The 71,366-nt window shown below is 46.0% G+C and overlaps 4 protein-coding genes across 4 annotated transcripts in view; 1 reads left to right on the top strand and 3 right to left on the bottom strand.

Moving 5' to 3' along the window:
• Positions 1–13,307, top strand: part of cdhr5-rs (cadherin-related family member 5, related sequence) — a 19,096-nt gene extending 5,789 nt beyond the window's left edge. The window contains exons 5-14 of the mRNA XM_059325961.1: positions 4,795–4,878; positions 6,859–6,969; positions 7,408–7,575; positions 7,776–7,866; positions 7,959–8,062; positions 8,148–8,348; positions 8,430–8,552; positions 9,590–9,668; positions 11,299–11,480; positions 12,091–13,307. Coding sequence (XP_059181944.1) covers positions 4,795–4,878; positions 6,859–6,969; positions 7,408–7,575; positions 7,776–7,866; positions 7,959–8,062; positions 8,148–8,348; positions 8,430–8,552; positions 9,590–9,668; positions 11,299–11,480; positions 12,091–12,366 — 1,419 coding nt within the window. The 3' untranslated portion in view covers positions 12,367–13,307. The remainder of the gene's footprint in view (positions 1–4,794; positions 4,879–6,858; positions 6,970–7,407; positions 7,576–7,775; positions 7,867–7,958; positions 8,063–8,147; positions 8,349–8,429; positions 8,553–9,589; positions 9,669–11,298; positions 11,481–12,090) is intronic.
• Positions 13,308–16,671: 3,364 nt separating this feature from the next.
• irf5 (interferon regulatory factor 5) lies at positions 16,672–34,174 on the bottom strand. Its single transcript, XM_059325977.1, has 8 exons — positions 33,895–34,174; positions 30,530–30,716; positions 22,981–23,006; positions 22,880–22,907; positions 19,243–19,521; positions 18,020–18,409; positions 17,823–17,941; positions 16,672–17,288 (listed from the first exon to the last, which is right to left on the bottom strand). The coding sequence occupies exons 1-8, from the start codon at positions 34,066–34,068 to the stop codon at positions 17,100–17,102; spliced, it is 1,392 nt and encodes a 463-aa protein (XP_059181960.1). The 5' UTR covers positions 34,069–34,174; the 3' UTR covers positions 16,672–17,099.
• Positions 34,175–38,582: 4,408 nt separating this feature from the next.
• tnpo3 (transportin 3) lies at positions 38,583–59,532 on the bottom strand. Its single transcript, XM_059325949.1, has 23 exons — positions 59,313–59,532; positions 52,722–52,922; positions 51,593–51,666; positions 50,466–50,622; positions 49,225–49,368; positions 48,274–48,449; positions 47,698–47,836; positions 46,317–46,463; positions 45,272–45,379; positions 45,111–45,202; positions 44,877–45,016; positions 44,605–44,796; positions 43,691–43,782; positions 42,937–43,013; positions 42,777–42,837; positions 42,559–42,699; positions 42,195–42,311; positions 41,811–41,905; positions 41,555–41,711; positions 41,065–41,232; positions 40,876–40,988; positions 39,342–39,425; positions 38,583–39,237 (listed from the first exon to the last, which is right to left on the bottom strand). The coding sequence occupies exons 1-22, from the start codon at positions 59,430–59,432 to the stop codon at positions 39,365–39,367; spliced, it is 2,772 nt and encodes a 923-aa protein (XP_059181932.1). The 5' UTR covers positions 59,433–59,532; the 3' UTR covers positions 38,583–39,237; positions 39,342–39,364.
• Positions 59,533–65,148: 5,616 nt separating this feature from the next.
• The window catches only part of LOC131960721 (calumenin-A-like), an 8,904-nt gene continuing 2,686 nt past the window's right edge, over positions 65,149–71,366 (bottom strand). The window contains exons 3-7 of the mRNA XM_059325989.1: positions 68,410–68,603; positions 67,476–67,642; positions 67,107–67,167; positions 65,662–65,861; positions 65,149–65,546 (exon numbers count right to left, since the gene is read on the bottom strand). Of these exons, the coding sequence (XP_059181972.1) occupies positions 65,442–65,546; positions 65,662–65,861; positions 67,107–67,167; positions 67,476–67,642; positions 68,410–68,603 (727 nt within the window). The 3' untranslated portion in view covers positions 65,149–65,441. The remainder of the gene's footprint in view (positions 65,547–65,661; positions 65,862–67,106; positions 67,168–67,475; positions 67,643–68,409; positions 68,604–71,366) is intronic.

Genomic DNA, 71,366 nt, shown 5'->3' with positions numbered 1-71,366 from the left:
GAGGAAGCAGCGGCGCGGGTCCAGGTTGGTGCCAGCCGCTATGCCAGATCCCTCCGCGGCTCCTTGGCGCACGGCGCCACGTCGATCTCCTCCCGAGCCACTTCCTCGCCCTTCTGCTGAGCTGGAGGGGGAACCTATGCAGCTGGGAAGGTCCCGGCTTTCTCGGGAGGAGCGGCAGCGGCGATCCCAGGAAGGCAGGTGCTTTTACTGTGGCACACAGGGCCACCTCATCGCCGCCTGCCCCGTGAAAGCGACCTTGGTGGTGAGTCATTTCACAGCCGTCACCCCCATCCCACGAAAGTTAACAACCGTAACGATTACGCACCTTGGCAAGGACATTGAGCAGGGTGTTTTGATTGACTCGGGGGCGGATGGGAGCTTGATTGACTGGGGGTTTGCTCAGAGACTGGGGCTCCAGGTAGAGCCGCTGAGTAAGCCTATTAAGGCGAGCGCGCTCAACGGGCGCGCACTATTTGACATTACACATATTTCTGAACCAGTACACATTCACATCGCTGATCATGAGGAGCACATTAGACTTTACCTGATTAACTCACCTCAGCACTCTCTCATCCTCGGGCTCCCGTGGCTGGTGCGCCATAACCCGCGCATTGATTGGCAGACCGGGGACATTATTGGGTGGGGGGAGGGTTGTAAAATCTGTTGCCGGCCCCAGAATGAAATTCTCACTCTGAACAATGTTTCTGTTAACTCTGCCATAGACCCAGAGACCATCGACCTGACCACAGTACCAAGCTGTTATCACCACCTCGCGGAGGTTTTTTGTAAAAATAAGGCCACAGCTCTTCCGCCACATCGCCCCTATGACTGCCCCATCGAGCTCCTGCCGGGCTCCACCATTCCCAAGGGCCGGCTTTATTCGGTTTCTGGGCCTGAAAGGCAGGCCATGAAAGACTACATTGAGACCTCATTGAAAGCAGGCCTGATTCGACCATCCTCGTCTCCAGCCGGGGCTGGGTTCTTTTTTGTAAAGAAAAAGGATGGGACCCTCCGCCCCTGCATTGACTATAGCCCCCTCAACGAGATCACAGTAAAGAATAGATATCCCCTTCCCCTCATGACTTCAGTATTCGACCAACTTCAACAGGCGCAGATCTTCACCAAATTAGACCTGCGTAATGCATATCACCTCGTTCGCATTCGGGAAGGGGATGAGTGGAAGACTGGTTTCAACACACCTTCAGGACACTATGAGTATTTAGTCATGCCGTTCGGCCTCACAAACGCTCCAGCAGTATTTCAGTCCATGATAAATGAGGTGTTGAGAGATTTTCTAGATCACTTTGTATATGTCTACTTAGATGACATCCTGATTTACTCTCCCGACGTGGAGACTCACAAGAGACACGTCAATCTTGTTCTGCAACGTCTCCTTGAGAATAAGTTGTTTGTAAAGGCCGAAAAGAGCGAATTTCACGCCGATACCATCTCCTTCCTGGGCTTTATCATAGCTCCTGGAAGGGTTCAGATGGACCCGGCAAAAGTTAGCGCTGTGGCTGAGTGGCCCACACCAGATAGCCGCAAGAAAGTGCAGCAATTCTTAGGATTTGCCAACTTTTACAGGCGGTTTATCAGAGGCTTCAGCGCGACAGCGGCTCCTCTCCATGCTCTCACTTCTCCACAGGTGCCGTTCCGCTGGTCCGCCGACGCGGACGCAGCCTTCCGAGAGCTTAAGCGGCGGTTCACCACAGCACCCATCCTCACACTCCCCGACCCCTCTCGCCAGTTCGTGGTGGAAGTTGATGCTTCCAATGAGGGGATCGGGGGTGTTCTGTCCCAACGAGCCGAGTCGGACAACAAGCTCCACCCCTGTGCCTTCCTGTCACGACGCCTGACGGCAGCGGAGCGAAACTACGATGTGGGAAATCGGGAGCTGCTGGCAGTGAAGGTGGCGCTGGAGGAGTGGCGGCACTGGCTAGAGGGGGCACAACACCCGTTCCTGGTTTGGACAGACCATAAGAACCTGCAGTACATAAGAAAAGCCAAACGGTTGAATTCTCGACAAGCCCGCTGGTCATTGTTCTTTAACCGTTTTCAATTTTCCCTATCTTACAGACCGGGGTCAAAGAACACTAAGCCTGATGCCCTGTCCCGTCTTTTCAGCCCCGAGCCCGTTGCCACGGAACCTGACCCCATCCTTCCACTTAACCATGTGGTTGGAGCGGTTACCTGGCCCATAGAAGCCGAGGTGAAGCAGGCGAATGGTGAGACCCCTCCACCTAGTGGGTGCCCCGAAAATCGTCTGTTTGTTCCTGTTAATCTGCGCCCACAGATGATTCACTGGGCTCACTCGTCTCTGCTCACCTGCCATCCGGGTGTACGTCGGACCATGTTCGCCATCGCACAGCGGTTCTGGTGGCCGTCCATGGAGCCGGAGGTCCAGGAGTACGTTGAGGCGTGTCCAGTCTGTGCCAGGAATAAGAACTCCTCCAGAGCCCGCGCAGGCTTGCTGCAGCCTCTCCCCATCCCGTCCCGGCCGTGGGCGGAGATCTCCATGGATTTTGTCACGGGGCTCCCGATCTCCAGAGGTAACACTACGGTCTTAACCGTAGTGGACAGATTCTCTAAGATGGCACATTTCATAGCTTTGCCTAAACTGCCGTCTGCTAAAGAAACAGCTGAGTGTATGATGAACAATGTGTTTAGGATCCACGGATTCCCTCAGGACATTGTGTCAGATCGGGGGCCCCAATTTATCTCACGGTTCTGGAGGGAGTTCTGCAAGTTAATTGGAGCTACTGTTAGCCTCACCTCGGGGTACCATCCAGAGGCTAACGGCCAGACGGAGCGCCTCAATCAGCAGCTGGAAACCGGCCTCCGGTGCCTGGTGGCACAGAATCCAGCGTCTTGGAGTCAACACCTGACATGGGTCGAGTACGCCCACAATTCCCTTCCCACCTCTGCCACCGGTATGTCCCCCTTCAATTGTGTGTTTGGTTACCAACCCCCTGTCTTTTCTGAGTCTGAGCCTGAAGTGTCGGTGCCCTCCGCCCATGCCCTAGTCCGCCGCTGCCGCCGCATCTGGGCAGCAGCCCGCCAGACACTAATCCGTCAAGGGGACAGAGTTAAGAGAGCAGCAGATCGCAGGAGGAGACCGGCTCCTGCCTATCAACCTGGCCAGCGGGTGTGGCTCGCTGCCAAGGAGCTGCCGTTGCAGGTGGAGTCCCGCAAACTGGCTCCACGCTTTGTTGGTCCATTCCCCATCTCTAAAATCATCAATCCAGCAGCCGTGCGCCTCCGTCTGCCCCGGTCCCTCAGAGTACATCCCACCTTCCATGTCAGCAAGATTAAGCCTGTCAAGGAGAGCGTCATGGTGCCGGCAACCAAGCCACCCCCGTCTCCCCGAATGGTCGAAGGGGGGCCTGTTTATGCCGTAAAGAAGCTGCTGGCAGTGCGCAATCGAGGTCGGGGCAGGCAGTTCCTTGTGGACTGGGAGGGGTATGGCCCAGAGGAACGACAGTGGGTCCCAGCCAGGTTCATCATGGACCCTGACCTCATTCGAGACTTTTATAAAGAACACCCTGAACAGCCTGGGCCGTCAGGTGTCGGCCCTAGAGGGGGGGGTACTGTCACACCGCGGTGAGTGTTTTGTCAAGTTGCGTTTTTGTCCTGTCTCTGTCTTGTCAATTCCTGTTTTATTTTGAAAAGTAACTCTCCTCTCGTTTCAGGTCACTTGCCCTTCCTCATGTGTCTCCAGTCTGATTGTCTTCCCTGATTCCCTGATTGTGTCCACCTGTTCCCCATTACCCTCATGTGCTTATAGTCTGTGTCTCCCCTTTGTCCTGTGCCAGTGTGTCATGTCTTTTGTCCGCACCACTAGCTCTGAACCACAGTATTGCCACAGTCATAGTCTTGTGAAATTGTTATTTTTCCTTAGCCCTCATTAAGAGTGATTTTTTGTTGGCCTTTTGCCCCTTTTTGCCTAGAGATCTCCTCAGTTTAGTTTTGGTATTTTTCTTAGTAACTCCCTCGTTTTTAGAGGCGCCTTTTGTTACCTGTAGCTCGGTTTTTCTTGGACACAATAAAGACCTTGTTTTTTCTCAACTACTCTGCATCCGAGTCCTATTCCTGGGTTTCCCCTCCGTGTCAAGCGAGGTAAAACCATCAGCGAGGTAAAACCATCATAAGGTAAAACCATCAGTGAGGTAAAACCATCAGCGAGGTAAAACCATCAGCGAGGTAAAACCATCAGTGAGGTAAAACCATCAGTGAGGTAAAACCATCAGTGAGGTAAAACCATCAACAAGGTAAAACCATCATAAGGTAAAACCATCAGTGAGGTAAAACCATCAGTGAGGTAAAACCATCAATGAGGTAAAACCATCAACGAGGTAAAACCATCATAAGGTAAAACCATCAGTGAGGTAAAACCATCAGCGAGGTAAAACCATCAGTGAGGTAAAACCATCAACGAGGTAAAACCATCATAAGGTAAAACCATCAATGAGGTAAAACCATCAGAGAGGTAAAACCATCAGTGAGGTAAAACCATCAGTGAGGTAAAACCATCAACGAGGTAAAACCATCATAAGGTAAAACCATCAATGAGGTAAAACCATCAGAGAGGTAAAACCATCAGTGAGGTAAAACCATCAGCGAGGTAAAACCATCAGTGAGGTAAAACCTTTATGAGGTAAAACCATCAGGGTGTTTCATAAATTATATATATAATGAATTAATAAAGTTATTAATAAGAATTAATAAAGTTATTAATATTAATTAATAAGAATTAATAAAACATGTTGATAAACTATTCTGTTTGTTTTTTTCCAGCTGACTGCGGTGAACTCGGTGGTTTTCACAGTGAGAGCCGCCGACGCAGACGGTGACATCATCACTTACATCATCGATCAGTCGGTAAGACGTGCACACACCTCCGTCCACATCCTGAAGATGTCTTTATGTGACTCATGTCTCCTGTCTCCTGTCTCTGTCTGTCTCTTTTCTCCTGTCTCTGTCTGTCTCTGTCTCCTGTCTCCTGTCTCTGTCTGTCTCTTTTCTCCTGTCTCTGTCTCTGTCTGTCTCTGTCTCCTGTCTCCTGTCTCTGTCTCCTGTCTGTCTCTTGTCTCTGTCTCTGTCTCCTGTCTCCTGTCTCTGTCTCCTGTCTGTCTCTTGTCTCTGTCTCTGTCTCCTGTCTGTCTCTTGTCTCTGTCTCTGTCTCCTGTCTGTCTCTGTCTCCTGTCTGTCTCTTGTCTCCTGTCTGTCTCCTGTCTGTCTCCTGTCTGTCTCCTCTCTGTCTCCTGTCTCTGTCTCCTGTCTCTTGTCTCCTGTCTCTGTCTCCTGTCTGTCTCTGTCTCTGTCTCCTGTCTGTCTCTTGTCTCTGTCTCCTGTCTGTCTCTGTCTCTTGTCTCCTATCTCTGTCTCCTGTCTCTTGTCTCCTGTCTCCTGTCTGTCTCTGTCTCTGTCTCCTGTCTGTCTCTTGTCTCCTGTCTGTCTCTGTCTCTGTCTCTTGTCTCCTGTCTCTGTCTCCTGTCTGTCTCCTGTCTGTCTCCTGTCTCTGTCTCCTGTCTGTCTCCTGTCTCTGTCTCCTGTCTGTCTCTTGTCTCTGTCTCCTGTCTGTCTCTTGTCTCCTGTCTCTGTCTCCTGTCTCCTGTCTCTGTCTCTTGTCTCCTGTCTCTGTCTCCTGTCTCTGTCTGTCTCATGTCTCTGTCTCCTGTCTCTGTCTCCTGTCTGTCTCCTGTCTGTCTCCTGTCTCTGTCTCCTGTCTCTGTCTGTCTCCTGTCTCTGTCTCCTGTCTCTTGTCTCCTGTCTCTGTCTCCTGTCTCTTGTCTCCTGTGTCTGTCTCCTGTCTGTCTCTTGTCTCTTGTCTCCTGTCTGTCTCTTGTCTCTTGTCTCCTGTCTGTCTCCTGTCTCTTGTCTCCTGTCTCTCCTGTCTGTCTCCTGTCTCTTGTCTCCTGTCTGTCTCCTGTCTCTTGTCTCCTGTCTCTCCTGTCTGTCTCCTGTCTCTTGTCTCCTGTCTCTGTCTCTTGTCTCTTGTCTGTCTCCTGTCTCTCCTGTCTGTCTCTTGTCTCGTGTCTCTGTCTCGTGTCTCTTGTCTCTGTCTGTCTCTTGTCTCTGTCTGTCTCTTGTCTCCTGTCTCTGTCTCCTGTCTCTGTCGCTTGTCTCTGTCTCCTGTCTGTCTCTTGTCTCTCCTGTCTGTCTCCTGTCTCTGTCTCTTGTCTCCTGTCTCTGTCTCCCGTCTCTGTCTCCTGTCTCATGTCTCTGTCTGTCTCTTGTCTCTGTCTGTCTCTTGTCTCCTGTCTCTGTCTCCTGTCTCTGTCTCCTGTCTCCGTCTCCTGTCTGTCTCTTGTCTCTCCTGTCTCTGTCTCCTGTCTCTGTCTCCTGTCTGTCTCTGTCTCCTGTCTGTCTCTTGTCTCTCCTGTCTCCTGTCTCTGTCTCCTGTCTCTGTCTCTTGTCTCCTGTCTCTGTCTCCTGTCTGTCTCTGTCTCCCGTCTCTGTCTCCTGTCTCTGTCTCCTGTCTCTGTCTCTTGTCTCCTGTCTCTTGTCTCTCCTGTCTCCTGTCTCTTGTCTCTGTCTCTTGTCTCTTGTCTCCCGTCTCTGTCTCCTGTCTCTTGTCTCTTGTCTCCCGTCTCTGTCTCCTGTCTCTGTCTCCTGTCTCTTGTCTCTTGTCTCCCGTCTCTGTCTCCCGTCTCTGTCTCCTGTCTCTGTCTCCTGTCTCTGTCTCTTGTCTCCTGTCTCTTGTCTCTCCTGTCTCCTGTCTCTTGTCTCTGTCTCTTGTCTCCCGTCTCTGTCTCCTGTCTGTTTCCTGTCTCTGTCTCCTGTCTCTGTCTCCTGTCTCTTGTCTCTTGTCTCCTGTCTCTGTCTCCTGTCTCTGTCTCCTGTCTCTGTCTCCTGCAGGAGGACGCAGGTTTCTTCAGGATCGACCTCCCCAACAGTGGTCAGGTGGTCCTGAACAAACCTCTGGACTACGAGAGCAGAACTCAGCTGCAGGTGATCATCTGGGCCCAGGTAACGCCTCACTTCCTGTAAGGAAATGACATCACGTTACATTTCATGTCTTTATCTGACGCTTTTGTCCAAAGAGACGTACAACCAGTGATTCAACCTGAAGGTTCTAGCCTCAGACCAGATGTCGGTGGGGAGCTGGTGGGGGACACAAAATAACTAAAGAAAGACACATAAAGACCCCAAAAAGACACAAAATAACTAAAGAAAGACACATAAAGACCCAAAAAAGACACAAAATGACTAAAAAAAACCCCAAATGACCAAAACAACTCTGTCTCCCCTTTCACTGCCTCTCCACTGTCAATCAAGCCTTGAAAAAAAAAAAAAAAAAAAAAAAAAATATATATATATATATATATATATATATATATATATGTATATATATATATAAAGACAATGTTCTGTTTTGTTTTGTTTTGTTTTGTGATGATGAAACAGGAAGCGAACACTGCGGAGAAGTTCAACACGTCGACCGTTCTGAGCGTCAACATCGAGGACGGAGACGACCAGTACCCTCACTTCCTGCCCTGCTCACCTGTCAGCCCAGGTGTTCCTGTCTGCAGGAGCCCCACCTACACCACCAACATCACACACACACACGCACAGGTAACACACACACACACATACACACACACAGGTAACACACACACACACACACACACACACACACACACACACACACACACACACACACACAGGTAACACACACACACACACACACACACACACACAGCAGCTAAACACCTGATAGTTTCTTTTCCTTTTATTTTACTTTACATGTTTGTTTGTTTGTTTGTCTGTCTCAGGATGCAGTTCTGGAGTTTTCTCCTGGACCAATCAGAGCGGAGGATGGAGACCGAGGCATCAACACTCGTCTCGAGTTCAGCATCCTGTCAGGTCACAACACATCAACACATTATTTATATTTATTATTAACTGTCCGTTAATATGTTTATTATTAACAGAAGAAACGCTGAAACATACGACAGGTGGGGGGCGGGGCCAGTTCCTGATGGACAGGTGGACAGGTGAGATCCGGCTGGTCGGTTCCCTTGACGACCGTCTGGAGGCGAACTTCAGCCTCAGCGTCATGGTAACAGCTGCTTCCTGTTTACAGTCTCTTCAGGTGAAACAAACAAACAACAGCAGAGTAAACAACATACCTGTCGTGTCTCCAGGTGTGTCAGGTGGACGACCGTCTGAAGTACGCCGTGGCGTCCGTTCTGGTCCGCGTCCTCAGCCAGAACGTGTTCCCGCCCGTCTTCAACAGAACCACCTTCAGAGGCTTCATCATCCAGAGCCCAAGCCCCGCCTCCATCGTCGTCACCTACGGCAACCAGGTGCTGCAGCTGCAGGCGTCCGACCGCGACTTCCCCGACGTAAGAACACCTGAACACCTGCCTCTGTACCTGTCACTCACCTGTACCTGCTGACTCATCATCACTGCCGTCCAATCACAGGGCCAGAACCCCAAAATCCACTATTCCATCCAGCCCCGGACCGGACTGTACCAAGTCACCCAGGGGGGTGTCCTGATCGCCAGGACAGACCACCTGCACGCCTTCGACAGGCACATCGTACAGGTGAGTATTACTGACTTCATCAACGTTTGATCCCTCGACATGTTTTTCTTTCTCCAACATGTTCGTTTGACAGTGAAGGTTCTGGTCTGTCTCTGCTGGTTTTCTGTCCGCTGGTCCAGTTTCCGTTCCTTCTCTAACGACTCGGACCAGTTTCCGTAGCTTCTCTAACGACTCGGACCAGTTTCCGTTCCTTCTCTAACGACTCGGACCAGTTTCCGTTCCTTCTCTAACGACTCGGACCAGTTTCCGTAGCTTCTCTAACGACTCGGACCAGTTTCCGTAGCTTCTCTAACGACTCGGACCAGTTTCCGTTCCTTCTCTAACGACTCGGACCAGTTTCCGTAGCTTCTCTAACGACTCGGACCAGTTTCCGTTCCTTCTCTAACGACTCGGACCAGTTCCGTTCCTTCTCTAACGACTCGGACCAGTTTCCGTAGCTTCTCTAACGACTCGGACCAGTTTCCGTAGCTTCTCTAACGACTCGGACCAGTTTCCGTTCCTTCTCTAACGACTCGGACCATTTTCCGTAGCTTCTCTAACGACTCGGACCAGTTTCCGTAGCTTCTCTAACGACTCGGACCAGTTTCCGTTCCTTCTCTAACGACTCGGACCAGTTTCCGTTCCTTCTCTAACGACTCGGACCAGTTTCCGTTCCTTCTCTAACGACTCGGACCAGTTTCCGTAGCTTCTCTAACGACTCGGACCAGTTTCCGTAGCTTCTCTAACGACTCGGACCAGTTTCCGTTCCTTCTCTAACGACTCGGACCAGTTTCCGTAGCTTCTCTAACGACTCGGACCAGTTTCCGTAGCTTCTCTAACGACTCGGACCAGTTTTCAGTAGCAGTTTCTTGGATCCATCTAGGATCATTATTTCTGCCTGATAGATGATCTGTTTTAGAAAACATCTTTCCTCTTAGAATTTATCATGCTGTTTGTTTCTCCTTTACTGTCTTCTAGATCTTCTTCTAGTGTTCCTCCACCTGACAGGATGTACTGGGCTGGTTTTTCAAAATAAATGTCATGTGTTTACTCTGCAGGTTATCGCCAGAGACGAAGAATCAGGAGAAGAAGCTTCAGCCACAGTGGACATCGAAGTCCTGCAGAGAGGACAGACAGGTGGGTCAGAGAGGACAGACAGACAGACAGACAGACAGACAGACAGACAGACAGACAGGTGGGTAGACAGACAGACAGACAGACAGACAGATAGACGTAGTTAGTCCATAAATGACAGAAAAACAACATATTATAGGATGTTGAAAAATTGGACAAAAACAAAGAAGTCATGTTGTTTTTTGTCAAAAATGGTGAAATTTTAAATGCAAAAAAATGCTCGAAAGAAATTTATTCTACATATTAGAACATAGAGACACTGACATTAAGTCTTCTGTCTGTCGTCCCTCGTGGTGCGTTCACTGACATTAACTCTTCTGTCTGTCGTCCCTCGTGGTGCGTTCACTGACATTAACTCTTCTGTCTGTCGTCCCTCATGGTGTGTTCACTGACATTAACTCTTCTGTCTGTCGTCCCTCGTGGTGCGTTCACTGACATTAAATCTTCTGTCTGTCGTCCCTCGTGGTGCGTTCACTGACATTAACTCAGTGTTGTCTGTCATCCCTCATGGTGCGTTCACTGACATTAACTCTTCTGTCTGTCGTCCCTCGTGGTGCGTTCACTGACATTAACTCTGTCTGTCGTCCCTCGTGGTGCGTTCACTGACATTAACTCTGTCTGTCGTCCCTCGTGGTGCGTTCACTGACATTAACTCAGTGTTGTCTGTCGTCTCTCATGGTGCGTTCACTGACATTAACTCAGTGTTGTCTGTCGTCCCTCATGGTGTGTTCACTGACATTAACTCTGTCTGTCGTCCCTCGTGGTGCGTTCACTGACATTAACTCAGTGTTGTCTGTCGTCTCTCATGGTGCGTTCACTGACATTAACTCTGTCTGTCGTCCCTCGTGGTGTGTTCACTGACATTAACTCTTCTGTCTGTCGTCCCTCGTGGTGCGTTCACTGGCATTAACTCTGTCTGCCGTCCCTCGTGGTGCGTTCACTGACATTAACTCTTCTGTCTGTCGTCCCTCGTGGTGCGTTCACTGACATTAACTCTTCTGTTTGTCGTCCCTCGTGGTGCGTTCACTGACATTAACTGTCTGTCGTCCCTCGTGGTGCGTTCACTGACATTAACTCTTCTGTCTGTCGTCCCTCGTGGTGCGTTCACTGACATTAACTCTTCTGTCTGTCGTCCCTCGTGGTGCGTTCACTGACATTAACTCTGTCTGTCGTCCCTCGTGGTGCGTTCACTGACATTAACTCTGTCTGTCGTCCCTCGTGGTGCGTTCACTGACATTAACTCTGTCTGTCGTCCCTCGTGGTGCGTTCACTGACATTAACTCTTCTGTTTGTCGTCCCTCGTGGTGCGTTCACTGACATTAACTCTTCTGTCTGCCGTCCCTCGTGGTGCGTTCACTGACATTAACTCTTCTGTCTGTCGTCCCTCGTGGTGCGTTCACTGACATTAACTCTTCTGTCTGTCGTCCCTCATGGTGCGTTCACTGACATTAACTCTGTCTGTCGTCCCTCATGGTGCGTTCACTGACATTAACTCTTCTGTCTGTCGTCCCTCATGGTGCGTTCACTGACATTAACTCTTCTGTCTGTCGTCCCTCATGGTGCGTTCACTGACATTAACTCTGTCTGTCGTCCCTCGTGGTGCGTTCACTGACATTAACTCTTCTGTCTGCAGTCCCTCGTGGTGCGTTCACTGAGCAGCAGTTGTTCGGAGATGTGGACGCCCGGCTGGCTGGAGGAATCGCAGCGATGATCGTGTTGTTGTTCGTGTCGGCCGTCGTCTTTCTGCTGCTGAGAAATCTGAAGAGACGACGACTGCAGGGAAACACGGACGAACACAGAAAACGTCCCAACGTGGTAATATCCCGGCTTCTCCTCTCACTTGAACGCATCATATTTATTTTCATATGTTTTTAAAAAAATGTATATTCACAGAATGAAGAGACAGCTGGGGACAGAAAGAGACAGACAGACTATTGGACACAGACAGAGAGAGACAGACAGAATATTGGACACAGACAGAGAGAGACAGAAAGAATATTGGAGACAGAATATTGGACACAGACAGACAGAGACAGAAAGAATATTGGACACAGACAGAGAGAGACAGACAGAATATTGGACACAGACAAAGAGAGACAGAATATTGGACACAGACAGACAGAGACAGAATATTGGACACAGACAGAGAGAGACAGACAGAATATTAGACACAGACAGAGAGAGACAGACAGAATATTGGACACAGACAGAGAGAGACAGACAGAATATTGGACACAGACAGAGAGAGACAGACAGAATATTGGACACAGACAGACAGAGACAGAATATTGGACACAGACAGACAGAGACAGAATATTGGACACAGACAGCAACGCATAAACTGACTTTAACTCTTTGAGTGTTTGTTTGTAAAACGACTTTAAATGTAAGTAAAAAAACGTCTACCTGTGCGTGTCTCCGGCAGGTGAGCGGCGGCGGGCGTCCCGCCTTCTCTCTGGACGACTCGTCGTTCACTCGTCAGTACGAGTCGGCGCCACTCGGCAGCCACGGCGTCTACACCAGGAAACACTCGCTGCTTCCTCCGTCCAACAGAGCGCCAGCAGGACGCCTCCACCTGTCCCCGGTCCCCGCCTCGCCCCGCGATGACGTCACTGATGACGTCACTGATGACGTCACCGCAGCAAACACAGAGAGACTTCAGACCGACGACGACAAGAAGACGGACCAATCAGAGACGTAAGAGGAGAAGACGGACCAATCAGAGACGTAAGAGGAGAAGACGGACCAATCAGAGACGTAAGAGGAGAAGACGGACCAATCAGAGACGTAAGAGGAGAAGACGGACCAATCAGAGGAGACGTAAGAGGAGAAGACGGACCAATCAGAGGAGACGTAAGAGGAGAAGACGGACCAATCAGAGACGTAAGAGGAAAAGACGGACCAATCAGAGGAGACGTAAGAGGAGAAGACGGACCAATCAGAGGAGACGTAAGAGGAGAAGACGGACCAATCAGAGACGTAAGAGGAGAAGACGGACCAATCAGAGACGTAAGAGGAGAAGACGGACCAATCAGAGGAGACGAAAGAGGAGAAGACGGACCAATCAGAGACCACTAAGCTCCATGATCTATTGATTGATTATTGTTATCGATCCATATTGATCCGCTGTTTATTAGTAAACATTGACGTGCCTGATAGATTATTGACTCGTTTTTATTTCTGAAACAAACTGATTTTAACGTGAAGAACAGAAACGCTGAAACGCACCACAGAAGAAGAGACGATGATGAAAGCCTGTCAATCATCCAATCAACAGCGAGCGTCAGCAGGAAGTGCGGCAGCGGCGCCTCCTGCTGATGTTGTTGTTTCAAATCACCTCTGAAGTTTGTAAACAATCTGTGTCAAATATTAAGTTTCTTAATAAACAACAAAAAGCAGCTGAAGTGTTCAGACTCGAACCTGTGACCTTTGACCTTTGTGATCAACATGTTGACAGAGTTTGATTTTTTTTTTTAGATATTTTTTGGCCATTTTTGTATTTTTTAAAATTATCTGAGCCTAATATTGAAATATGAAAAAAAACAAGCTTTTCTTTTCGTTTTTTGTGTTACAATAAAAAAACAAATAACAAAATAACGAGTCAGTTTTTCTGTATTTGATGTTTGATTGCCAACTGAAAATGGAAAGAACGAATGATACGCGGATTGAAGAGGAATATTATCTGGGAATAGATCCAGATAATCGATCAAGGTGATTATAGTTCACGAACACTAACGAAATCATGACAACTCAAATTGAAGAAACATTCGTTAACTGAAATAAAAATAAAAACGAGATTTAAAAAAAAAAAACGATAACCAACTGAAACTGTATTTTGTGGTTACAAACTAACTAAACTGACTAAAATTATAGTAAAATGTCCTTCGTTTTCGTCTTTGTCAACTTGTTTCATCCGTAAACCTTTTTGGTTGATATGAAATCTATTTCATCTCTCTGGTTTTATGACTTAAGGTGCTTTCACACCAACAGCAGTTGGTGCGCACTAAACAGTCCATTCGGACCAAAAGCTCTTAGTTCGGTTCGTTTTCGTCGGTGTGAAAGCATCAATCGCACTCGGGTGCGCACTAAATCAAGCGGACCGAGACCTCCAAAAAGAGGTGGTCTCTCTCGGTCCGCTTGGTTCCGCACCAAACACCAACCTCTGGTGGTCCCTCTGGTGAGAACGTGAACCTGGACCAACTCAGGTCTAAACCAACTATTCGAAATGCATCAGTGCTTAATTTGCATGCTGCTTCTATATTCCCCTACATTCATTCAGCATATCAACTGGACATTTAGCCAGAAATGGGTAATGTTGACGACATAAAAAGCAAGGACCAGCACAAGAAACAGTGTGTGAACGTGTCGCTCCATTGTGAAAGTTGAAATTGGAGCTTATTTCCACCGGAAGATGACGAAACGTCATTCAGACCAATGTGGTTCGTTTGCATGTGTGAACGCGGACCACACGTAGTCTGGATGCTACAATGGAACTATTTTACTGCCTGGTGGGACCAAATAATCGAACTAGCGGTGTGAAAGCACCCTTAGGGCGCTTTCACACCTATCTCGTTTGGTCCGGACTTTAGGACTTTTCAGTTTGATCCCAACCTAAATTCCAGGTGTGAAAGGTGCCGCGGACCACGCTCCGCACCAAAGGACCAAAGTCTGGTCCACCAGAAGAGGAGGTCTCGGTCCGGACCAACCAAGGTCCGAACCTTTTGCAGTGTGAAAACAACTTTTTTATAGTTCAGACGTTCGTATCAATGACAGGAAGTTTATTTCTTCTTCTGCTCTCAAATTACGGTACAGGAAGCTCATCTTGTGAACACCAAGCACTCTCACGTGCTGGTGCTGCTGGTAGAGCTGCGGTGCTGCGTTGCTCCGCGGCGCCTCGGCAGGTGAGCACCATCACTAATCAGCGGCAGGTAACACAAGGACAAACATTTAGTTTGTGTTTTGTGTTTAGTTTGTGCACGACGGAGCTGAGGACAGCAGCAGAAACCTTCACTGCCACAAGACTGAAATAACGCGTCCAGGGGAAGGACTCAGACGGAGTAAAAGGTGTCTCCTGGATTCATTTACTGTAAACACGTTCAGGAAGTAGCTCTGAGGTCAGAGGCGGCCGGCCTAACAACGCAGCGTAACCACAACAAGATGAACCAGGAAGTCCACAGGGAGATGACGTGTCCAGTAGAACTGTCTTCTAAAGTCGTTATTCCTTTTGCAGCGTGAAACAAAACCAACAGGACCAAATGTAACAATGGAACAGAACACGGAGCTGGTTCAGACCTTCAGCTGTGAAAACGCCCTAAATAAACTTATTGGGGCTGAGATGGATCAGACACAGGAAATAAAGGAAACATTCATTGTGACCTTATTGAATCTGGACCCAACAAATACCCCATTACACAACAACTACAACTACTAAAAACTAAACTACAACTAATAAAAACTAAACTACAACTAATAAAAACTAAACTACAACTAATAAAACCTAAACTAAACTAATAAAAACTAAACTACAACTAATAAAAACTAAACTACAACTAATAAAAACTAAACTACAACTAATAAAACCTAAACTAAACTAATAAAAACTAAACTACAACTAATAAAAACTAAACTACAACTAATAAAAACTAAACTAAACTAATAAAAACTAAACTAAACTAATAAAAACTAAACTACAACTAATAAAAACTAAACTACAACTAATAAAAACTAAACTACAACCAATAAAAACTAAACTAATAAAAACTAAACTAATAAAAACTAAACTACAACTAATAAAAACTAAACTAATAAAAACTAAACTACAACTAATAAAAACTAAACTAAACTAATAAAAACTAAACTACAACTAATAAAAACTAAACTACAACGAATAAAAACTAAACTACAACTAACAAAAACTAAACTACAACTAATAAAAACTAAACTACAACTAACAAAAACTAAACTACAACTAAAAAACTAAACTACAACTAATAAAACCTAAACTAAACTAATAAAAACTAAACTACAACTAATAAAAACTAAACTAAACTAATAAAAACTAAACTAAACTAATAAAAACTAAACTAAACTAATAAAAACTAAACTAAACTACTAAAAACTAAACTACTAAAAACTAAACTACAACTAATAAAAACTAAACTACAACTAATAAAAACTAAACTACAACTAATAAAAACTAAACTAATAACTAAACTACAACTAATAAAAACTAAACTAATAAAAACTAAACTACAACTAATAAAAACTAAACTACAACTAATAAAAACTAAACTAAAAAAAACTAAACTAATAAAAACTAAACTACAACTAATAAAAACTAAACTAAACTAATAAAAACTAAACTACAACGAATAAAAACTAAACTACAACTAATAAAAACTAAACTACAACGAATAAAAACGAAACTACAACTAACAAAAACTAAACTACAACTAATAAAAACTAAACTACAACTAACAAAAACTAAACTACAACTAAAAAACTAAACTACAACTAATAAAAACTAAACTAAAACTAAGCATTTTCCAAAAAATAAAAACTAATAAAAACTAGCAAACTCACTCTAAAAACGAATTAAAACTAACTGGATGGAAAACAAAAAATCACAACGAAATTACAACTAAAACGGATAAAAATCCGAAACTATAATAACTTTGTTTTGGAGGAAATGTTTTAATGGAAATCTCGTGTGCTGTGTGTTGGTTTTTTACCAACATATTTGTACTATTGCCCTTTTCTTTTTTGTTTTAACCTGAAATTAACAAATAAAAAGAAAGTTACAAACATTCAGATCAGTGACAGTGATTTTATAGTTACGACACATTTTTAATGGTCAGCAGAGTAAATATTAATATATATATATTAATATATATCTGGGGGCGGAGCCTGTCTGCAGACCAAATATGGTTTCCTCCAATCAGAACACAAGCTGTTTCATGTGGTCACCAAACAAAACAGACTCAGAGGAACACAGCAACCCTGTAAAAACTGTAAAAATATGTTTATTGAAATCCAGAAGAAGCTGAAACACTTTGAACATGAGCTCATGAACTTTATATTAAAAATACTTTGATGACCTGAAACAAGTGGTCACATGATTCACATGAAGAAAAAGGTTGAAATGTCGTCTGTTGTTACATTCAGCTGATTAATCGGGACAAAACTTTATAGACAAACACATTCCTGGTCCCAGTCCTGGACCTGATGACTGGTCCCCTGTCCAGTCCTGGTCCCAGTCCTGGACCTGATGTCTGGTCCCCTGTCCAGTCCTGGTCCCAGTCCTGGTCCTGATGACCAGGTCCCCTGTCCAGTCCTGGTCCTGATGACCAGGTCCCCTGTCCCAGTCCTGGACCTGATGACCAGGTCCCCTGTCCCAGTCCTGGTCCCAGTCCTGGTCCCAGTCCTGGTCCCAGTCTAGGGGACGTTGGGGGTCCAGGGCCCGTGGATGTGTTGGCTCTGCAGGAGCCTCTGCAGCTCCTTGAACTGCTCCACCGTCTGGTCCTTCACGTCGGGGTTTGAGATCTGCAGCCGGATGCTGTCGGTGGACCAGCTGAGTTCTCCAGAGAACATCTCTGTCAGGATCCGGGCCACCACAGGAACCACCTGAGGACACAGAGGACAGATCCACGTGGGACAATTAGAACCAGGACAAAACTGGACAGTTAGAACCAGGACAGAGCTGGACAGGTAGAACCAGGACAGAGCTGGACAGGTAGAACCAGAACAGAGCTGGACAGTTAGAACCAGGACAGAGCTGGACAGTTAGAACCAGGACAGAGCTGGACAGGTAGAACCAGGACAGAGCTGGACAGGTAGAACCAGGACAGAGCTGGACAGGTAGAACCAGGACAGAGCTGGACAGGTAGAACCAGGACAGAGCTGGACAGGTAGAACCAGGACAGAGCTGGACAGGTAGAACCAGGACAGAGCTGGACAGGTAGAACCAGGACAGAGCTGGACAGGTAGAACCAGGACAGAGCTGGGGGTCAGAGCTCATTCGTCTCTGTTCCACATCCCACTGTGTGTGTGTGTGTGTGTGTGTGTGTGTGTGTTTCATTCTGGACCCTGATTGGCTCAAACTAGTTGTGATGTCATAGCCCCGGCAGGTGAGTGCAGGTGTGAAAGCGATGACCTCACCTGGACAACGATGAGTTTCTTCTCTTTGGGTTTCTTGTCGGGCCAGTCTTCCCCGAAGCAGAAGTAGATCTCAAAGGGGGGCGGGTTCTGGGCTTCTCCTCTCTGGAACAGGATCAGGCCTGAGGACAGAAACAGGTCAGCATCGAACCATCGGACCGTGACATGACTAGTTAAAGAACCGCTCCCTGATTGGTCACCTTGCAGGAAGTCGTTGAGGCTGAACACTTTGATCTTCTTCTCCCTCTCCATGGGGTTGGGGGGGCCCTGTTCGGGGACGCCGGGTCCGGACCAGAACACCTTACACTGACAGAGGCGGACGGCGTAGATGTCCTGCTGCCAGATCTCCAGGATGAGGCCGCGGTCCATCACGTCCAGCAGGGCGTCCGTGTAGAACCTCTGCTTCTGGTTCTGGAGGTCGGCCGTCCCCGGGAACCGGACCTGCTGCAGGCTGACAGGTCCGAACAGGTCCACCTGCTCCGGGGTCGGCTCCAGGTGTCCGTAGTACAGCCGGCAGCCCTGAGGGTTACTGACGGTCAGAGAGCCCGCCGTCCGGCCGCGGTACTGGAACTTCAGGTCCAGATCTGTTACTACGGCAACAGGCATAGAGGACAGTTACTACGTCTGCTACTACGGCAACCGGCAGAGAGGACAGTTAATAAGTCTGTTACTACGGCAACCGGCAGAGAGGACAGTTAATAAGTCTGTTACTACGGCAACAGGCAGAGAGGACAGTTACTACGTCTGCTACTACGGCAACAGGCATAGAGGACAGTTAATAAGTCTGTTACTACGGCAACCGGCAGAGAGGACAGTTAATAAGTCTGTTACTACGGCAACAGGCAGAGAGGACAGTTAATAAGTCTGTTACTACGGCAACAGGCAGAGAGGACAGTTACTACGTCTGCTACTACGGCAACAGGCATAGAGGACAGTTAATAAGTCTGTTACTACGGCAACAGGCAGAGAGGACAGTTACTACGTCTGCTACTACGGCAACAGGCATAGAGGACAGTAAATAAGTCTGTTACTACGGCAACAGGCATAGAGGACAGTAAATAAGTCTGCTACTACGGCAACAGGCATAGAGGACAGTTAATAAGTCTGTTACTACGGCAACAGGCAGAGATGACAGTTACTGCGTCTGCTACTATGGCAACAGGCAGAGAGGACAGTTACTACGTCTGTTACTACGGCAACATGCATAGAGGACAGTTAATAAGTCTGTTACTACGGCAACAGGCAGAGAGGACAGTTACTACGTCTGTTACTACGGCAACAGGGAGAGAGGACAGTTACTACGTCTGTCACTACGGCAACCGGCAGAGAAGACAGTTAATAAGTCTGTTACTACGGCAACAGGCAGAGAGGACAGTTACTACGTCTGTTACTACGGCAACAGGCAGAGGACAGTTATACTCACGCGGGACGCTGCTCAGCAGGTCGTATTTGCAGGTTTCGGGGTTCGGAGCGTCTCCGAGGTCGCTCGCCTCCATCGGCCCCGACGCAGCGGAGGCCACCGGGGGGGGCAGCACCATCTGAACCTGAGGCTGGAGGTCAGAGGTCATGGGGAGGTCAGAGGTCATGGGGAGGTCAGAGGTCATGGCGGGGAGCAGAGGAGTAGGAATCACGTGTCCAAACGTCCCGCCGGTGGACAGAGTGAACTGAGAGCTGAAGGAGGGGGGGTCACTGGTCCTGGGGTCTGAGGAGACATGACATCATCACGTTACATCATCACATGACATCATCACATAAGCGTCCACTGTCCTGATCAGAGACGACTTGTCTCTGGTCAGGAGGACCTTCAGATGGTCCATCCTGATTGGTCGAGAAGGCGGTGATGTAATGATACAGAAGAATCAGATCGACTTCCTGTGGTGAAGATGATTATAACAATAACTAGAACATGTCCTCTGGGTAAATAGTGAAAGGGCCACTACTTCCGGTGTGTGTACACTATGATGAGATTCTTCAGAGATTTATAACAATTAATACTAGTAATGTTATGATACTATATAACAGTGTTTCCCAACCTCTTTGGTGCCACGGCACATATTTTACATTAGAAAATCATACGGCACACCACCAAACAAAAATGTCAAAAAGACAGTAAAAAACACCCTAAATATGTTTAGAACTACATGTGTCATCTGTCACAATCTCAACCCTCCTTTATCTGCCTAGCAACCGGCAAAACTGACCCAAAACAGACTTTGCACATGCACGATCCATTTGCAGACTATTTTTGTTGGACGACGGAGCACGGCGCTTAAATTCAGCACAGAGCAGATCGTTCGGGACAGGAAGTCGTGCACAGACACAAAATAAAACATCCGGTATATTTTCAACATAAAATACCTCAGGTTAACGGCGGATCGTATTTAACAACTTGAAGACGTGATGATGGGCGGGGACAGACCTGAAGTCAACACGTTAGAGGTTTCCACTCGTCTTTTCACCCACTGACACCGCTCACTGCGCTGCTTGTTGTAAACAAACAGAGATCGCTAAGTGAACACCTCCTGCAGCAGCAGCACATACACACTGTACTGCTACAGAGCTAACTGTTAGCCTGTTAGCACATACACACTGTACTGCTACAGAGCTAACTGTTAGCCTGTTAGCACATACATACTGTACTGCTGCAGAGCTAACTGTTAGCCTGTTAGCACATACACACTGTACTGCTACAGAGCTAACTGTTAGCCTGTTAGCACATACACACTGTACTGCTGCAGAGCTAACTGTTAGCCTGTTAACACATACACACTGTACTGCTACAGAGCTAACTGTTAGCCTGTTAGCACATACACACTGTACTGCTACAGAGCTAACTGTTAGCCTGTTAGCACATACACACTGTACTGCTACAGAGCTAACTGTTAGCCTGTTAGCACATACACACTGTACTGCTACAGAGCTAACTGTTAGCCTGTTAGCACATACACACTGTACTGCTACAGAGCTAACTGTTAGCCTGTTAGCACATACACACTGTACTGCTACAGAGCTAACTGTAGCTAACTGCCGCTAACGAGGTCGGCCGGCTTCGTTAAGACGGAGTCGCTGGATTTGCCTCCTGTCATCAATGAGGAGATGGTGATTCTCTTCCGGTTATAACATTTGATTCCGCGTGAATTCGCGAGATTCGCTGATACACTGCTCTCTGTTGGAAGAGCATTTAATTGTTCTGCCTCTCACTTAACGCCGCTCACTTAGAGTACCAATCAGGTGAAATTGGATAATCTTCCACGGCACACCTGATGATTTCTTACGGTTGGTAATCACTGCTATATAATATACAAGGAGCACACCTACAACAAGCATTCCTTGACAAATATTTATTTATACAGCACCCTATGACCTTTAACCTCAAAATGTGTGTGCGTGTGTGAAACATGTGTATCTGAAGGAGTGTGCGCGATTACGCGCGCGTGTGTGTATCTGTAACTGTAATCACATAAAGTTACCTCTGTGTGTGTGTGTGTGTGTGTGTGTGTGTGTGTGTCTGTCTGTCTGGTTCTCTCTTTCTGTGAGAGATGGATGAAAGGATCAAAGCATCAAAGGCTTTGCGGTCGACCAATCAGAGCAGAGCAATCAACAGAATTAACTGCCGCTGTAGAATGTTCCTGAACAGTGACAGCAGCCAGAGGTGGACTGGAATTTCTGGCCTCGAACAGAAAGCATTTTTGGCAAAACCATAATACCTATCATTGATCCGACTTCACTTTGAGCGTCCTGAGTTCTTCCTGAACGTCTACATATGTTTTTGTGAAGAAAAATGAAGAAATAGCTTTGTAAGAGCGATCTGAAAAACTGTTAAATATGTTTTTCTACAGAAATCTTCCTGCGTTTTAATATGGGAGCCAATGAGGCTGTCCTACGCCCAAACTATAACTCTGACAGCTTTACCAGAGGATTGTGAGGGAGAAGACACATTTTCCTACGTTTCTATGTACAATAGTGTTCAATATAATATCAGTCCAATGTGACTAACCAGATTAATCAGGTTTTTAGTATATTTTTATTGCTACATGGTAAACAAGGTACCAGTAGGTGCAGCAGATTCTCAGAAGACCAACCAGACCAGCATTGGTGATATGCAGCTCTTAAGGCTGTCACATTGGGTAATTAGTTGAAAGGGGCGTGTTCAAAAAAATAGCAGTGTCTGCTGTTGACTTTACAAACTCAAAACTATTGTGTACAAACTTTTTGATTCTATGATTTATCAATCCTGTGATCCCTAAACTAATATTTAGTTGTATGACCAGTTTTTTATAACTGCTTAAATAGAGGCCACCTGATTCATACCTGGTTTTTCACTAAATTGATGACCTCATTGATTGAATGCCACACTGCTATATTTTTGAACACGCCCCTTTCAACTAATTGCCCAATGTCAAGAGCTGCATATCACCAATGCTGGTCTGGTTGGTGTTCTGAGAATCTGCTGCACCTACTGGTACCTTGTTTACCATGTAGCAATAAAAATATACTAAAAACCTGATTAATCTGGTTAGTCACTTTGGACTGCTATTATATTGATCACTACTGTATAAATTATATGTAGAGTGGAATTTGCGGCCTGGAGCGCAGTTTTCAAATTTATTTTTTGACAGTTTTACCTCTCCCTCTACACTCTGGCGATGATGTCACACACTCTGACACGAACATCCCGTGCAATACACACCCATTATAATCTCAGAATTTCTCCAAAAATGATCATGGTCATTGAACAGGGATTGATAAAAAACTATATGACCTATCGAAACGTGGATTAATACACCGATACACAAGACTTGTGTCTACTGTTTAAAGTTTAAATGGAATCTCTAGGTGAAATTATGCCGGAGAAGTAGACGTTTAAATATCTCCAATTATTGTTCTTTTTCACTCATTTTTTTCGGGCCGTCCCACACCGATCCTGATCAAACCGCACGTTTTGATATATTAATAATAATTAATTTGAGTAGCGGGACGACATTGTGTCCAGAAGAGGAAGAATCCACAGAATAACAGTAGTGTTCGGGGCTTGGCCCTAATGATATCTGGGTACTTACTGATCGTCAGCTCCATCAGATTCGGCATCTGAGGATGAGACAGATTGTTATTGTCAGTCAGCTGATGAAACAGTGATTCATTTCAACATTTTGTCCCTCACCTCCTCGTCCTCGTCGTCCACGCCGTCTGAAACAGGAAACAAACAAAGTGAGTCCAAGGTTAGAATAACTGACACGTTGACGGACTTTAACTCCTGATAACTGACACGCTGAAGGACTTTAACTCCTGATAACTGACACGCTGAAGGACTTTAACTCCTGATAACTGACACGCTGAAGGACTTTAACTCCTGATAACTGACACGCTGAAGGACTTTAACTCCTGATAACTGACACGCTGAAGGACTTTAACTCCTGATAACTGACACGCTGAAGGACTTTAACTCCTGATAACTGACACGTTGAAGGACTTTAACTCCTGATAACTGACACGTTGAAGGACTTTAACTCCTGATAACTGACACGTTGAAGGACTTTAACTCCTGATAACTGACACGTTGAAGGACTTTAACTCCTGATAACTGACACGTTGAAGGACTTTAACTCCTGATAACTGACACGTTGAAGGACTTTAACTCCTGATAACTGACACGCTGAAGGACTTTAACTCCTGATAACTGACACGTTGAAGGACTTTAACTCCTGATAACTGACACGTTGAAGGACTTTAACTCCTGATAACTGACATGTTGAAGGACTTTAACTCCTGATAACTGACACGTTGAAGGACTTTAACTCCTGATAACTGACACGTTGAAGGACTTTAACTCCTGATAACTGACACGTTGAAGGACTTTAACTCCTGATAACTGACGCTGAAGGACTTTAACTCCTGATAACTGACACGCTGAAGGACTTTAACTCCTGATAACTGACACGCTGACGGACCTCAACTCCTGATAACTGACACGTTGAAGGACTTTAACTCCTGATAACTGACACGCTGAAGGACTTTAACTCCTGATAACTGACACGCTGAAGGACTTTAACTCCTGATAACTGACACGCTGAAGGACTTTAACTCCTGATAACTGACACGCTGACGGACCTCAACTCCTGATAACTGACACGCTGAAGGACTTTAACTCCTGATAACTGACACGTTGAAGGACTTTAGCTCCTGATAACTGACACGTTGAAGGACTTTAACTCCTGATAACTGACACGTTGAAGGACTTTAACTCCTGATAACTGACACGTTGAAGGACTTTAACTCCTGATAACTGACACGTTGAAGGACTTTAACCCCTGATAACTGACACGCTGAAGGACTTTAACTCCTGATAACTGACACGTTGAAGGACTTTAACTCCTGATAACTGACACGTTGAAGGACTTTAACTCCTGATAACTGACACGTTGAAGGACTTTAACTCCTGATAACTGACACGTTGAAGGACTTTAACTCCTGATAACTGACACGTTGACGGACCTCAACTCCTGATAACTGACACGCTGAAGGACTTTGACTCCTGATAACTGACACGTTGACGGACCTCAACTCCTGATAACTGACACGTTGAAGGACTTTAACTTCTGATAACTGACACGTTGAAGGACTTTAACTCCTGATAACTGACACGTTGAAGGACTTTAACTCCTGATAACTGACACGTTGACAGACCTCAACTCCTGATAACTGACACGTTGAAGGACTTTAACTCCTGATAACTGACACGTTGACGGACCTCAACTCCTGATAACTGACACGCTGAAGGACTTTAACTCCTGATAACTGACACGTTGAAGGACTTTAACTCCTGATAACTGACACGTTGAATGACTTTAACTCCTGATAACTGACACGTTGACACGTTGAAGGACTTTAGCTCCTGATAACTGACACGTTGAAGGACTTTAACTCCTGATAACTGACACGTTGAAGGACTTTAACCCCTGATAACTGACACGTTGAAGGACTTTAACTCCTGATAACTGACACGTTGAAGGACTTTAACTCCTGATAACTGACACGTTGACGGACCTCAACTCCTGATAACTGACACGCTGAAGGACTTTAACTCCTGATAACTGACACGTTGACGGACCTCAACTCCTGATAACTGACACGTTGAAGGACTTTAACTCCTGATAACTGACACGTTGAAGGACTTTAACTTCTGATAACTGACACGTTGAAGGACTTTAACTCCTGATAACTGACACGTTGAAGGACTTTAACTCCTGATAACTGACACGTTGAAGGACTTTAATTCCTGATAACTGACACGTTGAAGGACTTTAACTTCTGATAACTGACACGTTGAAGGACTTTAACTTCTGATAACTGACACGCTGAAGGACTTTAACTCCTGATAACTGACACGCTGACGGACCTCAACTCCTGATAACTGACACGCTGAAGGACTTTAACTCCTGATAACTGACACGTTGAAGGACTTTAGCTCCTGATAACTGACACGTTGAAGGACTTTAACTCCTGATAACTGACACGTTGAAGGACTTTAACTCCTGATAACTGACACGTTGAAGGACTTTAACTCCTGATAACTGACACGTTGAAGGACTTTAACCCCTGATAACTGACACGCTGAAGGACTTTAACTCCTGATAACTGACACGTTGAAGGACTTTAACTCCTGATAACTGACACGTTGAAGGACTTTAACTTCTGATAACTGACACGTTGAAGGACTTTAACTCCTGATAACTGACACGTTGAAGGACTTTAACTCCTGATAACTGACACGTTGACGGACCTCAACTCCTGATAACTGACACGCTGAAGGACTTTGACTCCTGATAACTGACACGTTGACGGACCTCAACTCCTGATAACTGACACGTTGAAGGACTTTAACTTCTGATAACTGACACGTTGAAGGACTTTAACTCCTGATAACTGACACGTTGAAGGACTTTAACTCCTGATAACTGACACGTTGACAGACCTCAACTCCTGATAACTGACACGTTGAAGGACTTTAACTCCTGATAACTGACACGTTGACGGACCTCAACTCCTGATAACTGACACGCTGAAGGACTTTAACTCCTGATAACTGACACGTTGAAGGACTTTAACTCCTGATAACTGACACGTTGAATGACTTTAACTCCTGATAACTGACACGTTGACACGTTGAAGGACTTTAGCTCCTGATAACTGACACGTTGAAGGACTTTAACTCCTGATAACTGACACGTTGAAGGACTTTAACCCCTGATAACTGACACGTTGAAGGACTTTAACTCCTGATAACTGACACGTTGAAGGACTTTAACTCCTGATAACTGACACGTTGACGGACCTCAACTCCTGATAACTGACACGCTGAAGGACTTTAACTCCTGATAACTGACACGTTGACGGACCTCAACTCCTGATAACTGACACGTTGAAGGACTTTAACTCCTGATAACTGACACGTTGAAGGACTTTAACTTCTGATAACTGACACGTTGAAGGACTTTAACTCCTGATAACTGACACGTTGAAGGACTTTAACTCCTGATAACTGACACGTTGAAGGACTTTAATTCCTGATAACTGACACGTTGAAGGACTTTAACTTCTGATAACTGACACGTTGAAGGACTTTAACTTCTGATAACTGACACGTTGAAGGACTTTAACTTCTGATAACTGACACGTTGAAGGACTTTAACTCCTAATTACATTACATTACATTACATTACATGTCATTTAGCAGACGCTTTTGTCCAAAGCGACTTACAATAAGTGCATTCAACCTGATGGTACTAGACATAGACCATAGGAATCGAGTAAGTACAGAACTTTAAGAGCTAACTGTCATTGCTAAGGAGTGCTATATGTTAAAGAAGAAAAGAAGAGAAAAGAAGAAGAAATTTTTTTTTTTTTTTTTTTTTTAATATATATATATCTGTTAGGTGACCATGACTTAACCGAGGTATTGTTGGAAGAGATAGGTCTTCAGCCTGCGGCGGAAGATGTCCAGGCTGTCTGAGTTCCTGATGTCGGTGGGGAGCTCGTTCCACCATTTGGGAGCCAAGACAGAGAAAAGTCTGGAAGAGGTTTTGAGGCGAGTTGACCCACGCAAGGTGGGAGTCGCTAGCTGTTTGGCTGATGCAGAGCGGAGAGGACGGGCAGGGGTGTAGAGTTTGACAAGGTCCTGGATGTAAGTAGGACCTGAACCGTTAGCAGCAGAGTACGCCAGAGCTAGAGTCTTGAAGCGTATCCGCGCAGCCACTGGTAGCCAGTGGAGGGAGCGGAGGAGAGGTGTTGTGTGTGAAAATTTGGGAAGATTGAAGACCAATCGAGCAGCTGCATTCTGGATGAGTTGCAGAGGTCGGATGGCTTTGGCAGGCAGACCTGCCATGAGGGAGTTGCAGTAGTCCAGGCGTGAGATGACCAGTGCCTGGACCAGGACCTGAGCTGCCTTCTGAGTGAGAAACGGGCGGATTCTCCTGATGTTATGCAGCAAGAATCTGCAAGATCTGGTGGTGGCGGTGATGTTTGTTGAGAGGGACAGTTGGTTGTCAAGAGTTACGCCAAGGTTTTTGGCGGTTTCTGTGGAGGCAACCACTGTGTCCTGGACAGTGATGTGGAAGTCAGTGGTGGGAGAGCCTTTCCCTGGGAGGTAAAGTAGCTCAGTCTTTCCCAGGTTGAGTTTGAGGTGGTGCGAGGACATCCACTGGGAGATGTCGGCCAGACATGCAGAGATACGTGCTGCTGCACGTGTTTCAGACTGGGGAAATGAGAAGATTAGCTGGGTGTCGTCGGCATAGCTATGATAGGAGAAGCCATGCGAGTGGATGAGGGAGCCAAGGGAGTTGGTGTATATCGAGAAGAGGAGCGGACCAAGGACCGAGCCTTGAGGGACCCCGGTGGTGAGTAGACAGGGTTCTGAAACAGAACCCCTCCAAGTTACACGGAAGGTGCGGTCCTTGAGATAGGATTTGAGCAGAGAGAGGGCGGAGCCAGATACTCCCAGGTGATGAAGGGTGGAGATGAGGATCTGGTGATCCACAGTGTCAAAAGCTGCAGAAAGGTCCAGTAGAACCACAACAGATGAGAGAGAGGCCGCCTTCGCCTTGTGAAGCTGTTCAGTCACAGCGAGAAGGGCAGTCTCTGTTGAGTGGCCCTTCTTGAAACCAGACTGGTGAGGGTCAAGGAGGTTGTTCCCATGCAGATAGGAGGACAGCTGATTGAAGATAGCCCGTTCCAGAGTTTTGGAGAGGAACGGCAGGAGAGAGACGGGTCTGTAATTGTCCACTAAGGATGGGTCGAGGGTGGATCTCTTTAGGAGAGGATTCACCCTCGCTTCCTTCAGAGAGTTAGGAAAGCAGCCAGTAGTCAAGGAAGTGTTGACAAGATGGGAGAGGAACGGGAGGAGATCAGGAGCAATAGACTGAAACAGGTGGGAGGGAATAGGATCCAGCTGACAAGTGGTAGGACGGGCAGAGGTTACAAGGCTGAGCACTTGAGGAGGAGACAGTGGAGTGAATGCTGAGAGGGAGGGAGACACTGATGGGGAGGGAGGAGAGGCAGGTTGTGAGACTGGATGGGTAAATGACGAGCGTATGTCCTCAATCTTCTTCAGGAAATGGTTGACAAAGTGGGTTGGTAGGAGGGAGGAGGTAGGAGGGGGAGTTGGAGGGACCAGGAGGTTTGTAAAGATGGAGTAGAGCTTCTTGGGGTTGGAGAATGAGGATTGGATTTTGGTCTGATAGAAAGAGCTTTTTTCGGCTGAGATTAAAGATGAGAAGGCAGCAAGAAGGGGACTTTAACCCCTAATAACTGACACGTTGAAGGACTTTAACTTCTGATAACTGACACGTTGAAGGACTTTAACTCCTGATAACTGACACGCTGAAGGACTTTAACTCCTGATAACTGACACGTTGAAGGACTTTAACTTCTGATAACTGACACGTTGAAGGACTTTAACTCCTGATAACTGACACGTTGACGGACCTCAACTCCTGATAACTGACACGCTGAAGGACTTTAACTCCTGATAACTGACACGTTGAAGGACTTTAACTCCTGATAACTGACACGTTGAAGGACTTTAACCCCTGATAACTGACACGTTGAAGGACTTTAACTCCTGATAACTGACACGTTGACGGACCTCAACTCCTGATAACTGACACGTTGAAGGACTTTAACTCCTGATAACTGACACGTTGACGGACCTCAACTCCTGATAACTGACACGCTGAAGGACTTTAACTCCTGATAACTGACACGTTGACACATTGAAGGACTTTAGCTCCTGATAACTGACACGTTGAAGGACTTTAACTCCTGATAACTGACACGTTGAAGGACTTTAACTCCTGATAACTGACACGTTGACGGATCTCAACTCCTGATAACTGACACGTTGAAGGACTTTAACCCCTGATAACTGACACGTTGAAGGACTTTAACCCCTGATAACTGACACGTTGAAGGACTTTAACTCCTGATAACTGACACGTTGAAGGACTTTAACCCCTGATAACTGACACGTTGAAGGACTTTAACTCCTGATAACTGACACGTTGACGGACCTCAACTCCTGATAACTGACACGTTGAAGGACTTTAACTCCTGATAACTGACACGTTGACGGACCTCAACTCCTGATAACTGACACGCTGAAGGACTTTAACTCCTGATAACTGACACGTTGACGGACCTCAACTCCTGATAACTGACACGCTGAAGGACTTTAACTCCTGATAACTGACACGTTGAAGGACTTTAACTCCTGATAACTGACACGTTGACGGACCTCAACTCCTGATAACTGACACGCTGAAGGACTTTAACTCCTGATAACTGACACGTTGACGGACCTCAACTCCTGATAACTGACACGTTGAAGGACTTTAACTCCTGATAACTGACACGTTGAAGGACTTTAACTCCCGATAACTGACACGTTGAAGGACTTTAACTCCTGATAACTGACACGTTGACGGACCTCAACTCCTGATAACTGACACGCTGAAGGACTTCAACTCCTGATAACTGACACGTTGACGGACCTCAACTCCTGATAACTGACACGTTGAAGGACTTTAACTCCTGATAACTGACACGTTGACACGCTGAAGGACTTTAACTCCTGATAACTGACACGTTGAAGGACTTTAACTTCTGATAACTGACACGTTGAAGGACTTTAACTCCTGATAACTGACACGCTGAAGGACTTTAACTCCTGATAACTGACACATTGACACGCTGAAGGACTTTAACTCCTGATAACTGACACGTTGAAGGACTTTAACTTCTGATAACTGACACGTTGAAGGACTTTAACTCCTGATAACTGACAAGCTGAAGGACTTTAACTCCTGATAACTGACACGCTGAAGGACTTTAACTCCTGATAACTGACACGTTGAAGGACTTTAACTCCTGATAACTGACACGTTGAAGGACTTTAACTCCTGATAACTGACACGTTGAAGGACTTTAACCCCTGATAACTGACACGTTGAAGGACTTTAACTCCTGATAACTGACACGCTGAAGGACTTTAACTCCTGATAACTGACACGCTGAAGGACTTTAACCCCTGATAACTGACACGTTGAAGGACTTTAACTCCTGATAACTGACACGTTGAAGGACTTTAACTCCTGATAACTGACACGCTGAAGGACTTTAACTCCTGATAACTGACACGCTGAAGGACTTTAACTCACCTGTGTTCCCGTTGTGCTCGAACACCTCGTAGATCTTGTACGGTTGGACCGGAGTTTCTTTGGTGCCGTCATATTTCAGCTGAAACTCTCGGCTTTTGTTCAGAGCACAGCGAAGGTTTGCTTTCCACTTGGCGGGGTCGGGTTCATCCACACCTTCCTGGTATTTACCCGTCTCCAGAGCCCACGCCTGGAAGACACAGAGAAGGGCCAGAGATGACCCTTTCTGACTCCGCCCTCTCGGCAGGTATTATAGTATACATAATATGTATATAATTATAATAACAACAACGGCAGACTACATCGTCTCTTTACACCAAGGTTATAATAGTTTTTGATTTTTCATTAGTTTTAGTTTTAATTTCATTGTGATTTTTTGTTTTCAAATTCAGTTAGTTTTAATGAGTTTTTAGAGTGAGTTTGCTAGATTTATTTAGTTTTTTGGGGAGGAAAATGCTTAGTTTTAGTTTTGTTGGGTGCCAGATTCAATAAGGTCACAATAAATGTTGCCTGTTTGTCACTTATTTCTTGTAAATTTGTCACTTTTTTTTCTCTGGAATTTTAGTTAGTTTTATTTTAGTTTTTATTAGTTTTAGTTTAGTTTTTATTAGTTGTAGTTTAGTTTTTATTAGTTTTAGTTTAGTTTTTATTAGTTGTAGTTTAGTTTTTATTAGTTTTAGTTTAGTTTTTATTATTTATTTTATTATTATTATTTATTTATTATTTTATTTTATTATTAGTTTATTAGTTGTCCAAGTTGTTGTGTAATGGGGTATTTGTTGGGTCCAGATTCAATAAGGTCACAATAAATGTTTCCTTTATTTCCTTTGTCTGATCCATCTCAGCCCCAATAAGTTTATTAAGTCATAAAACCAGATAGATGAAATAGTTATCGTTTTTTAAAAAATTAAATAACGGCTTGTTTTCGTTATTTCGCTAGTGTTCGTTAACTATAATAATCTTGCTTTACAAATGTTGCTCCTGGGTTAGGAGCAACGTTTGTAAAAGGTAACCCTGGGTCCATTGCTCGCTGGGGGAGGAGCCCCTCTGGGTGGGGGAGGAGCTCCTCTCACTGGGGGAGGAGTTCTATGGATGGGGGGAGGAGTTCCTCTTGCTGGGGGAGGAGCTCCTCTCACTGGGGGAGGAGTTCCTATGGGTGGGGGGAGGAGCTCTTCTTGCTGGGGGAGGAGCTCCTCTCACTGGGGGAGGAGCTCTTCTTGCTGGGGGAGGAGCTCCTCTCACTGGGGGAGGAGTTCCTATTGGTGGGGGAGGAGCTCCTCTAGGTGGGGGAGGAGTTCCTCTCGCTGGGGGAGGAGCTCTTCTGGGTGGGGGGAGGAGTTCCTATGGGTGGGGGAGGAGCTCCTCTGGGTGGGGGAGGAGTTCCTCTTGCTGGGGGAGGAGTTCCTATGGGTGGGGGAGGAGCTCTTCTTGCTGGGGGAGGAGCTCCTCTGGGTGGGGGGAGGAGTTCCTCTCGCTGGGGGAGGATTTCCTTTGGGTGGGGGGAGGAGTTCCTCTCGCTGGGGGAGCTCCTCTGGGTGGGGGGAGGAGTTCCTATGGGTGGGGGAGGAGCTCCTCTCGCTGGGGGAGGAGTTCCTATGGGTGGGGGAGGAGCTCTTCTTGCTGGGGGAGGAGCTCCTCTGGGTGGGGGAGGAGCTCTTCTTGCTGGGGGAGGAGCTCCTCTGGGTGGGGGAGGAGCTCTTCTTGCTGGGGGAGGAGCTCCTCTGGGTGGGGGGAGGAGTTCCTATGGGTGGGGGAGGAGCTCTTCTTGCTGGGGGAGGAGCTCCTCTGGGTGGGGGGAGGAGTTCCTATGTGTGGGGGAGGAGCTCTTCTTGCTGGGGGAGGAGCTCCTATGGGTGGGGGAGGAGCTCTTCTTGCTGGGGGAGGAGCTCCTCTGGGTGGGGGAGGAGTTCTTATGGGTGGGGGAGGAGCTCCTCTGGGTGGGGGGAGGAGTTCCTCTGGGTGGGGGAGGAGTTCCTCTGGGTGGGGGAGGAGTTCTTATGGGTGGGGGAGGAGTTCCTCTGGGTGGGGGAGGAGCTCTTCTTGCTGGGGGAGGAGCTCCTCTGGGTGGGGGAGGAGCTCTTCTTGCTGGGGGAGGAGCTCCTCTGGGTGGGGGGAGGAGTTCCTATGGGTGGGGGAGGAGCTCTTCTTGCTGGGGGAGGAGCTCCTCTGGGTGGGGGGAGGAGTTCCTATGTGTGGGGGAGGAGCTCTTCTTGCTGGGGGAGGAGCTCCTATGGGTGGGGGAGGAGCTCTTCTTGCTGGGGGAGGAGCTCCTATGGGTGGGGGAGGAGCTCTTCTTGCTGGGGGAGGAGCTCCTCTGGGTGGGGGAGGAGTTCTTATGGGTGGGGGAGGAGCTCCTCTGGGTGGGGGGAGGAGTTCCTCTCGCTGGGGGAGGAGTTCCTCTGGGTGGGGGAGGAGTTCCTCTGGGTGGGGGAGGAGTTCTTATAGGTGGGGGAGGAGTTCCTCTGGGTGGGGGGAGGAGTTCCTCTCGCTGGGGGAGGAGTTCCTCTGGGTGGGGGAGGAGTTCTTATGGGTGGGGGAGGAGTTCCTCTGGGTGGGGGGAGGAGTTCCTCTCGCTGGGGGAGGAGCTCCTCTGGGTGGGGGGAGGAGTTCCTCTCGCTGGGGGAGGAGTTCCTCTGGGTGGGGGAGGAGCTCCTCTGGGTGGGGGGGAGGAGTTCCTCTCGCTGGGGGAGGAGCTCCTCTGGGTGGGGGAGGAGCTCCTCTGGGTGGGGGAGGAGCTCCTCTGGGTGGGGGGAGGAGTTCCTCTGGGTGGGGGAGGAGCTCCTCTGGGTGGGGGGAGGAGCTCCTCTCGCTCGAGGCAACGACTTTTGACACATTGGGGGCGGGACCAAGGCTGACCCCGCCCTCTTATGATTGGTAATTTTCAGTTTCCTGCTGACAGCTCAGTGGTAGCGGAGGCATCATGTAAACAACAACAACAACAGTTGTTTACATGACGTTCACGACCACAACTCTCCGCTTCATCACTGGTAATAAAAAGGTTAAAAAGTGCTGTTTCTTGTTTCTATTTGTGTAAATACTACTACTAATAATAGTGTGGATTGGAATATATAATAAACTGTAAATAAAAACTGTTTTATCTTTTACTACTGACATCATACCACTGATCATCCAGTAGGTCAAGGGTCAGATACACGTGTTTACTGTGAGGTCAGAGGTCAAGATACATGTGTTTACTGTGAGGTCAGAGGTCAAGATACATGTGTTTACTGTGAGGTCAGAGGTCAAGATACATGTGTTTACTGTGAGGTCAGAGGTCAAGATACATGTGTTTACTGTGAGGTCAGAGGTCAAGATACATGTGTCTACTGTGAGGTCAGAGGTCAGAGGTCAATGTGGTGTGCTGAGACCTTGAAGATGGTGTTCTCCTCGTCGGACGCCGGCGTGTGGCGAGTGGCGTGTTTCCAGGGGATCTGGAAGAGGCGCTGGTCTGGACTGAGCCACTGTAGACCAGGATACCTGCTGCTGTTCACCTGGGCCAACAACCAGGGCTTCAGACGGATCCTCCGGGGCTGCACACTCATACTGGGAGCACTGGGAGCACTGGGAGGACTGGAGGAGGACTGGGAGGACTGGAGGAGGACTGGGAGGACTGGAGGAGGACTGGGAGCACTGGAGGAGGACTGGGAGGACTGGAGGAGGACTGGAGGAGGACTGGGAGGAGGACTGGGAGGACTGGGAGGACTGGAGGAGGACTGGGAGGACTGGGAGGACTGGAGGAGGACTGGAGGAGGACTGGGAGGACTGGAAGAGGACTGGAGGAGGACTGGGAGCAGGACTGGAGGAGGACTGGGAGGACTGGGAGGACTGGAGGAGGACTGGAGGAGGACTGGGAGGAGGACTGGGAGGACTGGAGGAGGACTGGGAGGACTGGGAGGACTGGAGGAGGACTGGAGGAGGACTGGGAGGAGGACTGGGAGGAGGACTGGAGGAGGACTGGAGGAGGACTGGAGGAGGACTGGGAGGACTGGAGGAGGACTGGGAGGACTGGAAGAGGACTGGAGGAGGACTGGGAGCAGGACTGGAGGAGGACTGGGAGGACTGGGAGGACTGGAGGAGGACTGGAGGAGGACTGGGAGGAGGACTGGGAGGACTGGGAGGACTGGAGGAGGACTGGGAGGACTGGGAGGACTGGAGGAGGACTGGGAGGACTGGGAGGACTGGAGGAGGACTGGGAGGAGGACTGGGAGGAGGACTGGAGGAGGACTGGAGGAGGACTGGAGGAGGACTGGGAGGAGGACTGGAGGAGGACTGGAGGAGGACTGGGAGGAGGACTGGAGGAGGACTGGAGGAGGACTGGAGGAGGACTTGGAGGAGGACTGGGAGGACTGGAGGAGGACTGGGAGGACTGGAGGAGGACTGGGAGGACTGGAGGAGGACTGGAGGAGGACTGGAGGAGGACTGGGAGGAGGACTGGAGGAGGACTGGAGGAGGACTGGGAGGAGGACTGGAGGAGGACTGGGAGGACTGGAGGAGGACTGGAGGAGGACTGGAGGAGGACTGGAGGAGGACTGGGAGGAGGACTGGAGGAGGACTGGGAGGAGGACTGGAGGAGGACTGGAGGAGGACTGGAGGAGGACTGGGAGGACTGGAAGAGGACTGGAGGAGGACTGGGAGCAGGACTGGAGGAGGACTGGGAGGACTGGGAGGACTGGAGGAGGACTGGAGGAGGACTGGGAGGAGGACTGGAGGAGGACTGGAGGAGGACTGGGAGGAGGACTGGAGGAGGACTGGAGGAGGACTGGAGGAGGACTGGAGGAGGACTGGGAGGAGGACTGGAGGAGGACTGGGAGGAGGACTGGAGGAGGACTGGAGGAGGACTGGAGGAGGACTGGAGGAGGACTGGAGGAGGAACTAAAGATGAACTCTGACACACACACACACACACACACAGAGTCATTGAGAGAAGTTCAACATGTTTTTGTTCCTTAAAAGTTTTGGGAAGTTGGTGAGTCACAGTCAGGAGGTCACAGACTCACACAACAGAGATTATATAACATATATTATAAATATATATATATATATATATATATATATATATATATAAAATATATACACACACCACAGGCTCTCACACACACACACACACACACACACACACACACACACACACACACACACACACACTGTTGAACAGTGTGATTTCTTTTTCATCAGTGCAACAGCAGCAGACCAACATAATGACAGGAAGTCATTTTCACACAGTACAACACATGTAGTTGTACTGAGGGCCACTTCAGGTGAGGCTGCGGGCCGTATGTGGCCCCCGGGCCTCCTGTTGCCCATCCCTGCTATCTAGAATATATATCTAACACATCTACGTTAATATAAACATGTTCAGACTAGCGGATGCTGACAGTCTCACCTCTCTTTATATAAATACTCAGATAGTCTGAATGTTTGTAAAACCTGAACCGAGAAAACTTTAAAACTTCAGAAACATTTAGTTTCATCACGCCAGAGCAGAGAGTGTGTGTGAGTGTGTGTGTGTGTGTGTGTGTGTGAGTGTGTGTGTGAGTGTGTGTGTGTGTGTGTGTGAGAGTGTGTGTGTGAGTGTGTGTGTGTGTGTGTGTGTGTGTGTGTGTGTGTGTGTGTGTGTGTGTGTGTGTGTGTGTGTGTGTGAGTGTGTGTGTGGTTTAATGGAGGCTCACCTGGTTCTGATCGCTGTTAAACTGTTGAGTTTGAAGCTCCGCAGCTCCACAGTGACGTCAACAAACAAACAAAAAACAAACATACAGAGACAAACAACGAGCCGCGACACAAACTGAAGCCGCTTCGGAAACTTCACACACAAACACACACACAACAAGCTGACACAATGACGACCACTTCCTGTAGGAAGACAAAATAAAAGCTCCACTAAAGTAAATAAACATGTTTGTGGGGACAGAAGAGGTAAACAAACTAAGTCTCTGCAGAGGTGACGTCATACAGGTTGCACCGCAAAGTGTGTGTGTTTCTGTGTGTGTTTTACTGGATACTTGGACCCTTCCGTGTTTTATTTTGAAAGTGTCAGGTAGTTTCCGGTGTGCTCTGCAGGTGTTTTGACTGACAGATTTTAGAGAAGAAGAAGTTCAGGTTTCCTCCCTTTTCCTTCCGGAAACTAACGGAGGTTTCATTTTCACACAAAAAACAACATAAAGACACTTTAAGTTCAATTTAAACTAATGAGCTAATTAACAAAAAAACCAAACAATTAACCAACAACTAATTTAAAACGAACCAACAAATAACTAACAAACATTTAACAACTAATTAAAACAAAATAAGAGGGTTAGAGTTATAATTACTTTACTTACTATCATAATAATAATAATATAATTACTATACTTATATTACACTTCCTATAATAATATAATTACTATAAATATACTATATAATATACTATAACTACTATGAAGAAACAAGCAACTGATAAGAGCTGACAAACACACACACACATTTAATGACATTCATATATTTATAGTTTTGTTTTTCCTTGTCACACTGACAGGAAGTGTAGCGCACATTTCAAAATAAAGCTACTGAGGATAAAAAATTGATATGAATGAATAAAGAATCAGCTGCAGACTGGATCAACGAGTCCTTCAGGGGGGCAGCGTCGAGTCCTTCAGGGGGGCAGCGTCGAGTCCTTCAGGGGGGCAGCTACGAGTCCTTCAGGGGGGCAGCGTCGAGTCCTTCAGGGGGGCAGCATCGAGTCCTTCAGGGGGGCAGCTACGAGTCCTTCAGGGGGGCAGCTACGAGTCCTTCAGGGGGGCAGCGTCGAGTCCTTCAGGGGGGCAGCTACGAGTCCTTCAGGGGGGCAGCGTCGAGTCCTTCAGGGGGGCAGCGTCGAGTCCTTCAGGGGGGCAGCTACGAGTCCTTCAGGGGGGCAGCGTCGAGTCCTTCAGGGGGGCAGCGTCGAGTCCTTCAGGGGGGCAGCTACGAGTCCTTCAGGGGGGCAGCGTCGAGTCCTTCAGGGGGGCAGCGTCGAGTCCTTCAGGGGGGCAGCTACGAGTCCTTCAGGGGGGCAGCGTCGAGTCCTTCAGGGGGGCAGCGTCGAGTCCTTCGGGGGGCAGCGTCGAGTCCTTCGGGGGGCAGCGTCGAGTCCTTCAGGGGGGCAGCGTCGAGTCCTTCAGGGGGGCAGCGTCGAGTCCTTCAGGGGGGCAGCAACGAGTCCTTCAGGGGGGCAGCAACGAGTCCTTCAGCCACAGGGGGGCAGCAACGAGTCCTTCAGGGGGGCAGCAACGAGTCCTTCGTGGGGCAGCAACGAGTCCTTCAGGGGGGCAGTGTCGAGTCCTTCAGGGGGGCAGCTACGAGTCCTTCAGGGGGGCAGCTACGAGTCCTTCAGGGGGGCAGCTACGAGTCCTTCAGGGGGACAGCAACGAGTCCTTCAGGGGGGCAGCAACGAGTCCTTCAGGGGGGCAGCAACGAGTCCTTCAGGGGGGCAGCAACGAGTCCTTCAGGGGGGCAGTGTCGAGTCCTTCAGGGGGGCAGCTACGAGTCCTTCAGGGGGGCAGCTACGAGTCCTTCAGGGGGGCAGCTACGAGTCCTTCAGGGGGACAGCAACGAGTCCTTCAGGGGGGCAGCAACGAGTCCTTCAGGGGGGCAGCAACGAGTCCTTCAGGGGGGCAGCGTCGAGTCCTTCAGGGGGGCAGCAACGAGTCCTTCAGGGGGGCAGCAACGAGTCCTTCAGGGGGGCAGCGTCGAGTCCTTCAGGGGGGCAGCAACGAGTCCTTCAGGGGGGCAGTGCCGAGTCCTTCAGGGGGGCAGCTACGAGTCCTTCAGGGGGGCAGCAACGAGTCCTTCAGGGGGGCAGCAACGAGTCCTTCAGGGGGGCAGCGTCGAGTCCTTCAGGGGGGCAGCGTCGAGTCCTTCAGGGGGGCAGCGTCGAGTCCTTCAGGGGGGCAGCAACGAGTCCTTCAGGGGGGCAGCTACGAGTCCTTCAGGGGGGCAGCAACGAGTCCTTCAGGGGGGCAGCGTCGAGTCCTTGAGAACTTACCTGCACCAGATGAAGGTCTGCTGACACCTGCTGACAGAAAGGAGCCTCAACAGACGAGTGAAACACTGAATCAGACTGTTTGTTGTTTCAGTTGTTTTTTTATTGTTTACAACAAGGCTACATCACCGATGATGTCATGGTGTCAGTCTCTCCGTCTCATTACCCAGAGTTCACTCTGTCTCACTTTGTGGAAAAACAACTAAAAGTCAACCAAAGTTAAAAGGTCAAAGGTGACGCCAAATCCTCCAGCATTACGCCTCTACAGGCAGCCGCTCAGCCAAGAGCATCATGGGAAATCTTTTGGCTCTTTGTATGGCACGGACAAAAACATCACGACCAAAGTCCCAAAAATAAATCTTCTCTTAAAAACTGTTGGCCAGGCACGTCCTACGATTGATGAAGATCCGCTTCGGTTCACTTAGTGAACTTCTCCCAGTCCTGACCCCGCCCACCTGCTGGACCCGACCCCGCCCACCTGACACCTGCTGCAGGTGAGGTCAGGTGAGGTCGGGGGTCGGGGTGGAGGACTCAGTCTGTCCAATCAGTCCTCACTCTGTCAGTCCTTCAGAGCGATTCGTCCCATTTCACATTCAAAGTCCCTCCTGGTACTTCTCTGGCCTCAGCTCGTCCCTCCTGGTTCTCCTTTGGATCCTCGTCTGCAGTCGCAGCTTTTTGCCGTCACCTCTGAATGTTGGTCAACAAAAGATTTAACCTGCACAAGAAGAAAGGACAAGCTGAGCACCTGAACCATTACGCACCTGGGCAACAGGTGTGTGTGTGTGTGTGTGTGTGTGTGTGTGTGTGTGTGTGTGTTACCTGGTGTTGTGTGAAGGTTGCAGCTATCGGAACAGTCTGGTGAACTCTCTGATGGCCCAACACACCTGTTTACACTCCTCAGCACTGAAACACAAATAATATAATAATAATATAATAAACATGATGAAGGTCTTCAGGTGACAGACGTTAAAGAGTTAAAGACGTTTATAAACTCGTTCAGTGTGTTCAGGTAAACTCAGACTTTTACAAACTCATTCTCTGTGTTCAGGTAAACTCAGGTGGCTTCAAATTTGTCTCAACTCGCTGTGATGATTCCGGTTTTTCTACGTTCCCAACAAGTCCCAACAAAACCTGCCAGACGCCTCCGGCTGCAACACATCCTTACTGCTCAACGTCCCTGAACGCCTCACCCTTCACTGGAAACACCCTGAACGACTCACCGTCGGCACCACATGTCCCTGAACGCCTCACCGTCGGCTCCACATGTCCCTGAACGCCTCACCCTTGACAGGAAACACCCTGAATGCCTCACTGTCGGCTCCAGAGGTCCCTGAACGCCTTACAGTCGGCGCTGTATGTTCCCGAAAGCCTCACTATCTGCCCCTAACCCCGACCCTGACCTGTTAAATACTTGTTGTCTCACCTGGTGACCTGTTTAATACTCGTTGCCTCACCTGGTGACCTGTTTAATACTTGTTGTCTCACTCGGTGACCTGTTTAATACTTGTTGTCTCACCCGGTGACCTGTTTAAAACTTGTTGTCTCACCCGGTGACCTGTTTAATACTCGTTGTCTCACCTGGTGACCTGTTTAATACTTGTTGTCTCACCTGGTGACCTGTTTAATACTTGTTGTCTCACCTGGTGACCTGTTTAATACTTGTTGTCTCACCTGATGACCTGTTTAAAACTTGTTGTCTCACCCGGTGACCTGTTTAATACTTGTTGTCTCACCTGGTGACCTGTTTAATACTTGTTGTCTCACCTGATGACCTGTTTAATACTTGTTGTCTCACCTGGTGACCTGTTTAATACTTGTTGTCTCACCTGGTGACCTGTTTAATACTTGTTGTCTCACCTGATGACCTGTTTAAAACTTGTTGTCTCACCCGGTGACCTGTTTAATACTCGTTGTCTCACCTGGTGACCTGTTTAATACTTGTTGTCTCACCTGGTGACCTGTTTAATACTTGTTGTCTCACCTGATGACCTGTTTAAAACTTGTTGTCTCACCTGGTGACCTGTTTAAAACTTGTTGTCTCACCTGATGACCTGTTTAATACTTGTTGTCTCACTCGGTGACCTGTTTAATACTTGTTGTCTCACCCGGTGACCTGTTTAATACTCGTTGTCTCACCTGGTGACCTGTTTAAAACTTGTTGTCTCACCTGATGACCTGTTTAATACTTGTTGTCTCACTCGGTGACCTGTTTAATACTTGTTGTCTCACCCGGTGACCTGTTTAATACTCGTTGTCTCACCTGGTGACCTGTTTAATACTTGTTGTCTCACTCGGTGACCTGTTTAATACTTGTTGTCTCACCTGATGACCTGTTTAAAACTTGTTGTCTCACCTGGTGACCTGTTTGTGAAAATCCGTCAGCTGTTTGTGCGTGACGGTCACGGCGCCTCCTGACGTCTCCTTCGGTAAACCTTTCAGAGCGCTTTCTAACCAGCGGCAGAAGGTCTGAAACAGAAGACGGAGGTTAAAGGTACCTGAGGGGACGGAGACTCACCTGTCCCCCGTCTCTCGTCCTACTCACAGGTCTGTCGAACACCATGACCTCCCAGAGGACCTCGGCCACGTCCGGCAGCGTGTACGGCGGCAGACAGAAACAACACGAGTGCATCAGCTGAGTGACCAGCTGCTGGCCGTGCTGCTCCATGGCCTGGCCAATCAGCTGCTTCCTCACCTCAAAGTCCTCCTCGTGCTGCACGGGGGACAGGGGACAGACATTAGAGACATGTTCCTGCTGCTGCACTCAGGGGACAGACATCAGGGGACAGACATCAGGGGACAGACGACAGGGGACAGACATCAGGGGACAGAGGACAGGCATCAGGGGACAGGCATCAGGGGACAGACATCAGGGGACAGACATCAGGGGACAGGGACAGACATCAGGGGACAGACATCAGGGGACAGACATCAGGGGACAGAGGACAGGGGACAGACATTAGAGACATGTTCCTGCTGCTGCACTCAGGGGACAGAGGACAGGGGACAGAGGACAGACATCAGGGGACACTCACGTCGTTGGCGACCCCCGTGTGAATCAGGTCTCTGACGAACTTCATGACGCTGCAGTTTGCGTCTCGGTGGTCGAGGGACGTGGCAGCGACGGCGCACTGGATGATGTGGACGATGATGCTGCTGCTGAGTAGAGTGACGGGACTCCTCTGGACAAACCTGGACACACAGAGGGACAGAGAGACAGGTAGACACCAGGTAGACACCAGGGAGACATCCAGGTAGATATCAGAGGACACACAGGTGAACCAGACTCACCTGGTGGCCAGTCTGAACAGGTCGTCCACGGTGTCGGGATGATTTCTCAGACCGTTCTGCTGCTCCAACAGCTGGAAGGTCGGCATGCACAGAGCCTGAAGGGGGACAGGTGAATTTACAGGTGAGTTTACAGAACGTACACCTGGTCTACAGGTGAGTTTACAGACCAGACAGGTACCACACCTTGACCTTTGACCCTCTAAAGGTGTGTTTACAACCCGGACACCTGGCCTACAGGTGTGTAGACCTGACCTACAGGTGTGTTGGTGCGTAGACCTGGTCTAGCGGTGTGTTGGTGCGTAGACCTGGTCTAGAGGTGTGTTGGTAAGAAGACCTGGTCTACAGGTGTGTTGGTAAGTAGACCTGGTCTACAGGTGCGTCTACCTGTAACATGTCCAGCAGTCCCTGCCTGCAGCCCTCCTCCATGCCGTACTCGTCCACCAGGATGCTGCCCAGGTACAGGAAGCAGGAGTGTGGATACACCTGGTACACACTGACCATCTGGGGACAACAAACATCCAATCAGACAAACAGAACACATCAACAGGTGTGTTCCCCTGACATCAACAGGTGTGTTCCCCTGACATCAACAGGTGTGTTCCCCTGACATCAACAGGTGTGTTCCCCTGACATCAACAGGTGTGTTCCCCTGACATCAACAGCTGTGTTCCCCTGACATCAACAGGTGTGTTCCCCTGACATCAACAGCTGTGTTCCCCTGACACGGGTCAGTTCAGGTGCGTCTTACCTGAGTGACGAGCGGCTGCAGCAGGGAGGCGGAGCCTTTTCCGACACATCGTACGGCGAACCTGAGACAGCGACAGCATCGCTCCACGATCCTGTTATCAGCCTGATGAGTGTTGAGAGTCTCCGACAGCACGGGCCAGATCTACAGGTGAGACACAGACACAGGTAAGAGGTGTGCAGCAGGACTCAGGTGAGTTACTGATTCTCTCAGGTGTTTACCTCCTGGATGACTTTCTGACAGGGGTGAGTCTGTCCGTTCTCTACGATGGGGTTTGTGTGTCTGAAGAAAAAAACAAACAAAACAGTTTACTGCCTGCAGCTTCGCAAATTTAACAAAGTTTGAAATTTGACTCCAGGTAAATGAAACAGGTAAACTCACCTGAAGATCACAGCCAGCCTGTCGAGCCACACGGTGGGATCAGCTGATTTACCGTTGGTCGATTCTTCAGCCAGAAGCTGAAAGAAAAACAGGTTGTATTCAGTGTCTGCTCCCTCTGTCCTACAGACAGGTGAGAGGACAGACAGACAGGTGAGAGGACAGCCAGACAGGTGAGGAGACAGACAGACAGGTGAGAGGACAGACAGACGGGTGAGAGGACAGACAGACAGGTGAGAGGACAGACAGGTGAGGACAGACTGACAGGAGAGGACAGACAGACAGGTGAGAGGACAGACAGACAGGTGAGAGGACAGACAGACAGGTGAGAGGACAGACAGGTGAGAGGACAGACAGGTGAGGACAGACTGACAGGAGAGGACAGACTGACAGGAGAGGACAGACTGACAGGAGAGGACAGACAGACGGGTGAGAGGACAGATAGACGGGTGAGAGGACAGACAGACGGGTGAGAGGACAGACAGACAGGTGAGAGGACAGCCAGACAGGTGAGGACAGCCAGACGAGGACAGACAGACAGGTGAGGACAGACTGAAAGGTGAGAGGACAGACAGGTGAGGACAGACTGACAGGAGAGGACAGACAGGTGAGGACAGACTGACAGGAGAGGACAGACAGGTGAGAACAGACTGACAGGAGAGGACAGCCAGACAGGTGAGAGGACAGACAGACAGGTGAGGACAGACAGGTGAGAGGACAGACAGACAGGTGAGAGGACAGACAGGTAAGGACAGACCTTTTTCAGGGCCAGGACCTGAACAGCACAGAGATCACTGAGACATTCTGCGATCTTCTCCAGAGGAAGACGAGCCAGGACCAGAGCCGTACCTGGACAGGTAAATAAACACACCGTCACATGACTGGACATTTACCTGGAGACAGGTGTATAACAACCAGCAGGTCAGAGACAGACAGACAGACAGACAGACAGGGGAGACAGGTAAACCCACGCAGGTAACCTACAGCTTCACAGGGAGGGAAGCGTTTGGAGACATGTGAATCTTCTGCTGCACTGAATGAACTTTACCTGTACAGGTAAGTTAAACAATCTGATGACGCCACTGAAGCAGCAGCTGGGAGAGACAGGTGACCAGGTGAGCTACTGAGGCCAATCGATGCTCATTATAAGGCTGAGGAGTGACACAGCCCTGGACACACCTGAACTGACCTGATGACGCCACTACAGGTGAACTGACCTGATGACGTCACTACAGGTGAACTGACCTGATGACGTCACTACAGGTGAACTGACCTGATGACGCCACTACAGGTGAACTGACCTGATGACGCCACTACAGGTGAACTGACCTGATGACGCCACTACAGGTGAACTGACATGATGACGTCACTACAGGTGAACTGACCTGATGACGTCACTACAGGTGAACTGACCTGATGACGCCACTACAGGTGAACTGACCTGATGACGCCACTACAGGTGAACTGACCTGATGACGTCACTACAGGTGAACTGACCTGATGACGCCACTACAGGTGAACTGACATGATGACGCCACTACAGGTGAACTGACCTGATGACGTCACTACAGGTGAACTGACCTGATGACGCCACTACAGGTGAACTGACCTGATGACGCCACTACAGGTGTACCTGATGATGTCACCAGGTGTGCCGGGGGCGTGGCCTACCTTTGAGCAGCCCCACGGCGGCCTCGGTGGACAGGGCGAAGGAGTCGAGGGCGCGGGCGATGTCCAGCAGCCCCTGGAAGTGTTGAGCCATGTGGTCTCTGCACACGGAGCAGATGTTGTGGATCGCCTTGGCGGCGGCCGACGCCAGCGGTTTCTCCCGGAGACCTTTCATCAGGTAGTTCAGCACGGGGTCTGAAAGGAACACAGAGTATCAGACTCACACACTAATAACGTTTCATTAGAGTCCGTTAACTCGTAGAGGCGACTCGTACCGAGGAATCTGGGGTTCCTGTCCACCACCTCGCTCATCTCTCCCACCAGCTCGATGCTCGTGTAACGAACCGCCATGTGGACGCTCTCTGGAAGTAAAACCACCTGCTGCAGCACCTCGGACAGCGTCGGGTTGTTCTCTCTGAAACACAAACGGACTCTGAGACGACAAAAACTCGTGTCTTTAATGTGTTTCGGCTGGTCAGGATATCGGTCCAACGGTCTCAGATACTTACGGGTCGACACTTTTAGCGATGGCCGCCATGATGAAAAGAACGGCCTCCGTCACCTCCCAGGAAGGGTTTCCTTCTTTTAACGTAGAATATAACTGAGAACAAAGGAGAACCTTTCAGAACATGTTCCAGACACTGAAAACCTTCAGCTGTTGATAAGTTACCTGAGAGAAACATTCCATGGATCCAACCAGGAAAATGACGTCTTTGACGAGGTCCGAGACTCTCATCCTGAACTCTCCGAAGTCATCCGTGTCCTCTGGGATTCCCTCCTGTCAAACCAAACAGCCTCCAGTTACAGTTTAAAGCAGCGGTCTCAAACTCAAATTACCTGGGGGCCGCTAGAGGCAGTATCTGGGTGAGGCTGGGCCCCATCAGGTATTCCACAAAAAAAACTTTGCTAAAATTTTTTTCTAAATGTCTAAATGACCCGAGTAGACCCGAATGAATGACAAACAGTTCCGGAGGAAAAGTTACCAGTTCAGTGCGCCGCTGCTGCAGCACATCCTCGTCAGTTACGAGTCAAACTGAGCCTCATCAGAACTGGTATCACTTAGTGTTCGTTGTGTGAGTACAAGTTATTTAATTGGTTGATTATTATTATTTGCTGTATAATGTGCGTTTTTATGGATCCGGACCGGTCGCCATGTTGTGATGCGTGATCCCGCACACAGAGTTTTATTTTTGTGAGACCTCACCACAGTAAGTCCTGTACCTTGTTCATGTGTGAAGCAATTAAAGAGGATATAAAACTCTCTGAAGTAACTGCAGTTTTTCTAACACAGAAAACCAGACTGTGTATGTATAATATAGTTTACAAACAACACGGCAGATAATAAACGGTCCCGTAGCAGTTGCCTTTCTTTTTGCGCTCTATATTCATGTCTTTCATGATGACATGAACATCAGGACATGTGTAGATGGTAGAAAGTAGCGGGATAGCGAGCGCCTAAAGGAAGACTACCGGGCTGTTGTTAACGTCGTCATAGAAACAAGTGAAACAAAGCTCCAGCTGGAGCAATAAAGAGACCTTCCACACACAACATTCATATAAAACTTTCATATCAAGGTGGGGGCCACAAAACATCGTCACGAGGGCCACAATTGGCCCAGGGGCCGCGAGATTGAGACCCATGGTTTAAAGTATCTGACTCATACAGTTCTGGGTTAGAGAGAGGGTTCTCTGTAGACCTGATCCAGGTGACTTACATGGTCTGGATCCAGTTGACAGTGTCGGGCCAAACAGTGCAGAAGTCTCTGGATGTACGGTCTGAAGATGGTGTGAAGAGCCGCATCGTTGATTTTATAGAGATGTTCTCCGAGACGGTACCAGAAGTTAAAGGAGATCTCCACCACCTGGATCACAACAAAGACCGGGACAATGGGATTATTTTCACAAATTAAAGGAGATCTGGCTGATATTTGTGGTTATTTTTAGGGCTGCAACTAGGGCTTCACGATTATGGCCACAATGATAATCACGATTATTTTGATCAATATTGTAATCATTATTCATCATGTTAGGGAAAACATCTGTATTTTTATTGCACTACTTTTTAACAAACAATAGGAACAGTTTTTAGTGTCTGGTGCTTGTTGTAAACAAATTTTACTATTTTTATTTTTTATTTTATTTGTTCACCTATTTATCTATTTACTTATTTAGATGCTCATCACATCGTTTGTATTTTCTTTCCCTACCTGTTGTCTTTTAGTTTTAACTCCAGTGTTCCCTCATGGGGGCCTACGCACAATGTGTTCGGTCTGCTCGGTCTACTCTTCTTAACGAGCCTCCGCTGCTCGTTAAGAAGAGTAAGAACCAGTTTCCAAAAGTCTCCAATAACACCAGAGAAAGTCGCTGGAATTGTTGCCAGTTGCTTTTTTTTTTGCAAAATAGTCGCTAAGGGGGTCTAAAAAGTCGCTAAATATAGCAACAAAGTTTCTAAGTTGGCAACACTGCTTCACCAGTTTTTGCAAATGCGGCGTGTTGTTGTGGCGCTGGTTATTTATTTAGGGTTTGGGTTACAAAAAAGTTGACAAAAACAAAGGACATTTTCACTATAATTTAAGTTAGTTACAGTTTAGTTTTTACTAGTTTTTATTAGTTTTAGTTTAATTTTTAGTAGTTTAAGTTCAGTTTTTACTAGTTTTAGTTTAGTTTTTATTAGTTGTAGTTTAGTTTTTATTAGTTGTAGTTTTTTTGTAATGGGGTATTTGTTGGGTCCAGATTCAATAAGGTCACAATAAATGTTTCCTTTATTTCCTTTGTCTGATCCATCTCAGCTCCAATAAGTTTATTAAGTCATAAAACCAGATAGATGAAATAGATTTCATATCAACCAAAAAGGTTTACGGATGAAACAAGTTGACAAAGACGGAAACGAAGGACATTTTCACTATAATTTTAGTTAGTTTTATAACCACAAAATACAGTTTCAGTTAGTTATCGTTTTTATTTTTATTTCAGTTAACGAAAATGTTTTTTCAATTCTAGTTTTGGTTATTTCATTAGTTTTCGTTAACTATAATAACCTTGGTTTGTGCAAGTGTTGTCATGGTAACGTCACAGGTGTTGTGGTTATTTGCGTACCTCGTACTGAGGGTGTCCTGCACAGATCAGCAGCAGCTCCAGGGTCCTCAGGTCCCCCATGCCCTGGCCTGGACTCCTCACTGTGGTTTCCAGAAACGTCTCGCAGAGCTCGGTGAAGATCCGGCAGTAGTTCAGCACTCTGAGGACGGAGGGAAACAAGTTTGGCTCATCGTACACTGAACAACATAACCAGAACCAGTTTCCTGCGTGAAAATCTTAAGAGACAACAAGAGTTTCTAGAAAGACAGCCCTGAAAGATTTATTGACAAGTATCACAAAACAGATACAATATTCAAGATACACAAAGCAGGTCCTTGGTTCAAACAGCAACTGCCCAGCTTTCCTATTTCTGTTACTATTATAGCTAATGTTCATGTGTCAGGTCTCTTGCTTTCCTGTTATTGTTTCAAATGGTGCAGTGGGATTTCCTAACTCAGAGCTGCTCTGATCTCAATCAAGCAGGAGTTTCCTGTAAAGAGACTGTGACTGTTGGTCAAACCGTATGTGATGGATATTTAAACTGCTATATGTCTGATATTTTAATACATCTTCAAATTAATACACAACAGTCCTCACTTGTCGAGGTCTTCTCGGGCCACGGCCATGTGGTACGCCGTCTCCAGCGTCAGGACGCCTTGGAAGAGCTGCAGCGCCAACGCCATGTTGGTGTCCACGTTCTCGATGGCGTACAGAGCCGAGCAGACGCAGTCGGACGCCGCTTCGTGGAGATTGGTGGAGGTTTCATCCCTCTGCTGTGGAGACAAGAGAAACCTTTTATACTTCCTGCGTTAGAAACCACAGATTCCTCACCATGGTTATTATAGTTAACGAAAACTAACAAAACTAACTAAAATTATAGTGAAAATGTCCTTCGTTTTGGTCTTTGTCAACTTTTTTCCTCCGTAAACCTTTTTGGTTGATATGAAATCTATTTCATCTATCTGGTTTGATGACTTAATAAACTTATTGGGGCTGAGATGGATCAGACAAAGGAAATAAAGGAAACATTTATTGTGACCTTATTGAATCTGGACCCAACAAATACCCCATTACAAAAAAACTTAAACTAACACCAAAACTAGTTTTAAAAAAAGCGCAAATTTATGAGAAAAAAAGCGACAAATTAACGAGAAAAAAGTGACAAAATTACGAGAAAAAAGTGACGAAATTACAAGAAAAAAGTGACAAAATCACGATAAAAAAGTGATGAAATTACAAGAAAAAAATCTCAAATATACGAGAAAAAGGTGACAAATTTTAAGAAAAAAAAGTGACAAATTTACGGGAAAAAAGTGACAAATTTAAGAGAAAAAAAATTGACAAACAGGCACCATTTTCAAAAAAATAAAAACTAATTAAAACTAGCAAACTCACTCTAAAAACTAAAACTAACTTAATTTGAAAAGAAAAAATCACAACGAAATTAAAACTAAAACTAATGAAAAATCCAAAACTATTATAACCTTGTTCCTCAGGTCCTTTAAATAAACGTCCCTGTAAACCTGTGTGACGAGTATAAAACCTCACCAGGACTTGGAAGAGGACCATGAGCAGCTGGTTACTGGCCATGAAGTTGCTGTCGAGGACTCCGAGGTTGAACCAGCTGCCCAAACAGCGAAACACCTTGATGAACATCTTCTCATCGTTCCCCGTCTTCTCCACACATGACGTCTGAAACAAAACGTTCAAATCAGATTAAACGGAATAAAAACATAAAGAAACACAAAATGACAAAAAAAAGACACAAAATGACAAAAAAAAAAGGAACAAAATGACTAAAAAAAGGTTTACAAAATGACCAAAAAGAGACACAAAATGACAAAAAAAAGACACAAAATGACTACAAAAGAAGCACCTTGGGGACCAACAATGGACATTCTGTCTTTTTTATGTTTTTGATTCTCAATATATCGGTCAGTTTAAAGGCCAATTGTATGAAATTTGGCCAGGAGTCATTTTTCATTATAATTTTTAAAATTCCATGATCCCGTCTTTGTAAGTTGAATAAAATAGAAGATACGCATAACACTCACACTTGGACCCTTCGGGCCCAATTTGGTCCCATTGACTACCATTATAAACACATATTTAGTCCCATTGACTCCCATTATGAACACATATTTGGTCCCATTGACTCCCATTATAAACACATATTTAGTCCCATTGACTCCCATTATAAACACATATTTAGTCCCATTGACTCCCATTATAAACACATATAAGGACCATTTTGGGTCCCGAAGAGTCAAAGTTAGAGTTTTTCAAATAAACTCTCATAGCTCCAAAAATAAAAATGCATAAAAATCAATATTGTTATCAATGATTACAAAAATACAAACATTTTGTTATCAATGATTGGCCTAGTCAAGGCTGTAATAACCTCATCCTAAATATTCCACTTTGCACCTTGTTTTTAAAAATATTGCATATTTTGTTTGTGGCCTTGAGAAAATCAGGGTTTCTTATGACAAAAAGGGCATGAATACCTAAAAAATGAAAAATATTCATATATTTCTGTTTATATTTGGTTAGGTCAGAAGCTGCTAAAAGGTTTGATGCAGTGAAAGTGAAAAAAAAGAGTGTGCGTTAATTTTAAAGAGGCTTCGAGGGTTAAATATGTTGAAAAACGAAACTGATTAATTCTAAAGATAAAAATATCACAAACCTGCTGGATTATATAAAACCAATAGTCAGGAAGTAAACTTTATATAAAATGAGGCTGATGAATAATAATGTCTCAATAATGTGAAAATGAAACAGATTCTGACCAGCAGTGTGACGACGGTGCTGGAGTAATACGCCAGATCCTCGATGATTTCTGTCCTCCGGTTGGCTCCGATCCTCAGAGATCGACTGTGGACTTCCTCCGGCAGCACGGTGAGAATCTCTATGAGGAACGGCATCGAGCTGATGTCATTGTTGTACCTGAGAGGGGGCGGAGCCACGGACAGGTGAGTCAGACCGTCAGAGGACAGAATAACCATCACATTAACCTGAGAGTTACAGGTAAACTACTGCAGGTGTAAAAGTTACAGGTAAACTACTGCAGGTGTAAAAGTTACAGGTAAAATACTGCAGGTGTAAAAGTTACAGGTAAAATACTGCAGGTGTAAAAGTTACAGGTAAAATACTGCAGGTGTAAAAGTTACAGGTAAAATACTGCAGGTGTAAAAGTTACAGGTAAACTACTGCAGGCGTAAAAGTTACAGGTAAACTACTGCAGGTGTAAAAGTTACAGGTAAAATACTGCAGGTGTAAAAGTTACAGGTAAACTACTGCAGGTGTAAAAGTTACAGGTAAAATACTGCAGGTGTAAAAGTTACAGGTAAAATACTGCAGGTGTGAGAGTTACAGGTAAACTACTGCAGGTGTAAAAGTTACAGTTAAACTACTGCAGGTGTAAAAGTTACAGGTAAACTACTGCAGGTGTAAAAGTTACAGGTAAAATGCTGCAGGTGTAAAAGTTACAGGTAAAATACTGCAGGTGTAAAAGTTACAGGTAAAATACTGCAGGTGTAAAAGTTACAGGTAAAATACTGCAGGTGTAAAAGTTACAGGTAAAATACTGCAGGTGTAAAAGTTACAGGTAAAATACTGCAGGTGTGAGAGTTACAGGTAAAATACTGCAGGTGTGAGAGTTACAGGTGAACTACTGCAGGTGTGAGAGTTACAGGTAAAATACTGCAGGTGTAAAAGTTACAGGTAAAATACTGCAGGTGTAAAAGTTACAGGTAAAATACTGCAGGTGTAAAAGTTACAGGTAAAATACTGCAGGTGTAAAAGTTACAGGTAAAATACTGCAGGTGTGAGAGTTACAGGTAAAATACTGCAGGTGTGAGAGTTACAGGTTGCCTGCTGACTGAAGCGGCAGCCATGTTTGTAGTTCCCATCTTACTTTTCTATGAGTGTGTGAACGCATCCTTTCCATGACGCCATCTGAAGAGCGAGATCTGCGATTGCCAACGCCAGCTGAGGACAGAGGTCAGCAAGAGAGGGGTCAAAGGTCATACACACCTGATATAACTCTTTAAATACATGAAACACTTCCTGTAGAGACCAGTAACCTGTAGAGACCAGTAACCTGTAGAGTCCAGTAAGCTGTAGAGTCCAGTAACCTGTAGAGACCAGAAAGCTGTAGAGACCAGCTACCTGTAGACCAGTAACCTGTAGAGACCAGTAACCTGTAGAGACCAGTAAGCTGTAGAGACCAGTAAGCTGTAGAGACCAGTAACCTGTAGAGACCAGCTACCTGTAGAGACCAGCTACCTGTAGACCAGTAACCTGTAGAGACCAGCTACCTGTAGAGACCAGCTACCTGTAGAGACCAGCTACCTGTAGAGACCAGCTACCTGTAGAGACCAGTAACCTGTAGAGTCCAGTAACCTGTAGAGACCAGCTACCTGTAGACCAGCTACCTGTAGAGACCAGCTACCTGTAGAGACCAGCTACCTGTAGAGACCAGCTACCTGTAGAAGGCTACCTGTAGAGACCAGTAACCTGTAGAGTCCAGTAACCTGTAGAGACCAGCTACCTGTAGACCAGCTACCTGTAGAGACCAGCTACCTGTAGAGACCAGATACCTGTAGAGACCAGCTACCTGTAGACCAGCTACCTGTAGAGACCAGTAACCTGTAGAGACCAGTAACCTGTAGAGACCAGCTACCTGTAGAGACCAGTAACCTGTAGAGACCAGCTACCTGTAGAGACCAGTAACCTGTAGAGACCAGTAACCTGTAGAGACCAGCTACCTGTAGAGACCAGTAACCTGTAGAGACCAGTAACCTGTAGAGACCAGCTACCTGTAGAGACCAGCTACCTGTAGAGACCAGCTACCTGTAGAGACCAGTAACCTGTAGAGACCAGTAACCTGTAGAGACCAGTAACCTGTAGAGACCAGTAACCTGTAGAGACCAGTAACCTGTAGAGTCCAGTAACCTGTAGAGACCAGTAACCTGTAGAGACCAGCTATCTGTAGAGACCAGCTACCTGTAGACCAGCTACCTGTAGTAAACCAGGTGTGTTACCTGTGTGACGATGATGGGGGACAGGTCTTTGAGGTTCTGGATGTGGGTCAGCAGCGAGTCTCGCAGTGCATTGTGGGTCTCCGGTGGAAGCTCGAAGAAGGACGTTTGGATCTTCATCTTCATGGTCTGAGCAGCAAAGTAACACGACTCCACGTCCTGTTTGAGCTGCAGCAGCTGGTCGGAGATCTCCCACGCGTACATCTGTGGACAGGAAGGGATGTCATTACACCTGCTCAGACTGGAGGCGGGGCTTCAGGTGAGTTCACCTGCAACGTGTCTTATTATAGTATTTTGATATTTACGTTAAACTATAAAGTTTCTATTTACATTAAAGTTTTATTTACATTAAAGTTTCTTTTTACATTAAAGTTTTATTTACATTAAACTATAAAGTTTCTATTTACATTAAACTATAAAGTTTCTCAGGTTCAACAGGAAATGTTCAGGCTCCGTTTCCATGGTGACGGTCTGAACAGAAGACTAAAGTGGCGTCTCGTCTTCACTTTTTATTCTGGTTTATTGAGTGTTTCCAGGAGGAAATCTGCTGATACGGTGACCTAAAGTGTGTGAATGTGATTGTATGCAGCCAGGCGGCATCACTTAAAGAAATAGTTCGGAATTTTGGACATAGGACCTAATTTCCAACTTAGCCGGTGTGATATAGGTCGGTGGAGACCGTTTTCAGCACATTTTATGCAGTCCTTATAGTTGCACAAGTCACTGTTGCTAAACTGGTGTTGAGCTAGCGCACGTCAACAGTAACATCCAGCCTGTCACTAAAAACAGCTTTACCTGCTCCGCAGAACACCCGAGACACATGCATTATAACGTCGGACTATCCATGTACATGTCTGTGTTGATAGAATCATTTTAGAAATTAAACCAACCTTGCATAGCATTGGAATAGCTTGTACTTTGTTCCCTGTTGTTGCTTAGGTTACGGCAGCGGCGGAGTGATATTATCTCCAGGCTAGTGAGGCGACAGTGGAAGACGGCTTCGGTTTATTTAGGTGGTGTCATAGCGGAGACAGGATAGCAGGACACTATGGCCACTGCCAGCCATGCTGAGACCGGTGGAAACTCTGTGGTGCCCATCTGTAACTTTTATTGCCACAATTTTTGAACGCACACTGAAGCGGCATGTTTATAACTGCTACTGTCTTATAGCTGCTAGCTACTAGCTGTCACGACTGGAGGGCTCTTCTGGTTTCGTTTTGACGCACTACTACTAACCCACAAAGTAAAATTTCGCTGCTGCTGAGAAACTAGTCCCTGAAAATGTTTTAACATTGAAAATGCAAGGTTGGTTTAATTTCTAAAATGATTCTATCAACACAGACATGTACATGGACAGTCCGACGTTATAATGCATGTGTCTCGGGTGTTCTGCGGAGCAGGTAAAGCTGTTTTTAGTGACAGGCTGGATGTTACTGTTGACGTGCGCTAGCTCAACACCAGTTTAGCAACAGTGACTTGTGCAACTATAAGGACTGCATAAAATGTGCTGAAAACGGTCTATATATACACACACACACATATATATATATATATATAGATATATCTATATATATATATATAGATATAGATATGTGAATTATTTTGGATTATTTTGGCACAGAGAAGCTAACATATCTATATATATATACACACATATCTATATCTATATCTATATAGATATATAGACATGTGAACTATTTTGGATTATTTTGGCTCTGGCACAGAGAAGGTCGGCGGCGGTCTGGAGTTTATGAAAGGTGAGCTATATCCCAGGATACTTTGTTTAAATACGCCTGCTCTAAATGATTGTTTCCTCAGAAAAGGTAATGATATGAAATGAAATCGGCATAGACAGTGTTGGCAACACAGCAAATGACATAAAATGAGATGCGGTTATATGTGACAGGCTGTAATCAACCAAAGAAGAAGTCTTTTAAGGCGATTAAACAAACGTGGTTGGACAGAAGAGCAGCGCTGTCTGTAACGTTAGTTTACCTCCAGAAAACACATTCACACCAATAAATAACGGTTTTATAATGAACCGGCCCATCCCAGAGCTAGCAACACTCCGCTAACGTTAAGCTAACGTTAAGGCGTATTGAATGGTTGTTAACGGGACGAGAGCAGTCAAAACGGCTGCTTCAAGCTAGCTACATCGAGGGTAGGTCCGCTTCCTGTTTTCAAAGTAAAAGCACAAATTATATTGTTTTAAAGGGCAACGGGCGTTTTATTTTTGTGAATGTAACCGGAAGTGCGTTACTCACAGCTAGCTTGAGTAGCGCTGAATTCGTCCGAACCAGATAGTAAACAGCTGGTATTTATACAAATGAACGAGGCACTGGGGCTCTAAACGGCTACTTTCTCACCTTAAACTGTTTGAAATGTTCATAAAGTGATATATTTAAAGAATTTAGGACTTTACAGCCCTAATATTTGAGATAGACTACTATGCCCACAGTCAAATCAAAAAGAATAGACCACATGTTTTAAGTTATCATTAAAGTTATTGTTATTGTTGCTGTCATCAGTACTTTTTCTGAATGTTTCCTGCTTTAATCCAGATGAGATGAGTATTGAAAGTTTTTTTCCTCGTCAAGAGGACAAGGAGCAGCATGAGGAGGTCTCAAACGGCTCGTAAAGGTTCATTTATCTCTTCTATCAAACAGTGGTGCTCCTGTAAAACCTTAGGTCGTTTCTTTATTTGTGTTCATATATTTTATTGTTACACTATCTTAATTTACCCAAAAAGTTAAAACAGGTTATTGGTTGAGGTAGGTCTTAAGTTAATTATTTGAAATAAAAGCCTCCAATTGAAGTTGTTTTGTGTAAATCATTCCTGTCACAGAATCTAAAGATTGAACTCGTTGTGGTGAGGAATGAAACCAGGCTGTTCTGGTAAGACTGGTTTTAGTTGTCTTCTCTTAAAGAACTTACTTTTAAAGAACTGACTGAATAATTACAAATGCTGCATCTTTATAGTGTCCCAGCAGGTGAAAATAATAATAATAATAATAATATATATATATATATTAGGGTTGTCAAAAGTATCGATACTAAAACGTTGTATCCGGATACGATACTCATTTTCAAAAGTACCGATCCCCCCCTAGCCCCCCCCCCCCCGACGCCTGCACACACACACTCACACACTCACACACACACACACTCACAGAGCAGCAGGCCCCTCCCCCTCCCCCTCGCCGTGGCGTGCTCCAGCAAAACTTCTAACTTGTTGAAACATCTAAAGGAGCGACTCCCTTCACAGTGAAGTTGGACAGGTTCGTGTGTTTGGTTCCAGACGGACCTGTTACTGGTTTGGTTCTAGACTGAGCTGTTACTGGTTTGGTTCTAGACTGAGCTGTTACTGGTTTAGTTCCAGACTGACCTGTTACTGGTTTGGTTCCAGACTGACCTGTTACTGGTTTGGTTCCAGACTGACCTGTTACTGGTTTGGTTCCAGACTGACCTGTTACTGGTTTAGTTCCAGACTGACCTGTTACTGGTTTGGTTCCAGACTGACCTGTTACTGGTTTGGTTCTAGACTGAGCTGTTACTGGTTTAGTTCCAGACTGACCTGTTACTGGTTTGGTTCTAGACTGAGCTGTTACTGGTTTAGTTCCAGACTGACCTGTTACTGGTTTGGTTCCAGACTGACCTGTTACTGGTTTGGTTCCAGACTGACCTGTTACTGGTTTGGTTCCAGACTGACCTGTTACTGGTTTAGTTCCAGACTGACCTGTTACTGGTTTGGTTCCAGACTGACCTGTTACTGGTTTGGTTCCAGACTGACCTGTTACTGGTTTGGTTCCAGACTGACCTGTTACTGGTTTGGTTCCAGACTGACCTGTTACTGGTTTAGTTCCAGACTGACCTGTTACTGGTTTGGTTCCAGACTGACCTGTTACTGGTTTGGTTCCAGACTGACCTGTTACTGGTTTAGTTCCAGACTGACCTGTTACTGGTTTGGTTCCAGACTGACCTGTTACTGGTTTAGTTCCAGACTGACCTGTTACTGGTTTGGTTCCAGACTGACCTGTTACTGGTTTGGTTCCAGACTGACCTGTTACTGGTTTAGTTCCAGACTGACCTGTTACTGGTTTGGTTCCAGACTGACCTGTTACTGGTTTGGTTCCAGACTGACCTGTTACTGGTTTAGTTCCAGACTGACCTGTTACTGGTTTGGTTCCAGACTGACCTGTTACTGGTTTGGTTCCAGACTGACCTGTTGCTGATGTCATCGTGGCCGGTGGCTAGCATTAATGTTAGCCCTGCTATTATTAGCCGTTAGCCGCAGCTAGCAATTAAGGGCTGACGTCACGTTAATGAGTATAAGCAACGTAAATAAATAAATAATCAGGCGCATAGTATGCCCATATTAGGTTAACTGACACAGTGTCAGTGTACATAAGCATTAAGAGTTAATAACTTTACATGAATGTTGGTGACTGTAAAGAGTTATTTTCTCTCTTGAAGAATGAAGCAGAGAAAAGTCGACCTGCAACCAAACAGCAACACACACAGCGACTCTACCTCTTTTTATCAAGCTTTCCTAATACAATACAACCTCAAAATATTGTTCTAATTGTTATTGTTTATTGTATTTATTTATTTTTTGTACTACCTCAGACCTGAAGCTTGTTATCATACTGTCAACTGTTTATTATAAATATTTAACCTGTGGTTCTGTCAATTTTAACATGTTGCATTTTTCTTGTTAATAAAAATATTTGTTAAATTTTGGGGTCTTTGTTTTTATCCTGGTGGTATTGAAAATGGTATCGAGCATCGAATATTTTCCTGAGTATCGGTATCGAGTTGAAAATTTTAGTATTGTGACAACGCTAATATATATAATAATATATATAATAATAGAACAATAGATACAGGTTTTTTCATATCGCAGCTTCAGAAAGTGTTGAACGCCGCCCACTGCATCCACCACCGCTGAAAACCAGTGGGGAGCTGCTACCTGCTCCGTGGGAACACTGGGAGCTGCTACCTGCTCTGTGGGAACACTGGGAGCTGCTACCTGCTCTGTGGGAACACTGGGAGCTGCTACCTGCTCTGTGGGAACACTGGGAGCTGCTACCTGCTCTGTGGGAACACTGGGAGCTGCTACCTGCTCCGTGGGAACACTGGGAGCTGCTACCTGCTCTGTGGGAACACTGGGAGCTGCTACCTGCTCTGTGGGAACACTGGGAGCTGCTACCTGCTCTGTGGGAACACTGGGAGCTGCTACCTGCTCCGTGGGAACACTGGGAGCTGCTACCTGCTCTGTGGGAACACTGGGAGCTGCTACCTGCTCTGTGGGAACACTGGGAGCTGCTACCTGCTCCGTGGGAACACTGGGAGCTGCTACCTGCTCTGTGGGAACACTGGGAGCTGCTACCTGCTCTGTGGGAACACTGGGAGCTGCGACCTGCTCTGTGGGAACACTGGGAGCTGCTACCTGCTCCGTGGGAACACTGGGAGCTGCTACCTGCTCTGTGGGAACACTGGGAGCTGCTACCTGCTCTGTGGGAACACTGGGAGCTGCTACCTGCTCTGTGGGAACACTGGGAGCTGCTACCTGCTCTGTGGGAACACTGGGAGCTGCTACCTGCTCTGTGGGAACACTGGGAGCTGCTACCTGCTCTGTGGGAACACTGGGAGCTGCTACCTGCTCTGTGGGAACACTGGGAGCTGCTACCTGCTCTGTGGGAACACTGGGAGCGGATTACAGTTTTACACTCTGGAGGCTGGTTTCACATTTTTGCCTTTTTAAGCCCAAAAACGCCGTCACCGTCTAAACGAAAGTCACTTCCCATAAAATATTTAGTAGTTTTTACCTGCTTGTCCAGGTGTAACCTGAGACAGTTGAATAAAGTCAAACAGAATATTTGTTGATGTTGATCAGCTGATGTAAACAACAACAGGAAGGAGGCCTGAGGACTGACGGTGTAATAACGGTGTAATAACGGTGTACTACAGGTGTAATAAGTGAGTCTCACCTGGCCAGTGACGTCAGCAGGTAAACACGTACCTGCTGGGTGTGGTCTGATCTCAGCTACAGATCAATAACCTGCATTCTCACCTGGCCAGTGACGTCAGTCCGCAGGTAGACGTCAGGTCTGGCTATAGAGAGTATATTCTAGTCCCCCAGAGACTCACCTGAGGGGTCTCACCTGTCTGACGCGTCTCACTAAGTCACAGAACAAACTTTACTGTTAGCATGCTAACATGCTAGCAGAGCTACCGAGTGCGGCCTGCGGCTAAAACTCCTCAGAGACTCGAGCAGAGACTCGGGCAGAGACTCGAGCAGAGACTCGGGGTGAACTAGGAGGAACCAGGTCTATATTAGAGCCACGTGTGTGTGTGCGTGTGTGTGTGTGTGTGTGTTTTCATCCATTCATTTAGCTAGTTAGCTTAGCTCTGATGCTAGCGGAGCGGGCTGCTCTGAGTCTGCGCACTGAGCTCCACCTGGTTCTTATTAACAGGTGAGACGGTGGACCCGGGCCCCTCAGACCCCTGACCCCCCGCACCCTCTCCCCCAGGGCCCCGGCGGCCCCTGGGGGCCCCCGGCCCCGGCCCCCCGGCCTGCCCCGGTCCTCTCACCGATCTCTGCAGCTCCCCCAGCCACACCGAGGCGCGCTCCTTCCCGGCCGGGTCCGGGTCGTGGTAGAGGGCCTGGACCGCCTGGTAGACCAGGGCCAGGCTCGGCTTGCCCCCCTCCATAGCTCGGTGAGTCCGGATCAGATCAGTAAGGCAGAAAGTTCTCCACAGGCGGGTCTGAGGCTCCTACACGGTCTGACTGTCGGCCGCCATCTCACAGGCTTCCCGGTGCAACCGCGATCCTCCCCCGGCCCGAAACACAGCGCGGAACATTAGTTCCGCCCCGTCATGATGGGAGCGACTCACACACAACTCCATTTATTATTTACTGTTTACAAACAAACACACACAACTCCATTTATTATTTACTGTTTATAAACAAACACACAACTCCATTTATTATTTACTGTTTATAAACAAACAAACAAACACACACAACTCCATTTATTATTTACTGTTTATAAACAAACACACAACTCCATTTATTATTTACTGTTTATAAATAAACACACAACTCCATTTATTATTTACTGTTTACAAACAAACACACACAACTCCATATTATTATTTACTGTTTATAAATAAACACACACAACTCCATTTATTATTTACTGTTTACAAACAAACACACAACTCCATTTATTATTTACTGTTTACAAACAAACACACAACTCCATTTATTATTTACTGTTTATAAACAAACACACACAACTCCATTTTATTATTTACTGTTTATAAACAAACACACACAACTCCATTTTATTATTTACTGTTTATAAACAAACACACACAACTCCATTTTATTATTTACTGTTTATAAACAAACACACACAACTCCATTTATTATTTACTGTTTATAAACAAACACACACAACTCCATTTTATTATTTACTGTTTACAAACAAACACACACAACTCCATTTTATTATTTACTGTTTACAAACAAACACACACAACTCCATTTTATTATTTACTGTTTACAAACAAACACACACAACTCCATTTTATTATTTACTGTTTATAAACAAACAAACACACACAACTCCATTTTATTATTTACTGTTTATAAATAAACACACACAACTCCATTTTATTATTTACTGTTAACAAACAAACACACACAACTCCATTTTATTATTTACTGTTTACAAACAAACACACACAACTCCATTTTATTATTTACTGTTTATAAACAAACACACAACTCCATTTTATTATTTACTGTTTATAAACAAACACACACAACTCCATTTTATTATTTACTGTTTATAAATAAACACACACAACTCCATTTTATTATTTACTGTTTATAAACAAACACACACAACTCCATTTTATTATTTACTGTTTATAAACAAACAAACACACACAACTCCATTTTATTATTTACTGTTTATAAACAAACACACACAACTCCATTTTATTATTTACTGTTTATAAATAAACACACACAACTCCATTTTATTATTTACTGTTTATAAACAAACACACACAACTCCATTTTATTATTTACTGTTTATAAACAAACAAACACACAACTCCATTTTATTATTTACTGTTTATAAACAAACAAACACACACAACTCCATTTTATTATTTACTGTTTATAAACAAACAAACACACACAACTCCATTTTATTATTTACTGTTTATAAATAAACACACACAACTCCATTTTATTATTTACTGTTTATAAATAAACACACACAACTCCATTCAGAATATCTTTCTGAAGGTGAGAGATTGATTAGTTCTATATTATATTATATTATATTATATTATATTATATTATATTATATTATATTATATTATATAGATTATTATCAGTCTGAAGGTGAAAGATTGATTATTATCAGTTTTATATTATATAATATAGATTATTATCATCTGAAGGTGACAGATTGATTATTATCAGTTCTATATTATATTATATTATATTATATTATATTATATTATATTGATTATTATCCAGTGGAAACGTCCAGCAGCATTATATTATATTATATTATATTATATTATATAGATTATTATCAGTCTGAAGGTGAAAGATTGATTATTATCAGTTCTATATAAGTCTGAAGGTGACAGATTGATTATTATCAGTTTTATATTATATAATATAGATTATTATCATCTGAAGGTGACGGCAGCAGCCTCCTGGTCTGACCAGTGGAAACGTCCAGCAGCATTATATTATATTATATTATATTATATTATATTATATTATATTATATTATATTATATTATATTATATTATATAGATTATTATCCAGTGGAAACGTCCAGCAGCATTATATTATATTATATTATATAGATTATTATCCAGTGGAAACGTCCAGCAGCATTATATTATATTATATTATATTATATTATATTATATTATGTTATATTATATTATATAGATTATTATCCAGTGGAAACGTCCAGCAGCATTATATTATATTATATTATATTATATTATATTATATTATATAGATTATTATCCAGTGGAAACGTCCAGCAGCATTATATTATATTATATTATATTATATTATATTATATTATGTTATATTATATTATATAGATTATTATCCAGTGGAAACGTCCAGCAGCATTATATTATATTATATTATATTATATTATATTATATTATATTATATTATATTATATAGATTATTATCCAGTGGAAACGTCCAGCAGCATTATATCATATTATATTATATTATATTATATTATATTATATAGATTATTATCCAGTGGAAACGTCCAGCAGCGTCTCTAGCGTCTCGTCCTCTCTGTCTCAATACAAACTGAGACAAACTTCTCACCTCATTTATTACCTCAGAAACATCCTCATGGTAACATCATTATCTCAGTTGCTAGTTCCAAGTCATCAAGTCTGATGTTATTGTGTAAATAATGGTCCCATTTAGAAGAAAACAAATGATAGGCAGGGTGTGACTTGATTGACAGGTGGCTGTCATCAGGATAGAGGCAGAATGGGTATCCACGGCAACGTGTTCATCCAAACACAACTTTGAGCCTTTCACCATGTTTTAAATTCTTCAGCGTTGGACTAAAAGAGTTGCTGTTTAGCTTCTCCGTCAGTCACGTACATCAACAGTTTATGTCTTGATCACCCGTCCAGATCTGCTCTCTGGTTTCAACAAACAAACATGGAGACGGACAGAAAGCAAGATGGCAGCAGCCATAACTCTGAACTCCATGCTTCAAAACCACCGGAATTACAGATGGATAAGATCAATCAGACCAATGACTCATTGTTCCTGATAGTCATATAGCTATTAGAAGATTTAATGTCAGTAGAATAATGTTGCATCTTGTGGATAAATGAAACATTTCAGTGAGATAATTAAAGTTTGAATGAGTTCAAACATATTTATAGTCACTCATTGTCCTATAAGTCTGTTTGGTAACAAAGCTTACATCTGCAGGTTCAACTCTCTCCTCGACCATGAGAACATGAAGAGATGGAGAGATGGAGAGATGGAGAGATGGAGAGATGAAGAGATGGAGAGATGGAGAGATGGAGAGATGGAGCAATGAAGAGATGGAGAGATGAAGAGATGAAGAGATGGAGAGATGGAGCGATGAAGAGATGAAGAGATGGAGAGATGGAGAGATGGAGAGATGAAGAGATGGAGCGATGAAGAGATGAAGAGATGGAGAGATGAAGAGATGGAGAGATGGAGAGATGGAGAGATGGAGAGATGGAGCGATGAAGAGATGAAGTGATGGAGATATGAAGTGATGAAGAGATGGAGAGATGGAGAGATGGAGCGATGAAGAGATGAAGAGATGGAGAGATGAAGTGATGAAGAGATGAAGTGATGAAGTGATAAAGAGATGAAGTGATGAAGAGATGAAGAGATGAAGTGATAAAGAGATGAAGTGATGAAGTGATAAAGAGATGAAGTGATGAAGAGATGAAGAGATGAAGTGATGAAGAGATGAAGTGATGAAGAGATGAAGTGATGAAGTGATAAAGAGATGAAGTGATGAAGTGATAAAGAGATGAAGTGATGAAGTGATAAAGAGATGAAGTGATGAAGAGATGAAGTGATAAAGAGATGAAGTGATGAAGAGATGAAGAGATGAAGTGATGAAGAGATGAAGAGATGAAGTGATGAAGAGATGAAGAGATGAAGTGATAAAGAGGTGAAGTGATGAAGTGATAAAGAGATGAAGTGATGAAGAGATGAAGAGATGAAGTGATGAAGAGATGAAGTGATGAAGAGATGAAGTGATGAAGTGATAAAGAGATGAAGTGATGAAGTGATAAAGAGATGAAGTGATGAAGTGATGAAGAGATGAAGTGATGAAGAGATGAAGAGATGAAGAGATGAAGTGATAAAGAGATGACATGATGAAGTGATAAAGAGATGAAGTGATGAAGAGATGAAGTGATGAAGAGATGAAGAGATGAAGTGATAAAGAGATGACGTGATGAAGTGATAAAGAGATGAAGTGATGAAGAGATGAAGAGATGGAGCGATGAAGAGATGAAGAGATGAAGTGATAAAGAGATGACGTGATGAAGTGATAAAGAGATGAAGTGATGAAGAGATGAAGTGATGAAGAGATGAAGAGATGAAGTGATAAAGAGATGACGTGATGAAGTGATAAAGAGATGAAGTGATGAAGAGATGAAGTGATGAAGAGATGAAGAGATGAAGTGATAAAGAGATGACGTGATGAAGTGATAAAGAGATGAAGTGATGAAGAGATGAAGAGATGGAGCGATGAAGAGATGAAGTGATGAAGAGATGAAGAGATGACATGATGAAGAGATGAAGAGATGAAGTGATAAAGAGATGACATGATGAAGTGATAAAGAGATGAAGTGATGAAGAGATGAAGTGATGAAGTGATGAAGAGATGAAGTGATGAAGAGATGGAGTGATGAAGAGATGAAGAGATGAAGTGATGAAGAGATGACATGATGAAGTGATAAAGAGATGAAGTGATGAAGAGATGAAGTGATGAAGTGATGAAGAGATGAAGTGATGAAGAGATGGAGTGATGAAGAGATGAAGAGATGAAGTGATGAAGAGATGAAGTGATGAAGAGATGAAGTGATGAAGATGAAGGAGAAGTGGAGTGTCCTTCATCTTCTGCCCTGTAAAGATGAAACCTCGGATTTTAAAAAGAGATGTGCAGCTTTATCTCCATCCTCAGATTAACCCTTTATATTTCATATATATATATATATATATATATATATATATATATATATATATATATGTGTGTGTGTGTGTGTGTGTGTATATACATATAATATATTTATTGTATTTATGAAGCCAGCTCAGTGGGCGGTTTGGGTCTTTCTTAGACATGTTGTGTCTTTTGTTATGTCTTTTTTTTGGTCATTTTGTGTCTTTTGTTTTAGTTATTTTGTCCTTTTTCTTGTCTCTTTTTCCTTCTGGATCAGACTGCTGGTGTTGTTTGAGTCAGGAAGTTGATGATCATGTGATGCTACGTCACCTGTTACAGTCCGTCAACCTGCCGCTCTTTACTTCGCCGACTCTTTAGACCAAAACAAAGACTACGGACTCATCACCATACCGCCGTTTTTCTCCTCTGGTGTCAACAATCATCTCTTCATGGACCAACGGATGGTTAAATATAGTAAATGCAGGTTAAATACAGATTCTCATATAAATAAATCAGTTTAACGCCTGCATCATGGAGACGGTGTGTGGAAAGAATAATAATAATAGAAATAAATCATCTCAAGTGTCTTCAATGTGAGAACATATTCTCACATGTAAATATGACTAAAGATTTATTTTACTGTAGGACCTCAGTTCTACAGATCCAATAAAAATACCATAAACAGTTTGTTAGTAAAGAGATGCTTTACTCAAAACGAACAGCAGAACAACATGTTTATTCATAAACAGTCCATGACTTTTGTCACTTGGTGGCATCATAAACAAAAATGATAGATATATAAAACCAGAAAATATAAAGTGTGAGCCCAGTACAAAGAAAACCAATACCAAACATGGACCCAATATAAAGTCCTAGAAAAATATTATAAAATGACCTTTCTCCAAATGTAAACAGAATAAATTATTCAATAGAAACATGAGTAAAGTCATGTTTTCTCTTTCAGAATCTGCTGCGTCTCTAGAACTCGTCGTGTCGTAGTAACGCCTCCCCGAAGTCCGTCACCTGGCTGCCCACGAACACGTCCGACTTGTTCAGGATCTCATCTTTGGTCAGTTTCCCATCCTGAACAAAACAACAAACATAATTTATATATATATAATTATCATATTATATATAAATACCTTAAGAGTTGAAAGGTAAATATGTAAATATATTAAATATTAAATATGAGTGTCACCTGGTTGCTGTCGGATTCGTGCAGCAGGTGTTTGGCTTCAGCTTCAGCGTGGTCGTAATCAGACGGGAGGATCCAGTCCAGAGTTTCTTCTTTGTCCATCTTTCCGTCGTTGTTCTTGTCTCTGAACTCGGCGAACTGCTGGCGTTCCGACGCCACCCACTCCGGTTCTTCTTCTCCGTCCTCAGACGTGAACATGTCTCCTGCACATCACATTTACCTTTTAAACACACCTGGAAATGTGTATCACACCAAGCCAAACCACAAAATAAACTTTAGATTCAGGGTGTGACGTTTGTGATGCAGGATATTAATAAGTAAACAACAACAAACACAGTCAGCAGAGTTCCTATTGGCTGACTGAATAAATCAGCTAAGGTGACCCCAGGTGACCCCAGGTGACCCCAGGTGACCTCAGGTGACTTTAGGAGACCTCAGGTGACCTCAGGTGACCCCAGGTGACTTTAGGACACCTCAGGTGATCTCAGGTGACCCCAGGTGACTTTAGGAGACCTCAGGTGACCCCAGGTGACTTTAGGAGACCTCAGGTGACCCCAGGTGACTTTAGGAGACCTCAGGTGACCCCAGGTGACTTTAGGACACCTCAGGTGATCTCAGGTGACCCCAGGTGACTTTAGGAGACCTCAGGTGACCCCAGGTGACTTTAGGAGACCTCAGGTGACCCCAGGTGACTTTAGGAGACCTCAGGTGACCTCAGGTGACCCCAGGTGACCTCAGGTGACCCCAGGTGACTTTAGGAGACCTCAGGTGACCCCAGGTGACCTCAGGAGACCCCAGGTAACCTCAGGTGACCCCAGGTGACCTCAGGAGACCCCAGGTGACTTTAGGAGACCTCAGGTGACCTCAGGAGACTCCAGGTGACCCCAGGTGACCTCAGGTGACCCCAGGTGACCTCAGGAGACCTCAGGTGACCCCAGCAGGTCAGGCGAGACCTCAGGTGACCCCAGGTGACCTCAGGTGACCTCAGGTGACCCCAGGTTCCTTTAGGAGACCTCAGGTGACCCCAGGTGTCCCCAGGTGACCTCAGGTGACCCCAGGTGACCTCAGGTGACCCCAGGTGACTTTAGGAGACCTCAGGTGACCCCAGGTGACCTCAGGTGACCCCAGGTCACCTCAGGAGACCTCAGGTGACCCCAGGTGACCTTAAAAGCTGGAGATGGAGGTGAAACAGGAAAAATATTTAATTGAATGACTGAATCTGTCTCTCATTCATTTTAACTGAACCATAACTCCTCCACCTGCACCTCCTCCACCTGCACCTCCTCCACCTGCACCTCCTCCACCTGCACCTCCTCCACCTGCACCTCCTCCAATGGCACCTCCTCTCGCTCCACCTGCTGCACCTCTTCCCCCCAGGTCACTGAGAGCCTCCATGATCTCCTCCACCCTAACACCTGACAGGTGAGTAACAGTTGGTGTCTTCTTACCAATGTACTCCTTCAGGTCGATGAAACCGTCTCCGTTCTTGTCGATGTCTTCCATCGTTTCCTGTGACAAACACAGCAGGTCAGTGACATCACAGCAGGTCAGTGACATCACAGCAGGTCAGTGACATCACAGCAGGTCAGTGACAAACACAGCAGGTCAGTGACAAACACAGCAGGTCAGTGACATCACAGCAGGTCAGTGACATCACAGCAGGTCAGTGACATCACAGCAGGTCAGTGACAAACACAGCAGGTCAGTGACATCACAGCAGGTCAGTGACATCACAGCAGGTCAGTGACAAACACAGCAGGTCAGTGACATCACAGCAGGTCAGTGACATCACAGCAGGTCAGTGACATCACTCTCACCTGCACCACGATGTCTCTCATGTACTCGTGATCTTCAGGATGAAGGAACGCAGTGAACTCCTGTTTGTCTGCGATCAGATCTCCGTTTGTGTCGGCCACCTTGAAACGCCTCTCGTCCCTCGCCATCATGTGACTGTAGTTATACTCCGTGTCCGCCTGAGGGTCGTCTGGTGGAGGGGATCAATGAGGTAGTCAATGTTATCAATGAGGTAACCAATGAGGTAATTGATGTTATCAGTGAGGTAACCAATGAGGTAACCAATGAGGTAACCAATGAGGTAATTGATGTTATCAATGAGGTAACCAATGAGGTAATTGATGTTATCAGTGAGGTAACCAATGAGGTAACCAATGAGGTAGTCAATGTTATCAATGAGGTAACCAATGAGGTAATTGATGTTATCAGTGAGGTAACCAATGAGGTAACCAATGAGGTAACCAATGAGGTAACCAATGAGGTAATTGATGTTATCAATGAGGTAACCAATGAGGTAATTGATGTTATCAATGAGGTAACCAATGAGGTAATCAATGAGGTAACCAATGAGGTAATTGATGTTATCAATGAGGTAACCAATGAGGTAATCAATGAGGTAACCAATGAGGTAATTGATGTTATCAATGAGGTAACCAATGAGGTAACCAATGAGGTCATTGATGTTATCAATTAGGTAACCAATGAGGTAACCAATGAGGTAATTGATGTTATCAATGAGGTAACCAATGGGGTAATCAATGAGGTAATCAATGAGGTAACCAATAAGGTAACCAATGAGGTAATCAATGAGGCAATTGACGTTATCAATGAGGTAACCAATGAGGTGATCTATGAGGTAATCGATGATGTCATCAATCAGAGAATCAGTGAATCATGTCTCTGCTGTTTGATGTGAATGTGATTTGTTTGTTTGTTTGTTTGTGTTGCCGTGGTTACCCAGGTAACTGCCGTAGGTGACGTTCTTGTACTCGTCCCAGCTGATGACGCCGTCATCGTTCATGTCGAAGTCTTTCCACTGCTGCTCCACGCTGTCGTAGATGTGTTTCTTCTGAGCGCTTCGGATCCAAACCTTCAGCTCCTCTTCAGACACAAAACCGTCTCTGTTCACGTCGATCTTATCCACGATGATGCTGCACACAGACAGGTGAGACACACAGGTGAGACAGACAGGTGAAACACACAGGTGAGACACACAGGTGAGACACACAGGTGAGACACACAGGTGAGACAGACAGGTGAAACACACAGGTGAGACACACAGGTGAGACACACAGGTGAGGCAGACAGACAGGTGAAACACACAGGTGAGACAGACAGGTCAGGCAGATTCCAGGGAACGAGGAAACAAAACCAAGTTTCCTGTTCGTCCACTCATTAAAATAAACTGAACACGTTTACAGGAAGACACAACTGCAGCACACAGGTGAGACACACAGGTGAAGCGGGCAGGTAAGGCAGACAGGTCAGACAGACAGGTCAGACAGACTGTCATGATCCCTGTGGGAATTTTCCGCTCCCTTAACTCCTCCCCCTGCACTCACTCCTCCAGCCCAATCAGCCACACACCTGAAACTCATTCAGCTCCACACCTGAAGCTCATTCAGCTCCACACCTGAAGCTCATTCAGCTCCACACCTGAAGCTCATTCAGCTCCACACCTGAAACTCATTCAGCTCCACACCTGAAACTCATTCAGCTCCACACCTGAAGCTCATTCAGCTCCACACCTGAAGCTCATTCAGCTCCACACCTGAAACTCATTCAGCTCCACACCTGAAGCTCATTCAGCTCCACACCTGAAGCTCATTCTGCTCCACACCTGAAGCTCATTCAGCTCCACACCTGAAACTCATTCAGCTCCACACCTGAAGCTCATTCAGCTCCACACCTGAAGCTCATTCTGCTCCACACCTGTAACTCATTCAGCTCCACACCTGAAACCCATTCTGCTCCACACCTGAAACCCATTCAGCTCCACACCTGAAGCTCATTCAGCTCCACACCTGAAGCTCAGTACTTCCCTCTATTTAAGCCTGTCCGTTCCTCCTGCCTGTTCTGTATCCTGCATTTGATTACTTGTTGGATTTTTGACCTTTGCCTGCCACCTGTTATCGACCTGCCTGACCTGATCTGTACCTTTGCCTGGAACTTTGCTTTTGGTCTTAAGTGAAGTCTTTTTGCCTAACTCCTGCCTCTGCCTGTGATTCTGCTTTTGGGTCCACCCTGATCCGTGACACGGACAGGTGAGACAGACAGGTGAGGCAGACAGGTGAGGCAGATTCCTCCCTGGAATCTGCCTCAGGAAACCAGGAAACAAAACCACATTTCCTGTTTGTCCACTCACTAAAATAAACTGAACACGTTTACAGGCTTGCAGCACACAGGTGAGACACACAGGTGAAGCACACAGGTGAGACACACAGGTGAGACGGACAGGTGAAGCAGACAGGTGAGATGGACAGGTGAGACACACAGGTGAAGCAGACAGGTGAAGCACAGAGGTGGGACAGACAGGTGAAGTACACAGGTGAGACAGACAGGTGAGACAGACAGGTGAAGCACACAGGTGAGACAGACAGGTGAAGCAGACGGGTGAAGCACACAGGTGAGACGAACAGGTGAAGCACACAGGTGAGACAGACAGGTGAAGCACACAGGTGGGATAGACAGGTGAGACAGACAGGTGAAGCACACAGGTGAGACAGACAGGTGAAGCACACAGGTGGGATAGACAGGTGAAGCACACAGGTGAGACGGACAGGTGAGACAGACAGGTGAAGCACACAGGTGAGACAGACAGGTGAAGCAGACGGGTGAAGCACACAGGTGAGACGAACAGGTGAAGCACACAGGTGAGACAGACAGGTGAAGCACACAGGTGAGACAGACAGGTGAAGCACACAGGTGAGGCACACAGGTGAGACGGACAGGTGAAGCACACAGGTGAGACGGACAGGTGAAGCACACAGGTGAGACGGACAGGTGAAGCAGACAGGTGAGACACACAGGTGAGACAGACAGGTGAAGTACACAGGTGAGACAGACAGGTGAAGCACACAGGTGGGATAGACAGGTGAAGCACACAGGTGAGACGGACAGGTGAAGCACACAGGTGAGACGGACAGGTGAAGCACACAGGTGAGACAGACAGGTGAAGCACACAGGTGGGATAGACAGGTGAAGCACACAGGTGGGATAGACAGGTGAAGCACACAGGTGGGATAGACAGGTGAAGCACACAGGTGAGACAGACAGGTGAAGCAGATTCCTCCCTGGAATCTGCCTCAGGAAACCAGGAAACAAAACCACATTTCCTGTTTGTCCACTCACTAAAATAAACTGAACACGTTTACAGGCTTGCAGCACACAGGTGAGACACACAGGTGAAGCACACAGGTGAGACACACAGGTGAGACACACAGGTGAGACGGACAGGTGAAGCAGACAGGTGAGACGGACAGGTGAAGCAGACAGGTGAAGCAGACAGGTGAAGCACACAGGTGGGACAGACAGGTGAAGTACACAGGTGAGACAGACAGGTGAAGCAGACAGGTGAAGTACACAGGTGAGACAGACAGGTGAAGCACACAGGTGAAGCACACAGGTGAGACAGACAGGTGAAGCAGACGGGTGAAGCACACAGGTGAGACGAACAGGTGAAGCACACAGGTGAGACAGACAGGTGAAGCACACAGGTGAGGCACACAGGTGAGACGGACAGGTGAAGCACACAGGTGAGACGGACAGGTGAAGCAGACAGGTGAGACACACAGGTGAGACAGACAGGTGAAGTACACAGGTGAGACAGACAGGTGAAGCACACAGGTGGGATAGACAGGTGAAGCACACAGGTGAGACAGACAGGTGAAGCACACAGGTGAGACGGACAGGTG

The sequence above is a fragment of the Centropristis striata genome, chromosome 22 (assembly GCF_030273125.1).
Source record: "Centropristis striata isolate RG_2023a ecotype Rhode Island chromosome 22, C.striata_1.0, whole genome shotgun sequence".
Classification (NCBI taxonomy): Eukaryota; Metazoa; Chordata; class Actinopteri; order Perciformes; family Serranidae; genus Centropristis; species Centropristis striata.
This window is presented reverse-complemented; position numbering and strand designations above follow the sequence as displayed.

Coding starts and splice junctions, on each gene's coding strand:
- tnpo3 (XM_059325949.1), bottom strand. CDS start 59,432: ATGGAGGGGGGCAAGCCGAGCCTGGCCCTGGTCTACCAGGCGGTCCAG. Junction 50,623..51,592: donor GTTCACACACTCATAGAAAA/GTAAGATGGGAA, acceptor GCCCCCTCTCAG/GTACAACAATGACATCAGCT. Junction 49,369..50,465: donor GCACCGTCGTCACACTGCTG/GTCAGAATCTGT, acceptor GTTTTGTTTCAG/ACGTCATGTGTGGAGAAGAC.
- irf5 (XM_059325977.1), bottom strand. CDS start 34,068: ATGAGTGTGCAGCCCCGGAGGATCCGTCTGAAGCCCTGGTTGTTGGCC. Junction 30,717..33,894: donor AGGAGAACACCATCTTCAAG/GTCTCAGCACAC, acceptor TGTGTCTTCCAG/GCGTGGGCTCTGGAGACGGG. Junction 17,289..17,822: donor AGAAACTCATCGTTGTCCAG/GTGAGGTCATCG, acceptor CTGTGTCCTCAG/GTGGTTCCTGTGGTGGCCCG.